General features: G+C 46.8%; 1 protein-coding gene across 1 annotated transcript; it reads right to left on the bottom strand.

Moving 5' to 3' along the window:
* Positions 1 to 22828: 22828 nt before the first annotated feature.
* MARCO (macrophage receptor with collagenous structure) lies at positions 22829 to 65854 on the bottom strand. Its single transcript, XM_012468396.2, has 17 exons — positions 65651 to 65854; positions 50872 to 50973; positions 49796 to 50020; positions 48639 to 48674; positions 43159 to 43266; positions 43034 to 43078; positions 40081 to 40125; positions 39669 to 39776; positions 36144 to 36242; positions 36001 to 36036; positions 35410 to 35508; positions 35255 to 35317; positions 26764 to 26808; positions 25581 to 25679; positions 24980 to 25024; positions 24161 to 24337; positions 22829 to 23105 (listed from the first exon to the last, which is right to left on the bottom strand). Exons 1-17 carry the CDS (start codon positions 65745 to 65747, stop codon positions 22972 to 22974), a joined length of 1563 nt encoding a protein of 520 aa, XP_012323819.2. The 5' UTR covers positions 65748 to 65854; the 3' UTR covers positions 22829 to 22971.
* Between the last annotated feature and the right edge of the window lie 5744 nt (positions 65855 to 71598).

Raw genomic sequence — 71598 nt, 5'->3', positions numbered from 1 at the left:
GCCCTGCTCAAGACCAGGCAGTTTTTTTCTTCCAAATTAAAAAGCAATTTACATCTGTAAATCACAAGCTACTGAGTTCTCCCCCACACCACTATGCAAATCTTATTCTACAGGCAGATAGATTGAGCCCTCAGTTAAAAAAAATCACTGCTCTATACAAGCTTCCAGAGGACACACTCTATGTGCCTGCGTGCTGAGCTTCTGCTGAGGGTGAGACAAAGTTTACACACCCATCTGAACTTCCAGCTCAAAAGAGAGAGCTCATCAAGTCCCAGAGGTCCAGCTGGATCCCAAGGAAAAAGTAGGTGATATTAAAATGAAACAGAAGATATTCATAGCTATTGAGCATCTATTATGCATAAGGAGCTCTCAAATAGGAATTTTCACAAAGGAGAGCCTCATAGGTATTGTCCCTGTTTTACCAGTGAAGTTGCTGAGCCTCAGTGAGGTGAGAATTCTTCCAGATTCCAATGACAGAAGCCCAATTCAATGTAGCTTAAGCAAGAAAGGAGATTCAGGGAAAGGGTCCTGGGGGAGCTTTTTTGTTTTTGTTTTTGTCCATATTCATACATTGACAGAGCTCATATGTCAAAAACTTTACACAGTGATACCATTAGCCCCTGGCCCACCCCTCTCCTTCTGGACGCTTATGTGTCCCACCCTGCTTAGACCCTGCCACACAAAGACTTACCAAAGGCAGTGACCCCCTCAGACTGGCACAGTGCTCATCTTGCAGTGGAGAGGCCTGGCAAGGTGAGGGTGAGGCACCAGCAGCCCAAGACAGGTCCCAGACCTTGACCCACACAGCAAGGACAAAGGGTCCTCAGATCCCCAAACTTAGCTCACGTTAGAGCCACCACCCACTATTGTCCCTGCCACGCCAACTTGTATGGGCAGGACCCTGACCTGGCTGCGGGCATGGCGGACTGAGGCCCAAGAGCTGAGGGTGGCAGGTGCAGAGTAGCGCTGGCGGGCGTGCTTCTCACAGTACAGCTCGTCGCCAACCCAGAAGTGCCTACGCATCTTCGGGTTCACAGAAAGGCAGCAAAGTGTTGTGTGAACTCTGGTGCTGTGGACCCAGAGCCTTTGGCTCCACCGTGCTTTCTCCCAACCTCTCCTGGCTGTCTCATTTCCTGCACGCTCTCATCCTCCACCTGGCAGCTCTGACATTCTTCACCTTATCCAGGTAGGATTACATGCCCGCTCTCTGGACCCCTCATAGTGGCACCATGGCTGGAAAGCCAGTAGTGCAGCCAGAATCTGAAGAACAGTTTTCCAAGGCAGTCTGTTGGGGGGCGGGGTGGTGTGGGTGTGGTGGGGAAAAAATAGGAAGGGTATTGTCACAGGAGATGAAAGGAGAGTTAGGCTGACGAAAACTACCATTGTCACCGGTTTTGTTCAAAGATACCTGACTATGAAGTGGTAGTAATCAGGTTTGCACACAGAGCAGTCTACAGGGAATACTTTTCCGCTCGTATCGTGAAAAATTAGGAAAATATCCACTGGACAACTGAGATTTGGGCTGAGCTAATTGTGGTGTTTCTTAGTATGCGTTTCAATGCCCATCAATGTTAAACTCTTCTGGGGATGCTTGCTAAAATGCAGATTCACAGGCCCAGCATCAGACCTAGGGAGTCAGACTCTGTAGGATGAGGCCCAGGAATCTGCGTGTTTAACAAGTCTCAGAGGGAGCAGAGGAGGACCTTAACAGTTAGGGCAAAAAGTGGTTGAGACACATTTTACCCACATCTTTCTTGTCACCATGATATGGAGCAGAGCTCTGTAGCTTTCAAAGCAGGATGTCTTGAGGGTACCACAGGCCTTTAAGAACATCTGTTCATCCATCCATCTATCCATTCATTCACACATCCATTCGACACCTACTGACCATCTACTATACGCCAGGCACTTGGCTCGGTGCCACGAGATAAGTGAGACATTTCAGTTCCCAGCTTCAAGGAGTCTACAGAGGGCAGGAATTACATGTGCTGACTTTTAAATCTTCCCAAAGAGCTTAGTCACATTTATTCACTAAGCAAACTCTCCATAATTGAGAATGAATGAATGAGTGGCATTTGTAGGACCACTAAGCTTTCATTTACTGCCTGTAAAATACAAGCATATGATAAAGAATTTTAAAAAACTAGAAAATTAGGGAGAAGACTGGCCCACTCTAGAAAATATGTGTCGGGTGGCTCATCATGGGTTGAGATGATTATTATCCCGATTGTGAGAGCATTTAGAGCTCATCAGAGGCCAGCCAACCTGCCAGACAAGGGCTGGCCAGACGTGGAATCTATAAAGTGCCTGGGGACACACCCATCACAGGTCTTACCTTGGGTTCTGGTCTATGTCATCAACAAAACCCATCTATTAGGTGCCTAATTGCCTGCTAAGCACAGCATTTCTCCCCCTCCCCACTTGCTCACTTGCAGCCTACAGCTAACTGTGAGGTAGAAGACAGGGCTTTCCCTTTCACATTTCATTAGCCTCTTTGTCTAAGAGAAGTGAGGAGCCAGCCAGGTGAGGAGGAGCAGGGCCATTGTGCTTCCGCCAGAGCAGGGTGCGAGCCCTCTTGGGGTGGGTCATAGCATCTTCATGTTCAGCTCTGCACACCATCCCTGCCCTGTAGCAGACGCTCAGAAACGCTGGCTGAACGACGCGCCTGAGAGTCTTGATCGCCGACCCTGGATCAGCCGGCCTGCCTGGCCGCCCAGGCCTCCCAGCCTGGAAACAGGCACCCTCACAGTGGGTTTTCTGGCCTGCCTAGCACTGCACCCACTCTCCCATCTGTCTGCCTGTCTCCCGGTCCTCCTGTCTGCCAAGTCCTGGGTATGAAGGTTAAAGAACCTGCAGCTGTGGGCTCTCCAGGGTTGATCCTCTTGAGTGCCCTGGTTTCCTGCCTGCCATGGAGCCTTTGGCTTTGCATCCCAGCCTTTAGGTCCTCCCTAGAGGAGCTGGTTCTCATTAAACATCCACTAGCTGGTGCCTCACTCTGGCCAGTTCCCTCCTACATACAGACGCAGCCCCCTAGCCAGCCTGGACGGGGCTCACCGGCTGCACCTGCTTGCCAAGTCTTCTGTCTGTGGCCTGCTGAGCAGCCCGCACATCTGCCACTTGCCAGATGTTGTCCATCCATCTGAGCTCTGCCCTGTGCTGGGGCTGCAGAGTTTCCAGAGAATGAGAAGACAGAGGATCTCCCTCAAGGAGCTTGGAGTCCCTTTCAAGAGACAAAGTCTGGGAACAACTAAAGCCATGGGAGAGCTTCATGGAGCAGCTGGGACTGCAGGTGCAGGGAGATCCTGGGGAATGAGGGCCTCATGGGGAGGATGGGGCTAATGGAAGGGAAGAAATAATTCCATAGGCAGCTGCAGGTGGGGCTGGACCTTGGAGGAATGGCCTCAGCTTCCTCTGAGTCAGTTGATCATCATAAGATCTTCCAACAGGTGTGATGCTTACATGACCCAGTGCCTGGCCCCTTGGAGATCTCCAGTAAACATCCATTTCTCTCTCCAATGCTTGACACCTTTCACTGCCTTCCATCCTTCAATGTCATTCTCGGACCCTTGGAGGCAAGCCGCCTTTATGTGCCCATGTATTTATTGGTTCTCACTGGGCATGTTTCCACCACAGTGCTCTCTCAAGTTTACGGCCCCTCCCAGCCTGTCTTCCCATCCTTCAATACCATTCTCTACCCCTAACACCTCTCCTTGGCCCAGATGAGCCTTCCAGGGCCTAGTGAGGCTTGCTCAGACTGGCAAAGCTTCCCTACAGCATCCTTTGGCTTGTGTGGGTAAGGTGGGAGAGAGCAATAATGGCAGGGGGAAGGCTGGAGAGTGCAAAGGTGGGAGTGAGGGCCCAGGGAGATGGGCGCTCAGAGAGGAAAAGAGAAGCTTATCAAGCACCTCACCTTCTGCAGCTCTAAGGTATGTTTGCTGTGGCTACAGGAGGTGGGTCTGCCCAGTTGTAGGCACCCCAGCCCTGTTGAAATGTAACAGGGACCAAGGGCAGGGGAATGTGACAGCAGCCACACAGGCACTGGGTCAAATCCTGCTTCAGTCACCTATTCTGCTGTGTGACTTCAGGCAAGCTGCTTTAGCTCTCTAAGCCTCAGATCCCCCAGGTAGAAAATGAAGATGGTGCTAGAACAGGCCTCCTTGAGGGTGATGTGAAGCTGAAACAATGCTAACACCATGCTTAACATGGTTCAGGGAACACAAGCAGCATTGAATGAATTATATACATTAGTAAATATGTGCATTTTTGCAGGTTCGACAAGCCCAAAGAACAGAATGGTCCTTAGGGTACATGGAGCCCCAGGAAAACTTTTGATTAAAACTGTGTTATGAAATCCACATGGAGTATAATAACTTACTGATGAAGATTTAGAATAATGAGCAGAGAAAACGAACCGAAGTGTTTGCTTATTGTCCAATCAGCGCTGGTGAAGATCGTTTGGAGTGAATAGGCGCTGTGTCTTCCTGGTCAGGTCGAGGAGCCATCTCCCTGTCAAATGCACATACCTGGCTTATTTCACATTTCCTACTGTGAGAAAGAGGTGGCAGCACCACCTTATAATGCCACAGCTTTTTGTAACCTGTATGGCCTGAAACCATGTTAGTCTTCTTAACTCTGCAGTTCCTTCATGCTGTTTACATCCTTCCTCACCCATTGTGGTGCCCACTAGTGCTGACTTTGGTGACTCTCTGAGTTGTTATTGTGCTTTGTTGCTGATGACCACATGTGCAAGCCTTGCCCTAATAATGCAAGAACAATAATTCGTCTTCCAGTCGTGTTGAATTTGCCATTTGGAATTTTGTAGTATAAACATCTTCTCTTGAACTTGTCAGGCTGCGATCACTGCATCTCTGGAATGTGACCGCCGTCATCATGGCCCACGTCCCTGCCTTCCACACACCATCACAAGGGCAGAGGATAGGCAAGGGGACGAGGGGAGCAAGAAGACTGGTCCATCCTCACTTTGGTGTGTCTTAAGGTGAGCCGAGGGAACATGATGTCACCACACCTGTCACTGCAAGAGCATGCATCCATTGGACAGGTCCATTGACAGTCTCTCCAAAGCCCTCAGAAATGGGCGTGGCCACCCCTGAAGACTGCCAGACTTGTAATCTGTGGAGGAGGTAGGGGCACCGTCCTGGGTCCAGTGGCAGAAGGTGTAGGGGGTAAAAGATGCCTGCCACCATCCTCACCACTCGTAGGTGCCATAGACTTGAGAGAGCGTGTGGTAGAAACATGCCCAGTGAGAATCAATACATGGACATACAAAGGCGGCTTGCACCCGAGGGTCCAAGGGAGATAGCTCAGAGCCTTAAATTCCTCCTCTGTCCATCTTGAGTGAGGTTTACCCCCAGTCAGCAAGTCAGCCCCATTCTAGAGGCCCATGCTCTTGCCATCCAGTGAAAGAAATATTATCCTGGCCAGCAGTCACAGTCTGCTCAGCAGACCACCCTTCTGGAACCATGGGCTAGCCTGGGACAACCCTCCAGGCATGAGTCCTGGAGCTCCTTCAGTTGTCTTATAGACCTTATGTTCAGGGAAGAGGGCCTGCAAGCATGTGGAAGGGGAGAAATGTGAACAGAGGCCTTGCCTGTCCAGGTCTGGCCGGCTCAGGGTGTCCTGCATAGATGGCTCTGCCAGCCCTAGAGATTTTCAGGTACTAGAAAGACCTTAAGGAAATGTCAGTGGGGTTGCTTCTAGAATCTCAGGTGTACACAGGACTCGGCCTGGGCCTGGGATGCCCTGCCTGAACAGAACTCCTAGCCCTGGCTGGGCCTAGGTACCCAAGGGGAGCTCAGAGAATTTCAAGGAAAGTACCCCAAAGTGGGGACAGCAGAGGCACAGGGCCAGGGCATGGCCTCCTTGCCTGGGCCTTGAGGAGTGCTTCCAAAGAAAGTGCTGAATGAGATTTTGATTCTAAGGTTAATGAAAAACTGAATTGCTTAGAAATTTCTCTGCCCTGTCCAGCATTCAGTCTCCTTGCTGTGGGCCTGCTGGGCTGCAGCTGGGCAAATGGGCTTCGTTTGGGTGGTAATGGCCCAGCTCCCCCAGGGAGGCCACTACTTGCAGAGAATAACTCAACAGGCTGGCATTTCTCCCTGGGCCTTGCCTTCCTGTGCCAGGGCAGGGATTCCCAACCTGGTGGGACATTGGCATTAATTGCAGATGTTCCCAAAGTCACACCAGATCAGTTAAATCAGGCTCTTTGGTGACTTCTGTGCTCAGAGAATGGATAAAGAGAGGAAATGAGAACAGCAAGGGCTTTGGGGTCAGCAGGTCTGAGTCCAAATCTAATTCCTCCTACAAGCTGTGTGATCTTGAACAAATTAACTAACTGCTCTGAGACCCCGTTTCCTCCTCTGTAAATGACATACTTATGCCTCATAGGACTGTCATGAGTGCAGTGATGGAAACTTGACTTGTAAGTCAAGCAGAGATGCTTCTGTTTTGTACTGGCTGGATGACCCTAGGCAAGTTACCTAACCTCTCTGAACCTTCATTTCTTCAGTTTTTAAATGGGTATAATGATACTACCTCCCAGGACTGTGAAGACAGAATAAGTAAAGTGTTTTATTTTATTTTTAAATTTATTTCATTTTATTTTTTATTTTTGGAGATGGAGTCTTGCTCTGTCACCCTGGCTGGAGTACAATGGCATGATCTTGGCTCACTGCAACCTCCGCCTCCCCAGGTTCAAGCAATTCTCCTGCCTCAGCCTCCCGAGTAATTGGGATTACAGGAACACACGACCATGCCGGGCTAATTTTTGTATGTTTAGTAAGGATGGGGTTTCACCATGTTGGCCAGGCTGGTCTCAAACTCCTGACCTCAAGCCATCCATCTGCCTTGGCCTCCCAAAGTGCTGGATTTATAGGCATGAGGCACCGTGCCCATCCAGGATAAAGTATTTTAAATACCTAACACAGTACCTGCACTATATAAGGAATTTTTACAATGTTTAAAAATAAAGACTGTTCACTTGCCTGTATGAAATGGAGGATCCAAATCCCCCATCCAGCTTTTAGCTGTCTCCACTGTCGCTCTCCGGCTCCCCCAGCCTGACAACACACACCTCATCAATCCTTCTCTCCCCTAACTGCTCCAGTCATATTAATCTTCCTTGTTCTTTCTTATCTCGGAGGCTTTGCTCCTGTCAGGTGCGACTGAATGATCTCCCCTCTCCTCTCTGCCAAACTAGAATGAGCACCTCATTCACGCCTTTGTCAAATTAAAATTTTCTCCATGGTGAAAAAATACCACGAATGAGGCAAAAGGACAAACCAAGGGAATATATTTACATATTCATATCCATGCAACATGAAGGGCTCTTACAAATTAGTGAAAAAGAACAATAACTCCATTTTTTAAAAAGAGGGAATGAACACGTTTGGGCAGTTCACAAATGGGGAAGTACAAATGATCAGTAAGCACATGAAAAGAAGCTCAGACTCCCTTGTCATTAAAAACACACGTCAACACAATGAGATGCCATTTTTCACAATTATGTTGGCAAAATAATGATGACGCTATACAGTGCAGGCCAGAGCATGGGGAGGAAGGCACAGTCATGTACTGCTAATGGGAATGTAAATCAGTGCAGCCTCTTTGGATGAGAACCTGGCAATATTTACCAATATTTAAATGTGTCACCCCTTTCAGAGGGCAGTGCCACCGGCAGGAGCTATTCTACAGTTGTAATACACAGGCACCTCTAGTCACTCAACAAATGTGTAGTAAGCTCCTACTACAAGCCAGGTTCTGGTCTTACATTGGGATTGCGATGTGCAGGCAGCAAAACACACCTTTGTATTAGTTCCCTGTTGCTGTGGTAATAAATTGCCATAAACGGAGTGACTTAACATAGATGTATTATTTACACTTCTGGAGGTCAGCAGTCTACTGTGAAGGTGTCAGCAGGGCTGCGTTCCCTCTGGAGGCTCTTGGGAAGAATGGTTCCTTCTGTTTCCAGCTTTAGAGGCTGCCAGCACTCCTGGGCTCATGGCCCCCTCACCCTTGCTCTGACTTTGACTCTCCTGCATTCCTCTTCCTCGGATCCTGGGATTTTTTTTTTGGACCCATCCAGATAACCCAGGATCATCTTTCCTCCTTGAAATCTTTAATTGAGTCACATTTCCAAACGTATGTGGCCTTTGCCACATAAGGTAACACGTTCACAGGTCTGGGGACTAGGATGTGGACATCCTGGGAATCTGTTACTCTGCCTGCCACACTGCCTCATGGAGTCAATATTCTAGGGATAGTGATACGCAAAGATACCCATGGCAGCACCTCAAAGAACTTGAAAAGTCTAACTGTCCTTTAATAGTCACCTAGTTAAATTGGTTCCAACACAGCCTTTTGGTGGAATACCAGGCTGCCAAGGATCTGAACATGGTATCCAGGCTGTGGTCATAGGGCTTCATCTCCTTGATACTTTACTAAGTGAAAAATGCCGTGCAGAGCAGGATGAGTACTAAGCTGACACTTGTGGTAAGATAAACATAAGTGCTTTTAAATGCATAGAATATATTTGGAACGATACACAAGAAACTGTTAACAGACACCAGGAATGGGAATGAGGGGTTTCAGTCAGGTGAGACTTGCTTTTTACAATATATCCTGTTGTATGGGTTGAAGGCATTTGTGGGGCATCTGGAGGGTGGCAGAGCTGTGGCAGAGCTGTGGCAGTGCTGTGGCAGTGGGCAAGGTGGCCCAGGCAGCAAGGTGACACCCAGGAGAGACAGAGCAGCAGCAGTACTGCTGGAGGGGCACTTGGCTGAAGGCTGCATGCGCGCATATATCTCCCGGCTCTTGCTTAGATGATGCCGATAGAAATAGCAAAGTCGGCCGGGCGCGGTGGCTCAAGCCTGTAATCCCAGCACTTTGGGAGGCCGAGGCGGGTGGATCACGAGGTCAACAGATCGAGACCATCCTGGTCAACATGGTGAAAACCCGTCTCTACTAATACAAAAAATTAGCTGGGCACGGTGGTGCGTGCCTGTAATCCCAGCTACTCAGGAGGCTGAGGCAGGAGAATTGCCTGAACCCAGGAGGCGGAGGTTGCGGTGAGCCGAGATCGCGCCATTGCACTCCTGCCTGAGTAACAAGAGCGAAACTCCGTCTCAAAAAAAAAAAAAAAAAAAAAAAAAAAAAAGAAATAGCAAAGTCTTTGAAATATGTGTTCATTCAAGCTTTACTTAAGAATGAGAAAACACATACTTTGCTTCTTTTTTTCTCCTCTTCTCTCTCCTCTTTCTTCCTCATCTGCTTGGGAGGGCTCGTAGGGAGGAAGCAGATGAAGTTGGGTGGTAACCACTCTCAGCCACCCCTTGGTGTCATTCCTGCTAGGGAACATGTGGACAGAGAAGAAAGATGAGGGTGGTGTCAAGTTTTAAGGGGCATGCCGTGAGAGAGGAGACAGGGAGGAAGGCTCAGGGAGAGGCAGAGAGACCAGTGGGATGGGACTCCAAAAGATGTTGAGAAAATCAAGGGCAGAGAATGTTTCAAAAAAATACACAATGCATTTGGTATTTTAAAAACAGTTTTTAAATGAGCAAAGCAAGGGTTAACACTGTCAAATATTTCCTGTATCCATCTATCCATTCATCTCTCTCTCTCTCTCTCTGTGTGTGTGTGTCTATCATCTGTCTGTCTATCTGTCTATCTATCTATCTATCTATCCATCCATCTATCTATCTAATCTATTAATCTGTCATCTCTCTATCTTATCAGTAAATACTTTAAAGTATACCTGTCAAGCACAAGGCATTGTGTTAGAATCTGCAGGCAATGTTATAAGGAGCTTACACTTTATTTGAGTGAAAAGTGAAATGAGCTATAAAATATTTAAATAACAGCTTAACCCCAAAGCCACAAAGGAAAAGACTGATGAATTTGACTACACAAAAATTTAAAAGCTTTAGTACGGAGAAGGGAAAAAAAGCTTCAGGATAAACTGTAAAGGTATTTGAAATGCAAACGACAAACAAAAGACTAATTTCCTTGATTTACATTGAAAGAACCATTGAGAAAAAGACCCTAGATGAGCAGATGTGAACAGGAAGTTCTTAAAAATGAAAGCTTGGAGGAAAATATTCTCATCCCAACTCATAATTAAAGAAATGTAATTCAAAACAAAAACGAACCTTCGTCAGTCACATCTCAGATTGGCAAATATTAAAATGCAAATTAGCACCCAGCACTGTCAAAGGTGTGGGGAAATGGGCACCCTCTTATTGCTGGTGGGAGTCAATGGGCACAACCTTTTTGGAAGACAATTTAGGAATGTGTCAGCATTTCAATTGCACATACTATTTAATCCAGCAATTCCACTACAGCTGCCTCTGCAGAGATTCCCCAAGAGGCACTGGGAAGGGGCTCCGGCACCACTGTTTGTGATAGCCCTGACTATAAACAAGCTAAGGGCTGAGGACCAGGCGAGTGAGTTATGCAGCATCCATACTGTGGAATATGCCGTAGCCATAAGGAAGGATAAACTCCACTCGGCAGAGAACAGTGTGTTCAGCACCATGCCACATATGTTAATAAAAACCCTATATACTGTATACGGATTACAGTAAATTATTTGGGGGGAGAATACATGTAAAACTAGTAACCATTTCTGGCTTGACACACTATGGTTGTTCCATCAAGTGAGATAAGAAATGTAGGAGCAGATTCCTAAAAAAAATGTGTTAAAAACAAAAAAAGACGTGCCCCTTTGGTGTAAACCGTGAGTCTGACTTTTGACTGTGGAGTTTAAAGTACATCTGGGAGGAGAAATGAGTGGGGGTCGGTGTAGAAAGGAAGGCTAAAGCCATGATGTATTTTATGTTTCCAAGAACTGTTTTGAGAGGGAACAACACACATGAGGGCCTGTCAGGAGGTGCAGTGAGCGGGGAGAGCACTGGGAGAAATAGCTGATGCATTCTGGGCTGAATACCTAAGTGATGGGTTGATAGGTGCAGCAGACTACCACGGTGCACATTTACCTGTGCAACAGACCTGTACATCCTGCACATGGACCCTGGAACTTAAAATAAAAATAAAAATTAATTAAAAAAAATAAAAAGTGAAACAAAAAAATGTTTTAAAACGATTTGAACTTTATCAGCTAAATATATTACTATTTTATCACACATTTTAAATAAAATTACATGCTAAGACAACAATCGAGTAGCTGGCCCACATGGGAGAAACGTCAATGCATTGCTCAGCGAACAGGGGCCAGGACAGGGAGTCTCTCTGATAACCCCTCTGACCTCATCGTTTCTCTATTTTGTGAAGTCGTTCTGCCACTGTATCTTGTTTACTGGGGCCGGTAGGAAGATCTCCTACAAAGGGTCTGAGATGTTCCCCAACTACCCCTAGCCCCCATCATCTCGCCCAAGACACTCCCATAGCAGAAATTTGTTCCGAGTAATTTCCATTTCACTGTGATCTCAGAACATCAAAGTATTGTGCTGCCCAAAAGACAGAATCATCCACTGATTTGGGCAACTCTGTGTGTGTGTGTGTGAGTGTGTGTGTGTGTGTGTGTGTGTGTGTTCTAAGGAGAGTGGCACAGCTCCTTGAGCGAAAGAGGACCTGAATTGGGAACCAAGAAGGAGATCTGAGTTCTAATGTAGATCAGCAGCCAACCAGCTGTGTCCTGGGGCCGATCTTATTGCCACTGTAGGCCTCCATTGTCTCTAAATGAAGGACTCCAACTCAAGTCATGACGTTATTTATTTTGAGACTGAGTCTCACTCTGTTGCCCAGGCTGGAGTGCAGTGGTGTAATCTCAGCTCACTGCAACCTTCGCCTCCTAAATTCAAGCGTTTCTCCTGACTCAGTGTCTCAAGTAGCTGGGATTACAGGTGCATGCCACCGCATCTGGTTAATCTTTGTATTTTTAGTAGAGACAGGGTTTCACCATGTTGGCCAAGCTGGCCTTGAACCCTGACCTCAGGTGATCCACCCACCTCAGCCCCCCAAACTGCTGGAATTACAGGTGTGAGGCACCGTGCCCAGCGTCATGATGTTTAAAAATCCTCCCACGCTAGCATTCTGATTTTCTACATTTCCTAGGCCTTGGCTTAAGTCTTGGTAATGTATTCTTCCATTTCTCTACTTTACCATAGAGGATCCTGTAGAGTAGAGCCTACAGAGGGCTGGAGCGCATGACACTGTGGGGTGAAGAGTTTGAGCCTTGGAGTCAGATACCCCTGGATTTGAACCTCTTTCCTCACCAAGTGTGGCCTAGAACAAGCCAATTATTCTTTCAGAGGGTGGTTTCTTTCTTTATAAAGTGCCGTCTCAGTAGTGACACAGATTAGAGATGCTTCATCCAGGCACCTGGTAGATACTAGATGCTCAATAAAAAGACGAATTCATATGATTTCACCAGAAAGTATGGTAAAAGATCACAGCGTGCCCTTCTCCCTCCCCTTCTTCAAGTCTTCTCAAATGCCCTTCCTCTAGGCATTTATGTCACCATCCTGTGACTCTATATGTCATGCCTTGCTGGAATTGCCTGATGTCCACTAGACTGTGAAGTCCTGAGGGGCCTGGATCTGGACTTTCATCCCTGGATCCCCAGTACCTGGCACACTGACTGGCACAAAGAAGCTGCTCAATACACTTTTGTTAAGTACATCCGTGTGGCTTCTTGCCACAGGAAGGCCTGAGAGGTCTGCAAGCTTTGCAGGGTAATTTTGCCTCTGATCTGCCATATGCCTCTGCTCTGTAAGCTAACCCGCTATGGATGGGAGTAAAGAGGGCTCTCTGGAACACTGATGTCAGCAGTGACACCTTGGTCTCTTTGCCTGATGGGGATTTGGTCCTGGGCTGTCAGCTTCTCCAAGAGTCAAGTCTATTCATCCAGGAGATAAAGCACCATTGGGTGCAAAGCTAGGAGCATCTGTAAATGCAACTCACCAGGGGTCGGGGGGAGGCTGATTTTTAATCTCAGCCTCTTTTATCAATGACAGCAGGGGCCACAATCAGCACCACAGTCACCTTCATTGTCTCTGAGAACTTTTTACACCCACACCCACACGGCTGGGGTGCCATGGAAAGGCCCCCTCAGCAGGCCCAGGTAGCCCCAAAGGGTCCCTGCTGCCCACACCAAGTTGACAGCTCTTCTCAGGTCCCACAGGAAAATCTAAAAGCTTCTCTCTCCCCTGACCTGCCTGTCTCCCACATTCTCTGTTTTGGTGACTAGCATAGCTATACTCCTGGGCACTGTGCCTGGGAATCTGGAATCAGCTAGAACTCTGCCCTCCGCTCTGTGCATTGCAGGCCCTCCCATCCATGCCCCTTGGCCTGTGCCTGCCCCATGCTGTCTTGGCTGGGCTCCTGGGCTGGCCTCCTCACTGGCTGTGTCCCCTGAATGTCCAGCCCCACACTGGTTCGTGCAGCTCCCTCCTCCTGCAGCGTCTGCTTCTCCCCTTGCTGCCTTGTACTCATTTTCCAACCCAGGTGGGGATCCCAGGGGAAGGCTCCCTGTCCTTCACCAGCCCAGGTGGGTTCACCTCCTCCCGTGTGTCCCTGCACCCCATATTAGATCATCGAGCTGTCTGTCGATGGTTCTGCCCCTCCACTGGGCTGAGCACCTTGAGGGTCCGGCTGGCCCAGGTCACATGCCCAGCACCTGTTGCAGGCCTGGCACTTAGAATGAGCCCAGGTAAGTTTGTTAAAACAGAATTAAACCAGAAACACTCCTTGGGAAAAGAGCCGGAGGAGAGAGGCAGCTTTCAGCAGAGGGGAGGGGGTCTATCAAATGCCAGAGGGCACGAGACAGCAGGTGGCCCCCGAGACCATGGGTGAGTGCCTACTGGTGTGGGTCTGTGCTGCCCTGCCCCCCAGGCCAGCCTGCAGCTGGGGGCACTCTTTAGGGGCTCTGGACCTTGGTATCCAGCAACCTTATTTCACAGATGGCACAGCCCCAAGATAGGTTGTGTGAAGGCCTCCTCCTGGCTCTCTTCTCTCCTCATTCACCAGCCCTTAGTAGAAGCCCCACATCCAGGAGTCTTCCATGCACAAACCGTAGGAGATGGTAGCGGTGTTTAAACGACCCAGTCCCACTCTTCCTAGTCCAAAGGAAGCAACGGGACCTGGAGGGGAAAGACTTAGCTTGATGTCCTAACCCGCTATTTGGCAGACTAGGGTCTAGAACTCGAGCCCCTTGACTACTTTGATGTTTTCCCGCTACAGAACTCCTAGTCTCCCCAAGCTCTTCCAAAGTCCCTCCAGCAAACCTGTGGGAGTAGCCACCTCCTCCTGCCCAAATTCTTTACTCTGGGGAGTTGGCATGGGAAGAGGGTGGCAGGTTAGGGGACCACATGGCCTTCTGGGTCAGCCTTGGGTTTGGACCACCAGTTCCGCTGCTTACCGGTTCGCTGTGTAGCCCTGGGCAGACCCAACCTCTCTGAGCTTGTTTTCTTCTTAGTAAAATGAGCACTACGGCCTGTCATGGGATTGTTCTGGGGAATTAATGTCTATAAAGAACCTACAGAGTACCAGTTCAGGGTCGGTGCTTAATATGTGGGAGTTTCCCTGCGTCCTAAGGGCGCTGGCCCCCTGCACAGAGCTTTTTGAATGCCATCTGTCCAGAGTCAGCCGTGGGTTTGTTATTACTCGGGGGTCGGGAAGGAGAGAGCGAGGAGGGAGTTTGGCGGACCCTGGGTCCCGTACAGCTGAAGAGGGGCCTATTTCTTCAGAGGTGGGTGGGTCGGGGCCGGGAGGCGCCGGCCGCAGGCGCCTTAGCGGGGAGCCGCAGCCTCTCCGGGTCCCGGCGCCGCCCGCGAGCGCGGAGGAGACGGGCCGGCTCCTGGAGGGCTGAGCACGGCCTGCAGCGCCCCCGCGTGCCGGGAGAGAGAAGGCGACCTCCCGCAGCCCGCCCGGCGGCCGCTGGACGAAGCCCCTCAAGCCGTCTACTCGGAAGGGACAGAGAGGCGGGGGAGTCCAGGTTATGTTTGTGGAGCCCAGAGACCTGAAACTCACCTTTCCCCAGGCTGTTCCTCAGTCTCCAGCCCTGCCACTACCTGCAACAGCCAGTCATCCGCCGGGGGCCAAGCACCTGTGTGTACCAAGCACCTTCTGTGTGCCATGGGGCACCCGCTACGTTCTTCCCAAGCCTCACCAAGAGGTGTGGAGATGCAGAGAAAAGCTCTCATCAGCTGACCCAAGCACTGCAGTCAGAAAATCCAGTAAAATGCTGTTTTGACATGCATTTGAACAAACCTGCGCATTTCGTGTTTTATCTTTACTGTCATTTTGAGGAGACAAAATAAAGCAGCTTTGTCCGTGTTCATTAAGGTTGTACTATATAGAGCTAGGGAGCGGGGTGCAGGAAGGAAATTCAATCTGGCCCTGGGCCTGCTGGGAGTTCACATCAGAGGCCTCACCTTCCTGGGCCACCCCAGCCCATCGCTGAGCTGAAATCACACTTCCTCTTGATTTTCTGTGGACCCTGGCCTTGGCGCAGGAACTGGGTCTCTGCTCTTCCTGTCAGCAGTGTTCAGCACAGTACCTCGCAGATAGCAAGCACGTGGCGTCAGTATCTCCTAAGTTGCAGTGGGAAAGGTGCAAGTGTGAGATGGTGAGGTTTGGGGACAAAGTTGTGACAGGTACAAAGGAAAACAGGTGCGGCACAGGATTAAGCGGTGAAGAACCCTTGGGTTAGGACATTAAACTATCAGCAGCCATCCATGTATTAGAGCTTCCAAATGTTCCATTCTCGGGAAATGAGACTTAACCAGGAGGCTGGCCATGGCAAGAGCTGGTGCCTAGCTGGGTGGAAAGGAGAGGGAGCGAAAGAAGGTGCTGCACAGGTGTCTTTTGCAGGATGAGTGAAGGATCACTCATCTCTGTCATTGAACACACTCCTGGGTTCAAATCCTGCCTCGGCCTCCTAACAGCTGTGTAACTGTGAACACACAGCTCCTCATCTGTAAAGGGTCCTTGTAGTATCTACCTTGCAGATTGCTCTGCAGATTACATGAGAAAGCATGTGCCTGGCACAGGGTGAGCCCTCAAAGAACGGCCTCCTGACGATCCCTGACACTTCCAGGAAAGGCAGCGGCATACCCTCCTCATTCCAGAGTTGGATCCTTCTCCCCTGACAACCCGCCAGCACCTGTTCCTCCCCATCCGCTCAGCTGCTGACCTTGGCTCATGCCCTCTGAGAAAATAGAAGCAATTTTCAGATGAGAACTCCCTCATCCCTCATCTTCCCACCACCAGATCCACTGGTGACTGCATCTTTATTCATAGTTTTGCCTTCCTTACTGCTGTACTGGAAAAACTATTCCTGTTTCCACCGATTGCTCTGGATCCTTTGCCCTCTCGTCCTCATAATGACTCTGCTCCTGAAATTATGCCCTGTCTCCTGAATTATTGATTTCTTCCTCTCTACTGGGTCATTCCCATCAGCATACAAACAGGATGTATTATATTTTGCTCTAAAATGCCAAGTTCTCCCCTGTACCCTTTCTCTTTCCCCTCATCTTCAGCTCCATTTCTTTTCTCAACCTACCCAGCGCCAGTGTTCTCTGGACCCTGTACCTCCGGTCCTGGAATGGGTCCGCCCACCAGTGACACACAGCAGACCCAGGGCGTCCAAGCTCAGGAGGAGGAGGTTTCTAGATTCTTCGATGATGCATGTTGCAATTTCATTGCTTGCTTTAACTGGCAATATATTTTTTTCTGTTTATAAACTTACACTCATGGTAGACAACCCTCAAGCCCCGGAAAAGTACAAAAAACAAAATTAAAATCAGTCATATCCTATTACCAAAGAGAAACATTTTAGTGTGTTTTCTTCCATTTCTTTGTAATTTTCCCCTCAGCGTGTACATTTTTTAAAAGCAATTCATTTATTATATATATATATGTATTACACACACACACACACACACACACACACACACACACACACACACACTGTGTGCCATGCACCATCCTCAACGATGGGGATGTAGTAAGGTACAAAAGGCCCCTGCTTCAGAGTAGAAAGAGGCAGTGAGCAGTTCCAGACCTTGCTGAGCACCATCACGCAAGCAGAACCCAGGTGTTTGAGACTCAGGACAAAAAGCATGGAGGGAGAGATGAATGACCACAGGTGCTCCGAGTACTGAGTTCCTCAGGCTGGAGAGTAGACTCTGGGTAGGAGGAAGGTGGTGATCTGAAAGCTGAGAGGTCATCAAGGCCAGATGACTGAGGACCTCTTACACTGTGGCTGGGAGTGGGGACTTCCTTGTAATGACAGCAAGTGGTCTTGGAAGGGTTTTAAACAAGGGAAGTGACTAGATCTGAGGTCCCTCTGGCTGTTTTGGTCTAATGGATAGAAGGGAGCACAGTTGAAGGGAGAGAGACCAGTTTGGAGGCTATTGCAATCTTCTGGGCCCCGAATGGTGTGGCTTGGGCACAGGAGGGCTAGGGATGGAGCGGTTGTGGGTGGGGAATAAGAGGACAGACCCAAGAAACATCGAGGGTGACTCAGGTCTTTGGAGCTGGATTGAATCTGGAGTGGAGTTGGTGAGGGAGGAGGCAACTGTTCTTGTTTCATCGTAGTCTTTCTGTACATATCGTTGTACAACGTTTTTCCTTAAATATATCATGAATACTTCCCCATGTTTCTAAGCATCCTCTGTAACATGGTTTATGATAGTTATGAGTCTGTAATTACATTTAATGCACTATCATTTAGTTAACCAAACCTCTACTGTTGGCCGCTGGCTATTTCTCATTCTTCTCTAGAATAGAAGCAAATCTCAGCTCATACATCTAGTCAAATATAGTGAAGTACCTTGGAAAACCTCTTAAGTTATCCATAAAGTACAGTATTCATTGTTTTGTATGCACACCATGTATACTAATGTATATGTGTAAAGGTATAACGTGCAGCCTATAATAAAGAAGATACACACGAGATAGCACTTTAGACTACTGTTTAAATCGCCACTTTCTTTACATGTTTCTGAACACAGGTAGCAGAATTTACGTAAGTTAAAGGCACATTTGTGTGACTCCACAGTGTTCTTCACGATACTCCAAAGAGCTTGCGTGTACTTCTGTGGGTTGGGGGATTGTCTCATTAGCCTGGTTCTGTGCCCCTTCTGTCCACACCCTCTGCCATGTGGCTTTACCATCCCTCCACTCTAGGTGGAGTGAACTTCTCCACTCTGACTTTGGGCTTGCCCGTGTGACTTACTTTGACCAGTGAAATATGCCACTTCTGAGCCCAGGCCTTTAGAGAAATCAATGTCTTCCTGCTTGCCTCTGTATCCACTACTTTCACCAGAAGAGCTCCAGAGAGAAGACAGATGGAGCAGACCTGAGCCTGAGCCACAGCAAGGAGCCAAGACTGGCTGGTCCTGAGGCCTGAGGCAGAGTTGCTTAGTCGAGTCCAGACTAGATAGCCAATCCCCAGCTGACCCACAGATGTGTGGGTGAGCATAAGTAATTGTTGTAACCTACCATCTGGGTGTGATTTGTTACACAGCAATAGCTGACCAATACAGTGAACATTTCATTAGCGTTTTTGTTTGTTTCAAAAAGCTTGGGTTACATCTTGCCACATTGCCCCTTTCCCTCACTGAAAACCCATCTCTATTTCTATTCACAGTGGGTACTGGGGCCTGTTTTCTTCCTGTCTCACCAACATCATGGACATTTTTTAATTGCCAATTTGACATGCAAATAAGTGTTCTCTCTCTTTTTTGCATTTCTTTTATTGTAAGTGAGGATAAACATTTAAAAAACATGTTTACTAGCCTATAGTCTCTCTTTTTGTGAGTTGGTGGTTTATATTCCTAGGACTTGGCCTTATTCACCTCTAATTACTCTGCCACAAAGGGGAACTGAAGAGTGTTTGAACAAATTCCTTGAAGTCGGTTTAATCATCTGCTTAATTCCACGGACTTAGAACAACCCCATCAGGTGAGTGCCACTTGTGTACAATTTTAATAATAAAGATTCCTATGTACTGTTTGGTTCGTTTTGCAACAATGCCTGTTTTCTGAATGCCTCTTGAATCTAGCATGGTGCAAGCAAAAATGTATTTTTTTATTGCATTTTAGGTTTTGGGGTACATGTGAAGAACATGCAAGATTGTTGCACAGGTACACACATGGCAGCGTGATTTGCTGCCTTCCTCCCCTTCACCTATATCTGGTATTTCTCCCCATGCTATCTCTTCCCAACTCCCCACCCCCTGCTGTCCCTCCCCTATTTCCCTGCAACAGACCCCAGTGTGTGATGCTCCCCTCCCTGTGTCCATGTGTATTTAAAACTGAAAGACAACGAGATGAGTTTTAAGGACCAAAGGAAAATCATTTTCTTTCTCTCGGCCTCAGTTTTCACATTTGTGAAATGGAGATAATAATGGAATGCTTCACTCCACGTTGCTGAGGGGAATAAAAACAATCATGGGTATTCAGTACAAAAATACAAGGCATCTAGCATCTAGCATGTTCCAAATCACATTGTAAGTAAGTCTTAGATTCTCACTGAACTTTCATTCTCTACATGGCTGGGCTGTATGGATAAAGAGAAAAGGAAATATTTATTGAGAGCAATCAAAAAGGTTTCTAAAGGAAGCATAATTTGAACTAGACCTTAAAGGGTAGAGAGAATTCTGGAGTGGTGGAAGGAAGAAGGGAAGATATTGTGGGTGGAGACCTGGTAAAAATGAGGCTTGGAATCAGAAGCTGTTCTAGTAAAGCTACGGTTATTCAGTCCCAGTATGTGCCAAAGGCACAGCAGTCACTACAGATGGCAGCATTTTCATGATCATTATTCCCACCTTACAGATGAGAAATAGGAACTCAGAGAGTCTTTGTGGCATCCTCAAAGCCACACAGCTGGTCATTAGTGCTGGGATATGATTCTGATCCCAAATTCCATCCTCTTTTTAGCAAACCATTTTGCAGCCAGGGATTCTCTGAATCTCTCTAGTGCTTCTCAATCTCTGGCCTCTGGAGAGAACCTGTGATCGGGCAGCAGAGAGCGTGGGAGCCTCCAGCCCTGCAGCACCACCTTCAGGACTCCCTTCCACTCCCCAGCAAGGCTGTGCATTTGGGGCAGCCCCCAGCCAGGGACTGAGCAGGCCAGGGAAAGGCACTAGGGCCTGCTACTCCTGCTCCCCAGGACCCCTCTGAGAGGTCTTCCTGGCTCTGGGTCTCCCTGTAAATTTGGCCAATTCAGGGGTGTGTCAGCATTGCAGTCCTGCTCATCCTGCTTCCTCCACCTTTTCCCTTTCACAGGTGCTACCCTCAGTATGTCTATTGCATGCCTAACTCTACTTCTATTGGCTTCTGGACGAGCCACAGACTCACCATCCTACACCTCCCAAGCCTGGTGCTGATGGGAGGGCCTGAGAAGATCCAGTGTGCAGAGGGCTCAGTGGGGCCAGTGTTGGGGGATGGTGAGCTGGGAAGAGTCTTGAAGGGTGACTGAACAAAGGCTGAGTGCCTACTGTGTGCCAGACACCACTTTAAATGCTGTCTTTTTGCTTATTATTTCAATGAATCCTCGCAAGAACTCTACAAGGAAGGAACTGCTACTATTTGTTTTACAGGGAAGGAAACTGGGCCCAGAGAGGCTGGATGGTTTTGTTGTGCAGGTGCCAGAGCCATTGCACAGCAGTGCCAGGACCCTAACCTGGGCCATCCGACTCCAGAACTTTTGTTCTCAGCCACACCTCTATGATCTGCTGCTGGGAAGTGCCCTGTGGGTTTCTCTGCTGGGCGGGGGAGTGGCAGGAGGGCTTGTGCACAGGGTTTTTTTTTGAGAGTTCTGCCATCTCTGTCCTGCCCAGCCAGTCTGCCCAGAGCTGCAGGCCGCAGCCAAGAACGGAGAGTAGCGGGGAGGAGACATTTCAAGTGAACAGTGCAGCCAAGTCTCCTGCCACAGAATCATGTGGAGGCCATGCCCCACATTCAGCAGCCCCAGATGGCACCGTAGTGCTGATTTTACCCAGTTCCTCTTCAGCCCCATCATCAGCCACAAAACCAGCATCCTGACACACAGCAGACATGTGCGTACGGCAGCCCCCGTGGATCTGAAAGAGAAATTTCTTCAGCTTAGCACAGCCTGAGAGTTATGGGAGGAGTCACTTGGCAGAGGAGCCAGCAGCAGCAAGCCTCCTTTCTCTCAATCTTACTGGTGCCGGACAGACCTGGGTTTGATTCCCAGTTCTGCCCTACTTAGGTATCTGTCCTCTGTAAACTAATTTTATCAGTTGCTGCATATCAAGCCACCCCCAAATCTAGTGGTGGTAAGCCACAGCCATTTGTCATTTCTCCAGAGTTTGTGGGTTAGTTGGGCAGATAGTTCTTCTGCTGTGGGCTGGACTTGACCAGCTCAGCTAGGCTCACTAATGCAGCTAGGTTAGCTGTGAGCCAGCTGATGAACAATGGCCTCAGCTGGGGCAACTGGGCCCCCTCCACATGTTCAGTACCCCTGCCCTGTAACTGTCAGTCTTGTTTTCATAACACAGCTTGGATTCCAAGGGAGAGCAAGTGAGTGCAAGGTCCCTTGAAGCCCAGGCTTGAAACTGCTTCCCAGCACTTCTGCCACTTTGTTGGCCAAAGCAAGTATCGAGGCCAGCCCAGAGTCAAGGTGTGGGAAGCAGACTTTGCTTCTGGGGAAAGGAGCTGCAGTCACATTGCTAGTGCTATGAATATAAGGGGAGCAGAGTGCAGCCAGCATATGACATTGCTTTCACACTCTGAGGCTGAGTTTGCTCATTTATAAAATGGGAATAATATTTATATTATGTGATGCCCTAATGTAAAGGAAATTGGCTATGATTTAGTCAGGAATAGGCTAAGGCAGCCTGTCAGCACAGCACGACTCAGTGGGTTTGGAGTGCAGGTGCACAACTCCAAATGTTGTGGAACCACATCATGTGAGGCATATGATGTAACCACTCATGTGTGCTCGTGCTTGGCTGGGAGCCACTGTTGTCTGTAAAAGGCATAACTACCTTGCTGAGGCTGTATATACGGCTTGTGCCCACAGCTTACCTGTGCCCAGAGAGAGAATAAAGCCATGTTGAAACTCTCTATGATTTCTGGAGTGTTCTTCCAGCTTCATGCCACTCACCCACTAATTCCCTCAGACCTCAGTTAAAACCTGACACCAAGTGTTCTGTGTTCTTGAGATGGTTGGTCAGTTGTTGCCACAAGAAGGGATACCGGAGAGGCTCAGGAAAACAAAGTCTTCTATGCTAACAGGTCCTGAAGCCACAGAGTTACTGCATGCCAAGAGGGGGGTCACGTCTTCCCCACCCTTTAAGGTCCAGTTCAAATTGTGCTTTCTTCAAAAAACCTTTTTGATTACTCTCACTCCAGATAAATATTTCCATTCTCTTAATCTGTAAATCCCACTCATGTATGGAAGGAAAGATCAGTGAGACTCTAAGATTGATTTCAGGCTTACAATGTGGTTTGCAACATGGAGAGTGGGCTTATCCCAGCAGGCAGGGAGGTGAGAGAGAGCAAGGACCTGTGGGGCAGGCGGAGTCAGGGTGGAGCACACAGTATAGGGCATGAAGAGAGTTCACGTGTGTGCTAGAATGTTACCAGGTCACAGTCAGGAGAGGACAAAAAGGGGGAGGGAGAGCTCACCATGAGAGATGTTATGCCTGAATGACTGAAGAGATGGTCAAGACTAAGGTTGACCTTAGGTGACCTTCACCTTTTGCGTCACCACCTCCACCCCCACTTTCCCTTGGCTATGGACCTGAGAGAATTCAATGAAATGTGTGCATTGAGTGGGCATATCAATGGGGATGGGAGGTATGAACACAGTGACACTCAGCCACAGCCAGAAATGTCGAGCTTTATTGATGGCCCTTCTCCAGAGGCTGCTCAGTTTCCCTGGGGAACTCCTCAGAGATCCTCTGCTTTCCCATGTGTGAGCCCGAGGACACCTCAGGAGCAGAGCAGTGAAAGGACTTCCTGGTCAGGCGCTGCACTCCACGCCTGCGTCCTCCCTGTGGCCGCAGTCATGAGAGCCCCAGCTATTCTTGTTGCAGTTCCACAAGGTCGTCTCTGTGCCCCGACACTGGACATTATCCAGCCAGATCTGCCCAGTGCCTTGATAGAGAGAAAGCAAGAGACAGCAAGAAGGGTAGGATTAGAGTCAAAGCAAAGCAGCCATGTGTGTGCCCGGGAGCTTCCGTCTGGGGTAGACTGCCAGATCCTCCCACAGTCATTCAGGCCCATTCAGGCCCAGTGTGCTTGATGGCTAGCTTAGCCTGGGTTTTTATAATTACTCTGCCTCCATTCTATTCTCTACCTTTCGACAAAAGTCTCATGCCAATATTTAATACTTAACCCCCACACTATTTGGAATCTCTTCCTAGGGAGTTGTCCCAGCCTTTAGTCTCTTCTCTGCTAATTCACTCCTGTTGCCTCCACCTTCCTCACATGCCTCTGTAATCATGCCATCGCCCTGCTCCAAAGCAGGGATTTGGGTTGGGGTAAGGAAAAGGAGCATTTGGGGTTGGCAGCAAGGGAAACCAGCCTTGCGTCCTGCTGGGCCAGCTCCCATGGCCAGAGAAAAGGGCTCTGCCTGGGGACTTAACTCCTTCGCTCAAGGTTCAGACTTTTGACTGAAAGACATAGGCTGAGTCGCCAGCATCCGAAGACAATTCCCCCAAATTTTAGTAAGTCCCTGCTCTGATTTGTTTTCTTTTCCCTTCCCATTTTCTCTTTAAAGATGATCATAACCAAGACTGCTGGTCAATCCAGGTTGCTGGTTTGCAGATAGTTGGAGTGAATGTCTGTGTTTGCCCACCCTGCATCTTCTCTCTGTTCTTCCAGTCCCAGCAACTTAGCTGTCCTTTGGAGAGCCACCCCTGGCAAACACCCTCAGCTGTGTGGCATTCTGACTCCAGGGCTAGATGGGCATTGACCAAAGCCAGGCCAGCCTTCACTGTCAGCTCTGGTAAAGACAGCTCATCTTTCTGGTGGGGTTGCCAAACTGGAAGGACGCGCACCTGGAGCTCTGTGCTGTAGAGCTTTTTGGTTGCTTGGACTAATACTTTTCTTTTAAGGCAAACCACATTGAGTCACGTCAACACCCCACCAGGGAGAGAAAGCCACATCCACACCTCTGGGAAGAGACCCCTGACTAGCGAATCACTTACCGGCTCCCACTTGATACATGGCCCTTCCTCTGGAGAAACCCAACATGTGGCAGAAGACAATGGCATCATAATCATCCCAGTCATCGTCACAAATGGTCCCCCAGCTACCTCCATAGTAAACTTCAGCCCGGCCTTGGTTACCACTGCCGACAATCCTGACGGGCAGTGAGATGTCACCTGGGTGAAGAAACACATGTGGAAGAGGAGAGGAAGGCCCCCTGGAGCTTGGGTAAAGGCAGGCTCTTTCTTTTCATTTTAAAGGTTCTACAGTTAAGGAAAAGAAATGCTTCTGCTTGGATATCACCAGAGCCTGGAACATCCCACTTTATAGCACCAACCCAACCTGGCATGCAGCCTCCATGCACCTGGGGCTGGCAGGTGCAAGGCCAGGGTGCAAGTGCTCCTGTGGCTGGTTTGTAAATCGCATATACCACGTCTTGTCATGTGTTGTGCAGAGAAAAAAGAAAAGTTGAGAAAAGAGAAGGAAGGAAGGTAAGAATGGAGGGAGAGAGGAAGGGAGAGAGGGAGTGGAAAGGAAGGAGGGAGGGAGAGGAAGGAAAGAAGGAAAAAAGGAGAAGGGAGGGAGGGAGAGAGAAAAGGAACGGAAGAATGAGAGGGAGGGAGGGAGTGGTGGGGGAGGGAGGCTGCTGCTCTGTGCCTGTGTGCCCTGGGCAGGTTCATTCAAGGGACTAGACCCATTCAAGGGACTTTTCCCCAAAATGAGAAATTTCTTTGAGAACCAAGATCTCTTCCCCCAACAACACAACACACAGAATTGACTTGAAAGCACGTATTAATGAGAATATAAATAGTGATTACCTTTTTCACCTTTTGCTCCCTTTACTCCTTGCACCCCAGGAGATCCTGTCATGAGGAGAAAACCCACACGGTTTGAAGGAAACCCAGGCAGGACCCCTTTGCCTGCACTTGCAGAAGTGGGGAACAGGTAGAGGGGTGGGAGTGGTCAGACTCTCCCTGGGTCTCCCCTGTGGCCTGGCATTATGGAGACAGGACATCCTGCTGGTGTCAACGATTGAGCAGGAAGAAGTGGGCCTGAGCTAGAGCAAGAGAGGTTGAAGTTAGACTGGGGAGGGACGCTTGGTCCGGTCAGAGACATGGAGTGGGATGCGTGCATCTCCTTCATGGAAACCGCCTAGGGGCATTGTGTTGTGGGGCGTGCTTCGAACACACGTTCACATTCCTGCCTCAGATGCTAGAGCTGCGCCTTGCTCACTGCTGTGTGCTCCATGCCGAGGGCAACCCCCAGGGCAAGACTTGTCAATTAAAGAAATAAACCTCTACTCTCCTGGGTTCTGTAAACCCCCAAAACTCTTAAAACAGGGCCTTTCCTACTTTAAGGTACAGAATTGACTGTAAAGCATAGCCCTAAGAACCAGGGAATCAGGTGCAGAGGCCTTACCTTTCTCTCCCTTGTCTCCCTTCTGACCAGCTGGTCCAGGGGCTCCCTTGGGGCCTGCCAGCCCAGGGCTTCCCCGTTCTCCCTTCACACCTGCAGGGCCTGGGAGGAGAGACACTGGTCAGCTCTGCCTTCCCAAGAGAGACCCAAGGGCCTTGCTGTTTAATAAATGAGTTATCCTCAGCTGCCAGGCCTCCCCCATGCTGGGCTGCCTGAACGTCCAGTCTGTCTTTGGTCCAACTAGGGGCTGCACTGATCTCTCAACTCTTAGGTGAATGCTGTTGAGACTAGGCAGGTTGAAATAGCTGTGGTGGTATTCCACACATTGTTGGTCCTTCTGAAATTACACAGTTATGTGAAAGTTCCAGCCATGCTGGGAGAATTTGCTAGAATGTTTCTAAGCCTCAGTGACTCCTTCAGTGAATTAAAACAGTAATAGAGGCCAGGTGCAGTGGCTCACTTCTGTAATCCCAGTGCTTTGGGAGGCCGAGGTGAGAGGATCACTTGAGCCTGGGAGGCCAAGGCTGCAGTGAGCTATCATGGCACCATTGCACTCCAGCTTCGGCAACACAGACACTTTGTCTCTAAAAATTAAAAAAAAAAAAAAAAAAGTAATAGACTATCTAGCTTATGAGGAAGAAAAAGTGCTCAAACAACGCATCTGAAAAATCTTGCTTTTGCACTCACACGGGCAGGGCTGTTGAGAGGCCTAGAAATGCCCTGCAGCTGGGCCAGCTCAGTACCCAGCTGAGGCACAGGCTCTGGAGGTGGGGATAAGAATAAGAAAGCCCAGCAAGAGGCAGTGGGAGGCAGAGAGGACAGGCTTGGGGGCCACAGCTGAGGTGGGGAAGCAGCAGCCGTGGACTGGAGTGGAAGGGGCACAGTTCCATGGCTGCTGCCCAGCCTGGAGCCTCTGCCTGCACCCCCAGCCCCCCTGACATTTTTACCCTTTGCCTCCTAAGCCCTTGCCCCACACCCTATACCCCTCAGGATGCTGAGTTCCTGTTGTTCCCCAGGTTTTTCAGCAGAGAAATCTGAGGCTTGAGTGACAGAGCCCTGGAGTCTTAACCTCCACTTTGGGGGAAGGTCACAGATGTACATTCAAAGTCAACAAGACCTGCCCTCTGAGTAAGCAGACCTTCTTCCCCGTCATCACTCAGAGATAAAAATGCAGCCAGCCCTTTACCTGGAACTCCTGATTCTCCTTTACTTCCTTGCTGTCCTTGAAGTCCTAAGATCAAAACAAAAAAAGGAGGGAGGAGATAATAAAACTTAGATATTAGACATTTTTAATCTTAGACAACTTCTACCTTTTGTCTGATTAATGCAGATGGAAAGACACATTGGTTCTCCACGATTGTTTAAAGCCTCTTCAGCAGATCATAAAAAGAGACAGTCTGCAGATGAATGAGAACAGGTGTGTTGGTGTGAAACAGCAAGGTACTGATGAAAACCTGGGTTAGAAACAGACCCCAGATGCACCACTGGCCTTCCCTGTCCACCAGTAACCTGACCAGGTGTCTAAATCCAATCCCATTCCCTGCTGTTGCATTTATATTGGAAGAGAATTGGGAGATATTAAAAAAATAAAGCTATCTTCATGGCCAAAAGACTGGAGGGGACTCAGTGGCCACCAGGAGCTGTGGGGGTCCTCACCCATAGTAGATGCTCTGTGAGTATTTGTTGGTTTATTTCACTGTGGCCCCCAGTGGCTAAAGACTCGTGGCTAAAGGGTAATATACAGAAAGTGGAAAAATCATAACCACAATCATTGATGATTGTCCTATTGTAGTTAATGTTAAAGGTCCCCCTTCCCTCCCTCCCTTTCTTCCTTCTTTCCATCCATTCATCCTTTTTTTTCAGTAAGCTTTCATGGAAGACCCACTGTCCCCAGCATCCTGCTGGGTCACTGTGAAATAATAATTTGTTCATTTAGCAAGATCATGGCCTCTTGATTTTAAGTGCCAATATTCATTCTATTTCAGAGAAATAGGACTCCTCAAGGCTGCTGCACAAACTTGGGGAAATGAAAGCTCATTACTGACTATCAAGTAACAGTTACTAGAGGGTAATGAGGGGAACACAAACAGTGAGTCATAAATATCTGTGCCCCTGACCAAGCAGGGAGCTCGGTCAATGTCCTTGCAGTTGCCTAGGGGAAGTTTCTGCCTGCGCTGCCCTGCCTCTCACTTCAGTCCCTGGATTTCCCAAGCACCTGCAGTGTGCTGGTCAGTGGAGGGTGAGGCAAGGGGCTGGCAGGCCTCTTCAGGGCCCCTTCTTGGAATAATGAGCAAGATAAACTGTGACTTCCGGAACATTTCAGATCCCGCCCGAGGCTTGGCGCTGCCTGGGGAGGAGGGTTGGAGAGCCAAGGAGCTGGGAGCTGCCGCTGCAGACCAGGGCAACAGGAGAAGTGGGAAGCACTAGAAGATTCTGAAAGGGCAGCTACTTCTGTTCCTCGTTTTAGGGAAGGGGACAGAACTGAAGCTGGGATAGGTTCTTGTAAAAGCCAGAGGTGCCTTAGAGGTCAGCGCCTGGCAGAGAGGCCCCAGCTTACCCAGGGCCGTTTGTGCACACACTGTCTCTCTGAATAGAATGCCTCACCCCTTTGGTTTACCTGGAGAACTCGCATTTAGCTTGTAAACTCTGCAAAGATGAAGCCTCTGCCTCACCCAAGGCATGATATCCTTTCTCCCAAGGCAGTAAAGCAAAGTGGTTCCACGGTCTGACAGCCTGGGCTTCAGTCCACTTCTGTCTTATACTGACTTTGTGACCTTGAGCCAGGTGTTCCTGCTCTGAGCCTCCGTCTCTTTCTCTGAGGCTCCTTGTTGCCTCCTAAAGCACTAGCGAGGCTGAGATGAAATCACGTGCTTCGAGTGCTGAGCCCCGTGCCTGGCCAGTGCTGAATAAATGATGTCACAGGACCCTGTGGATCCCGTGTCCCTTCCAGGTGGGGAGCACTGAGGCACTGGGGTTGAGCCCACACACGAGCACCAGGATTGCTGCACAGCAAGCACCTGGTAAATGTCTGCTATTGACCTGAAAGGCTTAGCCGAGGTTGTCCAGCAGAAGCAACATACGTTTCCCTTCTGCTTACCTGCATTTGAACAGCATGTGTTAAGATTGCTGGGGAGAAAGATCACATTCTATATGTCTATGATGGTGATGAAGTAGGAAACAGTCCATATCCAGGGAAGTCACAGTGTTTTGGGGTCCCTGAAACTTGCTTCTAGGGACACGCTCTTAAGGTAGAGATTTCTGCAACATGGCACCCTCTGGGATGCAGACAGAAGGGGCCGAGTCTGGATGTGTGCTGTTTCCTACTTAATCACCATCATAGAGATACAGAATGTGATTTTTCTTTCTACCCATCTTGACATATGCTGTTCAGATACAGGTAATCAGAAGGGACCTCAAGATACTGTGACTCCTGTTTTTCATGGCCACCCAAAGAGATGCACTTCTCCAACCGCCCTCTAAAGCACTAACGACAAACACCCTCTAAAGACAGGAATCATAGAAAAGCCCCTGTTCACCAGTCCATGGCCCCAAGCTTGACCCTCTCTCTCCATTTCCCACATTCTTCCTTCCTAGCTCCTCACCTCCAGGGGACTCAGCATTTTCTGCTGCTTGTATTGTGCCAGGCACTATGCCAGGGACTTTATGTACAGTACATTGTTTGATCTTTCAGCCACCCTCTAAGGCCGTGTGATTTCCCTCCTTTACAGGGGAGGAAATACACACTCAGAGATGCTAGATGAGTTATCCAAGGTCACACAGGAGTGAATGGGGAAGTCAGGGATGTCATCCAGGCCCAGCCTCCCACAGTTCTCTGAAAGCACTTTGTTCCACCAGTACTAGGCTCACGCCTCTCTGGAGTTTCACTTGGTCCATCCATTTGGTTCCCAAGACATCTCCAGCCTCCCTGGGGCCATTTCTTCCCCCTAAAAGAGGAGTAGTCAAACTAGATCATACATCAGAATTATCTGAGTGGGTCTTGTTAGTTAGCAACTTGTTAGGTCCCACCCAGAGTCATTGGTTCAAAGATCTGGGGTGGGAATCCAAGAATCCACATAACTAACAAGTTCCCAGGAGATGCTGATGCTGCAAGTCTGGGGACCACATTTTGAGTAGCACAGCCCTAAACAACTCTCACTTATTCTTGAAGGACCAGTTCACACCCCACTTCCTTTGAGCAGCCTTCCTCGTCTCTATAGGAACTCATAGCCCCCTTTCGTGTCTGAACCCAGTTCATGTGGCAGAGGCTGGACCTTGATGAAATGCTTTCTGATATGTGTTTAATGGACATTGGAAATTAGAATTGAGGTTTGTGTGATTTCTCTCCAAACCTCACTGGACTCTGAGAGGATGCTGGCTGAGCAGCTGTTCATAGACTAATCAATGGAGGAACTAGTCAGCACTTCACTATAAATCAAGGCAGCATCCTGATAGGATCAGTTCCTGCGTGGTAGAGGGAGAAATGGCTGAAAAATAGGTTCTAGAGCTGCATGTTGTAAAACTACACTGGAGAGCAAATGAATACTGGATTTTTCTTCTTAACCGTAAGCAAACTGGCTTTCCCTGAGTATCACAAGCTTATCAAGCTGAGAGGGCTCCAAATATTTACTTGCAAAGTGTTTTTACAGAAATAATTTTCCCCCAAGAAATTATGTTAAGTTAGAAAACACACCCCTTCAGTTGTTTAGTGCTGAGCTGGTATTCTGACTAGTCTTCCATTGTTCCTGTTCCCAGGAAAGCTGCCTGTTTCAAACCCAGAGTGCTGTGAAACTGTCAGGGACCTGGTGTCCTTCTACATTGCTTGCACATCACAGAAAAGGAAACTGAGGTTCAACAAAGTCAAGTAGCTGAGCCTGTGGTCACCCAGCTGGTCAGTGGTAAGTTCAAGTTGAGGCTCAGATCTCTGATTCTGAGTTAAATGTAGAAATTTCCAACATATTAAGAAAATTTTCTTCCTTTCTTTTCCTTTCCTTTCCTTTCTTCCCTCCCTCCCTTCTTTCTTTTCTTTCTTTCCTTCTTTTCTCTTTCTTTCTGTTTCTTTCCCTCCCTCCCTTCTTCCTTCCTTTTGTCCTTCCTTCCCTCCCTCCCTCCTCTCTCTCTCTCTCTCTCTCTCTCTCTCTCTCTCTCTCTCTCTCTCTCTCTCGACAGGGTCTCACTCTGTTGCTCAGGCTGAAGTGCAGTAATGCAATCATAGTTCATTGCAGCCTCAAATTCTTGGGCTCAAGTTATTCTCCTCCTCTTCCTCCTTCAGCCTCCTGAGTAGCTGAGACTACAGGTACATGCCACCATGTTCAGCTACTTTTTTAATGTTTTCTAGGGAGGGGGCCATTGCTGTCTTGCCCAGGCTGGGGAAACTTTCTTTTTCTTTTTTCTTTTCTTTTCTTTTCTTTTCTTCTTTTCTTTTCTCCTTCCTTCCTTCCTTCCTTCCTTCCTTCCTTCCTTCCTTCCTTCCTTTCTTTCTTTGAGACAGAGTCTCACTCTGTTCCCAGGCTGGAGTGCAGTGGCTTGATCTTGGCTCACTGCAACCACCACCTCCTGGGTTTAAGCAATTCTTCTGCCTCAGCCTCCCGAGTAGCTGGGATTACAGGCATGCACCACCACACCCAGCTAATTTTTGTATTTTCAGTAGAGAAGGGATTCACCATGTTGGCCAGGATGGTCTTGATCTCTGACCTTGTGATTTGCCCTCTTTGGCCTCCCAAAGTGCTGGGATTACAGGCATGCACCACTGCACCCAGCTGGGAAACTTTCCTAAATGCCATGCCAACTTGGAGGCTAGATGCAACCTGGCAAATTTAGGATCGAGCTAATAACTGACAAATCGACCTTGTGGTAAGAAGCGAGATGGAGGATAAGGGGTTCAGAACTGGGGTGTGTGTAGACTTCTGCAGAGCTCTCTAAGAAACTTAGAGAAAAATGGGGAAGAGTTTTATAAGTGACAATCTGGTGATTTGACTTAGTAGAGTTTAATAAATTATTGGACCACCTCAGTACTTAGATATGAGGAATGGAATTAACTGAGAAATTATATTCACGCTATAGGGCTTAATTGCTATTATGGATGATCCTCTTGGCTTATCTTTAAAGTAAAACATCTTCAAATACAGATGAGAAAATGAATTTTGAGTTATTTTCACTTTGGTTTTGCCCCAAGAGGAAAATAAAAGGGCATGAAAAATTCACATTGTTATAGTTTAGACATAAAGGTCATTGAGATAAAGAATTTTCAATCAGATTGGTGTTTTGGAGTTTAAATGTTTTAGCTGTTTCTAATGTCATTTCATGAGGTGGAAATGGTAAAAAGAGAAATGTCATGATTATAAGCTGAAGTGGAGTCCTTCCTTATTTATAAACAAATAGTATTTTAAAATAGCTAAGTGATGTAGAGCTAAAATTGGGTTATTCTTCTGCAATCTTTGAAACTGAAAATATTAGAAAAACTAAGTGACAGAGGCTGGACAGGGTCTGTTTCTAGTAGGTAAGAAAAGTGACCCTGAGAGAAGGTTCTGCAGAGTTTGATGCCTTGCTTAATAAAATGTGGAGGTTATCTTCCCGGCAAAATGGAAGGCATTTTCTCTTTGTCTTCTTCAATATGAGCTGGCTCCTCTCCCTCAAGAGATGCAAACAAGAGGAAGCATTTCACCTGAATGGGGTAGTGTGTGGTCAGTGGCTATCGGGGAGGTAGAAAGGCTTGGTGACCAAGCCAGGATTTACTCATTTATGGAGGAGTGGGAGGTGTGGCTGGGGTGGGGATTGGGTGAAGGTAACTGATTTCTCTCAAGTCATACGTTCTATGTTCTTCCGTAAAACCAAATATGGAAAAGCACAACTCTGGAATCAGACTTTGGGATTCACTTCTGAATTCAGTTCATGCTCTCTGTGATACTGTGAGCAAAGGGTTTACTCTCTCTGAGCCTTCCCTTCCTTGGTCATAAAGTGGGAATGGTAAGTTCAGTGTGATCATAGGAGTTAAGACCCAAGCACAATGCCTGGCCCAGAGGCACTGATAATAGCAAATGGACCACTCATCTTTTTGAAATAATTAATATGCAGTAATGAAACCTAGTTGTCACCTAGGTCAGGCCAACGCACTGTAATTTTTCTGTTTTCCTCTAAAGTAGCTAGATATTCTCTTGAGAGATTAATGATTTTATTTACAAAATAGGAAATACGTCTGTTTGGAACTGGCTTGATATATCAAAATTGGCCAAGTACCATAGTGGCTTTAATTTGGGGATTACTGACATCCTGACATTGACAAGTGTATGCTGTCTTCCATGATGGGGAGATTGGGCTCCCATTCTCCACCTGCCCTCCCTTCTCCCACTTCAGAAGTTGTCAAATCTAATCTCTCCAGAAGCTTATTAGCCTATGACTCCAGGATGATCTACTAGAATAGCCAGATATGGCCCTATTGGAATTCCCTTCTGAGATGTCCATTTGGGCTGTCAGCTACTTAGTCAAGGCAAACATTTGGACTTGAGTGGGCAACCTGCGCAGTTTTAGATAAATGGTAATTATCACAAGCCCCAAATTGAAATGTGACTCCTCATGTTTACTTTGTCATCCAGAATTAAGGGGTAACCCCTAGAATTTGCTGGCTGGGACTCACCACTAAGTCTAATTATTGGAGAACTCCATAAAGGTGCTCAACAGATATACAAGGTCTCGATGATAAAATTAAAATGATCCCCAAACTATGGGCCAAAAATCTTTTGCTAACATGCATGTGGGGTCCTAGGTAAATAACTAAGAACCATGATAGGGCGTGAGAGCTTCACATTTCCTCCTAAGAGTGGAACAAGCTGCTACCTTCTGCTCCGATGTGTTCTGAAATGGGTTGAAGAGAGGAAGTGTCACTCATCCTCATGCCCTGATGGTGGGGCTGGGAAGAAAGCCCTCATGATAGACTGTACTAATAGGACCCCAAGTTTTGGCTTGTCCAGGCCTAGATTTGAACCTGGCTACATCTCTTCCTGGCTGTTTGACTGTAAAGTTGCACTACGGAGAGTGCTTGTCCCACTGGGTGTCAAGAAGATGCTCGTTAGCAGGAGCTGCTCTTGTTCTGCAAATTCTCTCAGGATGCAAAGGGCAGGGCAGGGTTCCCTACCATCAGACTGTGGAAGGTACACGCTTGGGGCTTGGGGAGTGAGCACAGTGCTCCTGTGGGTAAAATCATGTTTTACCTCCAATGTTCTTGGTTAGTAGAGAGCCATTAGCCTGGCAGTGGGGGTGGGGGCAGAGACTACCATTTACAACTGAGAGATGAAAGTAATCATCTCCATGAAGTCACACAGAAGGCTCAGGGGCAAGAGAGCATCAGGTCTCATAGTCAGGTGGACTCTGAGACTGAGGACCAGAAAAGACGGAATTATAAGATCAAAATGGACAGTCAACAAATCAGTGATGCCTGATAATGGAGCCTTTCCCATGGTGAGACCTTGCTGATGGCCTTTAGGTGGCCTGCACATGGGATCAGGTAGCAGGGATCCTCCCATACCAACACACTATCCATGAAAACCACAATTGCTGTGGGGCTGGACAGATTACAAGGACAGAGAGGCTCTAGAAGCTGCCCTTGCCATGGCTCCTGACAACCTTCAAAAAAAAAAAAAAAAAAACCCTAAAAGCTCAGGCCCAGAGTCCAGAGTTTGCCAGGAGGTGGTGATAAATGAATCAATCAATCGATTAGAACTGTGGAGGACCAGGTCCCAGTGCGGGTCTCTAGCACAGCACGGGGGTGAGGGCATCCAGGTTGTCTGACACAAGCATGACCTTCTCAGGCAGAGGAGAGGGTGGAGGCAGACTGTCTACAGATGTCCTTGGCATACATGCAGCTTTATAACACAATCCTGCCTTCCCCATAGCCCCTCCTGCCTGCTCCTGGCTTTCCAATGTATGCAACAGTTCTCCGTACAAATACCCAATCAGAGTGTGCCCATGCCATCTGGCAACAGTGTCTCTGTTCACTGCACTACCCTGCATGTCTGAGGGCAGGAAGGCAGGAACTGGTCTTACGCACTGTGACAGTGGTCTGGACTTTCTAGACCGAGTGAGCACACTGCAGGTGCCTGAGTTTACTTAGCCACTAGACCAAACTGGCTTATAAAGTAGACTATGTTTGTATAAGGGTTACGACCTAGGCCAAATAGACATGATGGCACATAACCTAGACTTAGCTGACATTATGGTATAAACTAGTCTTCGTGAGTTTGGTTGGTGTGGGTCAGTGCTCCCAGCCTGCCCTGCCTAGGAAAATGCACAAGAAGATTTCTAGATCCTCCAGCTTGAATCCAGACTCCTGGACCCCTTCCTGGGTGTCCCAGTGAAGGGTCAGCAGGAGAGAGCAGAAACATACAGCTGGGAGGCAGACCAGGGCGATGGTATGGACAAGGTGCTTTGCTCTCCTCCCTGATGATGGACGTTTGGTCATGGCATTCAAGGCCTTTCATGAACTCTGAGCAGCAAAAGAACAGCCCTAGGCCCTTGGGCTCAAGGGGTCCTGGTAGGGACAACTGCTCTCCATAACCAGGAACCTCAGAGGCCAAGGCACAAAGACCCTCTGCCTCCTCCGTGGGCCTACAAGGAGCCAGTTTTTCTCCCCATCCATCCTGCCACCCAGCAAGCCCACCCACTCACTTACCCACACCCTCCGTTACCTGTGTCCCCTTTGCTTCCTTTCAGGCCTGCAGCTCCTGGACTCCCGGGGCTCCCTGGAAGTCCTGGACAACAGACACCAGAGATGGCATAAGGGCGGAACTAGACGGGTCTTCACACATCACTCCCATGCCCGCCACAGGACCCAGGACCTCACCTGTTGGCCCAGGGGAGCCAGCACTGCCAGGCTCACCCTTGGCACCTGGGCGTCCCACTGCACCAGGAGGGCCTGGAACACCCTGCACTCCAGGTTGTCCTGAAAGGTAAGTAGTGACTGCCAGGCTGTGGTGCTTGGCAGAGGGCCTGGCTGCCCGACCCACGGTGCTTCTGTCCTCAGCAGTGAGACGTGTACCTCTTAACACCATACAGTCCCCTTGGCAGCTTTAACACCTCTCTTTAGAAGCCATGAGCTAGCCCACCTAGTAAAAGGAAAATTATTCTTAGCAACTTACTAATCTTTTCCATCTGCAGGGGCTGGGACTTGTGGACTTACTAGGAGCTCTGGGTGTGACTGTCCAACGCCATCCCCTGGGTGGCAAAGTGGGGTGAAGTCTAGAGAGAAACATCAGTGAGGCCTGCCCCCCGCTGGCTGCCCTGTTCCTCTTAGCTGGGGCCAGGTTTTTAAGGAACCCCACGTGCTCTGGGTGAATACTACAATGAAGCAAAAGATGGGGGAGTCAGGTCCCTAACTTCACTCTGCCAAGGTCAGTGGTAGCTGGGATGAGGCCCAGGTTCCTATAGTTCTTACCTTGATCTCCTTTAGCTCCAGGAAAACCAGCCAAACCTGAGATGAAAAAGAACTTTTAGGAATTTGTTTTCCCTTTGACTCAGCCAGCCAGAAAAAAATGGAAATACCTAGAAGTCAGTGGATGTGACCACGTGCCCTCTTACCTGGTGGGCCTGGCTTCCCAGAGTCACCTTTACTCCCCTGGGCTCCAGGAGGCCCCATGACCCCTGCATCTCCTTTCATGCCCCTGTCCCCTTTGCCTCCTGAAAACCAAAAAGTCTCAGTCAGGTGTGAAAGGAGCTCCAATCAGGCCACCCTCTCCCCGTCTGACCCTTTCCTCCATTCCACTGCAATTCCAAACCCTAAACATCGTGTGCTCCTACTTGGTGCCCACGAGTGGAAGATATGACCGCTGCCCTCAAGGAGCTCACCGCTTTGCCCCAGGGACAAGACAGAAACTCGTGAAAAGTTGGTGAGGTGACCTGGTGTGGCTGACAGTCAACAGAAGGCCCTGGTCCCCTTGGGAGGGACAGTAGCCCAGGCTCAGCCGGCACTATCTGGCTCCTTTTAGTGTCTGCATTTTGGCAATTGTTTGAATTCACTTCAAAAATGGAAACCTGAGTATTCCAAAAAGCAGATTCCAAATGCTGAGAATACCAACTTCGAGGCATCAGTAGGGAGAAAAACATGGCGACGGCTCATATTCCTGCCAGCACTGCAGACATGGGCTTTCCTGGTACCCAAGATTTCAAAATTTCCACTTATCATCAGAATTCAGGGCTCATACTAGCCTGTCCCCTTCTGAGTCCTCTGTCTCTCCCTCCTCTCTTGCTGGTGCCTGGTGCATATTAATTGACAGAGGCTCCTCACTGGGGTAGGGCTCTGTGACCTCTTTGGTTGTGGGGTGGACTGCCTGGACCTTGCCAGCCATGCAATGTAGGGTACCAAAAGGCTGCCAAAATCCCACCATCAGCTGAGTGCCTGTGCTCAACTCCATTCCCCTAGGGGTGGGGAGAGTGGGGAGAAGGTCTAAAGAGGAATAAATATCTCACTGCAATGCAACCTTTCAGGCTTTCAAAAAGGCTTATTGGGAGGCAATTTTGTTAAAAGGCATTTATTGCTCTTTGATTTTGGTAATTCTGAACCTGGGGAGGACTCAGGCATGACACCAGCCTTCTCCTGTGACTTAGAAAAGGGGACAGAGAGATCTGAAGAGGCTGGGAAGAAGGGAGAGTCCTGGGTCTTGGCATTGCGTCATGTGAATTCGCGAGGTGTGAGGCTCATGAATCAGACCCCTTGAGATGGCTGAATAGTTGAAGAGTGGTTGGTCCTTGAGGAAGACAAAGCAATCTTAAGGAACTTGATTATGGCTAAGTTGTCCTGTAACAGCTAGAGGTGCAAAAAAAGCAGAGAAGGCTGTTCGTGGCTGTTCCAAGCGTCCCCTCTGGAGAAGGGGCCAACAGCACCTGCTAGAAGGCACTGATAACTGTTTTCCTGGAGGAATCTGTCAGTGACTTCTTTGCTGTGGGCCAGGACCATCAAGTGACAGCATTGCTGGGCCATAGAAGGTTTCTTCAGAATGGTCTGGACCTACATCTGCATTGCTATAACTTCCACTCCCCAGCAAAGGGGATGGCTTTGGGAAGAGGGCAGTGTCACATCAGTCAGAGGACCACACTCTGGCTCTGGCCAAGGAAGCACAGTTGACTTCAGAACTTTCCAACTGTAGCTAAGTAACAGAGTGAGGAAAATAGGCTTGTCCCCTGGGACGTCACGTTGGTGGCTTATCTATCTACTAGCGGGAAGAGAATAGGTAAAATCTCAGCACTACTGGGGTCAGGTCTCCCTTGGTTTGCACAGCCCAGCCACCAGCAGCGGATTGAGCAAGCCATGGGTAAGAGAGATCTCATGATCTTGGGAGAGGAAATTTGGGAAGAGGAGGGGTGGGCCGGAGCCCTGATTTCTGAAGAACTGAAACTGCTGCCTTTTCCCTCGCTGATCACAGTGTTTCCAGGCCTGAGTCTGGGTGTGGATTCTACACTCGCCTATGTGACGGTATGGGTGGGAAGCAGCATGACTCAGACTCAGTGGGCCAAGACCTGGCTGTGGCACCTTCTCTGGGGCTGGTGGGACCACCTTGAGAAAGTCTGGGTCTCCCTTTGCCATCTATGGAGAGATGAAACAACTGTGTTGTTTCAGCTTCGGAAGTATCCTCAGAGGTCGACCACCCAACCATCAGCCTGGTGCCAGTATCCCCCATCAGCCCAGGTAGGAGAGTTCTGCGGCCCCTCCTCCCCTCGCAGCAGTCGGCTTTCCGCTGAGACCCACGCCCACCCATTTCATCGTGGGTCAGCCCCAAGTTCGGAATCATTCTTCCTCCTTGCCTTAGCACAACTGGTTCTCCTAAAACCTTAGTCCATTGGTCCTTATTCTCCTGCTGGGCACCACTCTGGGAAAGACCATTTTCTTTCCCACAAATGCTCTTTGAATATTCGAGGATGGATGACACACCCCTGCTAAGGGCTGTCTTCTTGAGAGCAAGCCTTCCCAGTTTTGGGTAAGGAATTCCCATGTGCCAGGTACAGTGGTACACATCTTATAAGTCTTATATTCCTGCAGTAATTCATCCTCATGAAAGGTTGGTATTATTGTTAGCCCCCTTTCCTAGGTGAGTAAATTGAGGCTAAGGGAGGTTAAGTCGTTTGCCCAAGGTCACGTAGTCAGTGAGCCATATCAGAACCCAGGTCTGCCTGATCTTGAAACTGAAGTCCTTCCCTTTCGACCTTACAGGATAACTACTGCTGTGACTACCACTATTACTAGTTATCACGTACTTGGTGACTATCACGTGGCAGACAGCTTGAAAACATGGTCTCTCTCCCTTATTATGGTCTTGTAATATATGTCTACTTTAATTATCATGTTCATTTCATTACCATTCTTTTCTAAAATGAGAAAATTAAAGCTCAGAAGGGTGAAGTATTGTGCTAGTCACACGGGGAACAGGTCCAGAGCAAGGATGGGAACCAAGCCTGCCTGGCTCCAGAATCCTCATTCTCTGCCATTCACCTCAGAGCCTCTCCGATGGCTGCAGGAGGCTGAGCGGCAGAGAGCATGGCATGCCCAGTCAGGTCCAGAGTCCCTAAGCCAGTGTTTCTCTGAATGTGGTGCCTAGACCTTTGAGGTTAGAACCATCCAGGGCAATTGAAACAGACCCTCGAGCCCTCCCTGCATTTTGAGCAAGCACCCAAATAGCTCTTACACATGGCACATGGCTTGAGGAACAGTGTTCTAGAGATAGCACCCACAATCAGTGGGGGATTCTGGCTGCCTGGGGTCTCCCTCCTGGAATCAACCCCCTTGCACTTGACGCCAGTCAGTCTGCCCTACTTTCCCAAGGCTCAGTGTAGGCACCCCCCTTCATCCTTTCAGCTTCCTCTCTGAGCTCCTAGCACTGCCTGTGCCCCGGCTTGCCATAGTTATGCCTGGAATCACATTGTTCTCCCTCTCACATTGCATCTCTTTGCTCACCTGGAAAGAAGAGACCATGTGTGGTGCACCAGAGATTCCCATACACAGAGCACAGCCCTGCCCTCACTGGGCACTGAATAGACCCAGTGGCACAGAGGTCAGGCCCCAGTTCCCTCAGTCCTCCTGGCGAGCACTGGCACGCCCAGTACGGCCCTCACCTGGGAGGCCCAGGTCTCCTTTGTCTCCCTTAGCTCCAGTTTCCCCCTTCGGGCCAATGAGACCCCCATCACCTTTGCTGCCCTTCTCTCCTTGGGGTCCTGGGGTGCCTGCAAAGAGAATGGCTGGTGAGGTGGGCTTTCACCATCCTTTTTGGGGCAAGCTACTAGAGGCAAAGTGGCAGGAAGCATCTGGGGGAGAAGGGAATGGGACTCCCAGAGGAAATCTGGGGATGTGCTAGCTCATTTCTTGAGTGGTCTTGATGCGGTGACAGGACTCAAGCGAAGAGGACTGTGGGGAGGGCAGTAACCATCTGGGACTGGGGTGGGGCTGTGGAGAGAGGATGCGGGGGGCAACTGCCTTGGTGCCTCAGGCAATGCATCATGGGTCCCTAGCAGAGCAAGCACAAGTTACCAGTGGCTCCTTGCTTCCCTGGAGCACCCTGGGGTCCTTGGAGGCCTGTGAAGAAGGAAAAAAGAGCTCAGTTGCTGTGGCCTGAGAATGTCTAGAATGTCTTCAATTAGCTGACTTTCCAGACCCCCTCAGTTGGGTAAGGTGTCCGGGAGGAGACCTCAGTCTCTCTCTCTCTCTCTCGCACACGCACACGTGCACACACACACGCACACGCATGCACAGGATTGCACAAACACAAACAGCAGAGTCCCTGGCAGTTCTAGTCAGTGTTCGCTTTTGCTGTGGTTTGAGAGTGTCCCTCAAAAGTTCATGTGCTGGAAGCCTGGTCCTCAATGCAGCATGTCCCAGTAAGGAGGTGTTTGGGTCACAGAGGCAGATCCCTTATGAAGAGATTAATCCCATCTGGTAAGAGGCAGTGAGTTCTTGCTCTTGTGGGACTAGATTAGTTACCAAGAGAGCTAGTTCCATTTGTCCACCGTGTTTTGAGTCAGCACAAGGCCCTCACCAGAAGCTGTCAGAGGGAGCAGCCCAATCTCGAACTTCCCAGCCTGCAGAATCATGAACTAAGTAAGCCTCTATTCTGTGTAAATTACCCAGTCTCAGGTAGTTTGTAATAGCGACACAAAACAGGCTAAGACAGCTCTCTTCCCAAAGGTCCAGAACAGCACCTAGGAATATATCTTGCATGGCAGTGCGGAAAAGGCTTTAGAGTCAGGCAAGTGTGTTTGAATTGTAGCTCTGTCACTCTACAGGCTGGATGAGTTTGGAAAAGCCACTTAAACATTCTGCACCTCAATTTTCTCATCTATAAAATGGGGCTGGTAATGACTACCTGGTCCTCAGCAGATGCATAATTAGTGCTCTAAGACAAAAATGGAACTGAGAAGTGGTGATTCCCACCCACATGGCCCAGGTATCCAAGGCTACCATGTGGAGTGCAGACTGGAGGTGCTGGGTGTTCCTGGGGGAGGGGCGGGGCAGGGAGAGATCTGTTAGGGAGAGGAACAGTAAAAGTATGAGGGGAAACTGAGGAATCCAGGAGGCAAAGTATAAAAGGATGGGAGGGAGAGGAGTGAGAGGAGGGGGTGTGTATGGAGAGGCTCTAAGTGAGTTGCTGCACTACACAAGCTTTTCCTGAGGATGCCAGTGGGGCCCAAGCAGAAGGCACAGATGGGCTCTGGGCTCCACACTCTTGTGGAACCACTGTAGCCTGCTTTGTGGATCTGTTTCATGTTTGTGGGTTCCAGAGGATTTGGGCGGAAGAAGGGGTTGCCTGCTTTTAGTGCTACTGATTGCACAGTCCTGCTCTGAGCCCTCTGTCGGGGCTGTGTGATGTGCCTGCCTGTCAGAGTCCCAAAGAGAAGGCGAGGCTCTGCTCTATTCCTTCTTGAAGGAAATGACTGAGCTCTTCAGGCTTCAGACTTGTCCCTTCAAGCCAGCCAGTGGCTCCACTCTGGTGAGTTCCAGCCACCCAGCCCAAGTCCCTCTCTCGGAGGAAAGAGGGGGGAGGAAGATCCACTCCCCTCTGAGTGAGCCTGCTCTGCTCAAGCCCCCACAGGCTGGGTGTGAGTGTGTGTGTGCACGGGGGTGTGAATGTATTCGAATGTGTGTGGGCATATGCATATGTGCACAAGTGTGCTTGTACTTGTGCAAGTGTGAGTGAAAATACAAATATGTGCATAGATGTGTGCTCAGACATGGGTGTGCATGAGTGTGTGTATGTGAGTGCTTGTGTGTGTATGAGCGTGATTATGTTTGTGTGTGAGTGTGAGAATGCGAGTATGTGCACAGATGTGCCCTCAGACATGAGTGTGACTGTGTGGTGTGAATGTATGTGTGCACCCCGACTGCACCATAAACTGTCCTTCCTTCTTATGGCCCGCCTATCCTCCCCGCTTAAACCCTCCTCAGAAAACCCCCTGCTGGACACAGATCAATAGGCTCTTTGGGATCCCTTCTATTAAATTCCTTCCCAAGTTCAGTTTCGGGAGGATTCTCCCTCCTGACAAGTTTCTTGTAACTGGTGGTGTTTTCTTTCTGCCTCAGTGGCCTGGAGGCTTAGAGACTGGGTTTGTTTATTCCCCACTCCCTCATAAATCCTCTCATCTGTGCTTTGTCTAGTAAAGGTCTTAATGTCTTTGCATCTTCACGTCCCAGTAGCCTCAACCCCTCGGGGAATTTGCAAGTTGGAGGGATTAAATGAAGGGTGGATGGGAGCAGAGTGAAATGGAAGACCAATGTTTGGGTTTGTCCCTGGGGAGGAACAGCTCTGGGTCCCTCACTCTCTGACTGGGCCCTGTGAGCCCATTTACATTAATATAGCCATGCGGTTACCACGTGGGAACCATCATGGAAAACACCAAAGGCATTAATAAGACGGCTGGGCAGAATTAGGCAACAGTCTAAAAGAAATGGAAACTAATAGTTTTAGTATTAGCAATGATCACGGGCTCTGGGTCATTGTCTCTAATACCCCCAGCAGCCATCTGCAGCCCTCTCATCCTGAATCACAGAAAAAGAAACTGAGGCTCAGTTTCTTTGGGAACATCAGGGAATGTTCCCAAGGGCACAGAGCTAGTCCGAGGTGGAGGCGCAAGTGCCTGACACCAGAGTCGCTGCTGGACCAAGGAGCCCGACTTTCCCCAGTGGCACTGGCTGACTTACATCCTCCCACAGATGAGCGGGCAGGAGTCATACCCGCCAGTCCCACCCAGGCTGAAGCCCATCTAGCTGGACCTGCCCCTGACGGCTGCTGCCCAACTCTACCCTCGCCACCAGAAAGGGTGCTTCCCAGCCTCTCAGCCCCTCTGGGGTCTCCCACCAGGCAGGCCCCCGTTCCCGCACAGATTCCTCAGGGGTCCAGACTCTGGAGCGAGGCTGCGTCTGCAGCCTGCAGCAGTCACTCTGAGAAGCCTGCTGTGTATTCCTGGGCACACACCCAGCACCTACTCACCGGCCTCTCCCTTGACTCCTGGTGGCCCTTGGGGTCCCGGGGGACCTGAAAGGGAAAGGGAATTCAGAGCGAAGCCAATGAAGGAGGAGGAAAACAGTTAAGGGTCAGGAGCCAAAGACCAGTACCTGTCGCTCCATTGTGTCCTGCAGCCCCCTTGGCTCCCTTCTCAGCAGGGGGCCCCGGCAGGCCAGGGGCACCAGGCATGCCCATGTCCCCCTTGAGACCTTGAAGACCTGAGGAAGAGAAGCAGAGATGCCAGTGAATCAGCCAACAGGGTGGGGCGACAAGGCCATGCAATCACTCACATGGTGATTCATTCAACAAACGTTCACTGAGCATGGGGATGAGCCAGCTGCGTGGAAAGAAGGAAAGAAGACAGAGCTCCTCCTCCAAGAAGCCCATAGCCTTCAAAGCAAAAGAGAGACACTGAGTCAGAGAGACATGGGTGCAGTGTCAGTACTGCTCCTGTAACTGGGTGACCTTATGCAAGTTACATCATCATTTTGAGCCTCAGTTCCCTCATCAGTAAGATGGGGTTAGTGCGCTAGTTACACAGGGATGTCCTGAGGTTACCACGTGGGAACCATCATGGAAAACACACAAGGCAAGCTCTGGATAAATGGAGCCTGTAATTTCTGTGACTCACATGATTCTCTACCATTTCCAAGGACCACTTTGGAGCCGGAGTTTCACTGGAATCTCACAACCAGAGGGATACAGGGCTCCTCATCCCCATCACCGAGGAGGTCAGTGATGTTCTGAGATGCCCAGGCCTTGCCTGAGGTCTCACATTTAGAGTGTGGCCATAGATTCCAGGTCTCCCAAAGGCAAAGCCTGTACCCTTGCCAAGGCACTGCGGCGGTGAAGCCTGTGATGTGCTTTCTATTTCAAAGTAGAATCCCAGTCCAACGTGTGGGATCCACATGTCCCATCATTTTACATATACAAGACTGGAAGGATGAAGTTCCAGCTGGGGACTAGAACCTCTCACTTCAGCAGGGGATCCCTTTCAGATGAGTCTCTGGAAAAAGAATTGTTTCAGGGTTTGACATCAGCTTCCACTGATAAGTGGCGTGACCTGGATAGGGATTTTCACTTGACCTAGCCCTGGTTTCCTGCTCTGCACGTGAGAATAGCACATCCACCCCACAGGGTCTTCGGGAGGGCTACAGAGGTCATGGCACATGGAAGAAACCCAGTGAAAGGGTCTCTTACTATACTGCTGGCCAAAAGGAAGGGACAAGAACCTCAGAAACCCCATGATGCCAGAGAGAAGCCCCCTCCCCTGCAGGGCTGTCCCTCCTCCTGGGCGATGAAAGCTGGAGGTTTCTGCACCTGGCACTTCTGGGGGAAAGTGCCCCACTACTCCCAGGCTAGGAGGGCTTTTCAGGGTAAGCCCCTAGGATCCTGTGCCCATGAGTGCCAGAATCGCTGCCACCCCTTCTCAGGCAGGGCAGTGCAAGCTGTTCTGGCTCCACTGTCTTGGCCTGGTCCACGGGGGCAGGGATAGGGATAGGGTTCAGGCTCAGGACCCTAATTCAGCTTCTCCAAACCTGCCTGCATCATCTTGGGCAAGTCGATATGTCTCCGAGCCTCTGTTTCCTCATCTGTGAAATGAGGTTAATAGAAACAGCTGCTTGGGGTTAGTGTGAGGAGTCAACATAGCATAAAGCAAAGTGCCTTGTGCTTAACCAGGGGTGCCCTCAGGGCCTGCTTCATCCTCGCCCCTCCGCAGCCTCATCTCCCTGCACCATTCCCTTGTTCTTGTGCTTCAAACACACTAACCATCTTTCTCTGTGGTCTTTGACTCACCAAGCTCCCTCCTGACCCAAGGGCTTTTGCACACGTGGCTCTCTCTGCCTTGCCAGCAGGCAGCTCAGGCCAGCTCTCTGCCTTCTTACCCAGGGAACTGTCCCATCCTTTCAGAGCAGTGGCCAGGGCTGTGACCATGCCAGGCTCCAGATTGGTTGCCTCCTAAACCGGAAGGCCATGCGGGCATGGCCTTGTCTGTCTTCTTCACGTCTGGATCCCCAATGCCTATGGAGGTTTCTCATCCTTATGGAACGTTCAATAAATGCTTCTTGGGAGGAAGGAAAGAAGTCCAGGGTGGATAGGGGAGGGAAACAGAGAGACAGGTGGGTTTTGCAATCCCCTTCCCTGAAGCTTGGCTGAGGAGCGGTTCCCCTGACTGTGTTCCAAGCAGCCTGCGTGGAAGGGCAGTTCCACAGGCGGGCTGCCTCCAACAAGACCATGACTTCTGGGTTCCACACCCAGCTCTCCTCCCCTGCCAACCTATTTGTCTCAGGGGGCTTTTCAGCAAAGGAGCCTCTGGGGAGCCCTGATCAGGCAAAGCAAGCCATGGGGAAGCGGAGACAACACAGCCCCCTGGGTGGGAAAGGGCGATGGGCAGGGAATCTGGAGACTCAGGTGGTCCCTGAGGAGGAGCCGAGACTTCTGTAGGCCCAGCCACTGGAAGAAGTTTCCGGCCTCTGGTTTCTGGGCACAAGAAGAAAGAGTGGGATGAGAGAGAGACAGAGAGAAGTTAGAGACAGAGAGAGACTGAGAGAGACATAGAGAGAGAGTTAGAGATCTCTATGTACATACATCTATAATCATAGAGAGAGAGAGACATGGAGAGAGAATTAGAGATCTTCTCTATGTTCACACATCCATATTCATACAGAGAGAGAGACATGGAAAGAGAGTTAGAGATCTTCTCTATGTGCATACATCTGTAATCATACAGAGAGAGAGACATGGAGAGAGAGTTAGAGATCTTCTCTATGTGCATACATCTGTAATCATACAGAGAGAGAGACATGGAGAGAGAGTTAGAGATCTTCTCTATGTGCATACATCTATAACCAAACAGTGAGAGAGACATGGAGAGAGAGTTAGAGATCTTCTCTATGTGCATACATCTGTAATCATACAGAGAGAGACATGGAGAGAGTTAGAGATCTTCTCTATGTGCATACTTCTGTAATCATACAGTGAGAGAGACATAGAGAGAGAGTTAGAGATCTTCTCTATGTACATACATCTATAATCATACAGAGAGAGAGACATGGAGAGAGTTAGAGATCTTCTCTATGTGCATACATCTGTAATCATACAGAGAGAGACATGGAGAGAGAGTTAGAGATCTTCTCTATGTGCATACATCTATAACCAAACAGTGAGAGAGACATGGAGAGAGAGTTAGAGATCTTCTCTATGTGCATACATCTGTAATCATACAGAGAGAGACATGGAGAGAGTTAGAGATCTTCTCTATGTGCATACTTCTGTAATCATACAGTGAGAGAGACATAGAGAGAGAGTTAGAGATCTTCTCTATGTACATACATCTATAATCATACAGAGAGAGAGACATGGAGAGAGTTAGAGATCTTCTCTATGTGCATACATCTGTAATCATACAGAGAGAGACATGGAGAGAGAGTTAGAGATCTTCTCTATGTGCATACATCTATAATCATACAGAGAGAGAGACATGGAGAGAGTTAGAGATCTTCTCTATGTGCATACATCTGTAATCATACAGAGAGAGACATGGAGAGAGAGTTAGAGATCTTCTCTATGTGCATACATCTGTAATCATACAGAGAGAGACATGGAGAGAGAGTTAGAGATCTTCTCTATGTGCATACATCTATAATCATACAGAGAGAGACATGGAGAGAGAGTTAGAGATCTTCTCTATGTGCATACATCTATAATCATACAGAGAGAGACATGGAGAGAGAGTTAGAGATCTTCTCTATGTGCATACATCTATAATCATACAGAGAGAGAGACATGGAGAGAGTTAGAGATCTTCTCTATGTGCATACATCTGTAATCATACAGAGAGAGACATGGAGAGAGAGTTAGAGATCTTCTCTATGTGCATACATCTGTAATCATACAGAGAGAGACATGGAGAGAGAGTTAGAGATCTTCTCTATGTGCATACATCTATAATCATACAGAGAGAGACATGGAGAGAGAGTTAGAGATCTTCTCTATGTGCATACATCTGTAATCATACAGAGAGAGATATGGAGAGAGAGTTAGAGATCTTCTCTATGTGCATACATCTGTAATCATACAGAGAGAGACATGGAGAGAGAGTTAGAGATCTTCTCTATGTGCATACTTCTATAATCATACAGAGAGAGAGACATGGAGAGAGAGTTGGAGAGCTTCTTTATGTGCATACATCCATATTCATACAGAGAGAGAGAGTCCAGAGGGAGACCGCATTCTGTGCTCCGGGATGAGGTGGGCAGCACTGTGCCTAGGGTGGATGAGAAGAGGCTTAGCATTGATTCTGTCAGCAAAAGCAATTGAAATTGTTGAAACTGCCCCTCCTTGAAGGAGAGGAGCCACATTCATCAGGCTGAAGGCTCTCCTAGCATTAGCATTTAGTCTTCTCTAGAACAAACAGAATGATAACTATAATAACAGCAGATAATTGTGATAATAATAATGAAAAGAACATCATCAAGTACCTGCTCTCTGCTGGACACTGGACTAAGAGGTTTGCATTTATCGTTTTATCCTGACACCAATCCTAGGAGGTCCTACCAGCATCCCCATCTTATGGGGAGGACACAGAGGTCAGAATTGTTACGTGATTTTCTCAGTGCCACCCAGTTTACAGGGGCGGATCCAGGGTTTCCATAGGTCCACCAGTCTCCCAAGTCCCTGCTTCCATCACTTTGCAAGTCTGCCTCAAACCCTCCCTGGCCAATGGTGTGATTTGGGCCATCCTTGAAATATTACGAGACCAAAGGATTCTGTCCCAAGAATGGCATTTATATTTATCCTCAGGGGGAAATTTCAACCACTCAGCTGAAGAAATGGAACGGGTGTGAGTGAAGCGTGTGTGCGACACAACACACATGTGGGTTGAGGACTGAAGAAAAGGCAAACAAGCCACAGCCTCGTCCTCAGAAAGCACACGCCATTGTCAGATATTTTTTTGCATAGCATCTCACTTGAGTCCTACAGCAACTCCATGAGGCAAGTCAGATTATCTCCACTGCTTTCTACACAGGTGAGTGGCTGAGGTTCCAGGAAACTTAAGCAACTGACCCAGAGTCACACAGCCGGTGAGCCCCAGACCCAGGATTAGAACTCAGGTCGGCCTGACCGCACAGCCCACGCCTCTGTGACACCTGCCTCCCATCATTACTGCCCTGCAGGAGAGAGGATTCAGACACCGTGGAAATGAGCCCAGCACCTCTGGTGGGAAGTGCTGTGTATGTGGCAGGTAAGAGTCACCTGCAGGGAGTGCTTATGGGAGACCAGGGGAGAAGGCTGCCCTGGCAGCTGGGATGCCACCTGGCCTGGCCTGGGAAGGTAGCTAGATTTGGGTGGGAGGGGTGGGGAGAGGAAGCCACTTCAAGTAAGGAGGGGGATGAGAGCCCAGGGGCTGGGAGTCCAATCGAGGTCAGGGAACAGAGAGGAGACCCAGCTCAAGACAAAGGAAGGCTGTGGGGACAGGGGAAGGTAAGCTGGGGTCAGATGTCCAGACCCAGAGTGGCACAGGCCAAGGGGCCCTTTGGGGGAGGTTTTGGGGAAAGAGCAGGGTGGATATGAGTGGAAATGAACCTACCTGGGGCGCCTCGTTCACCTTTGATTCCGAACATCCCTGCAAGGGAAGGAGAGTGAGCTGCAGCTGAGCTGTGCGGCACTCTTGGCTCTAGCCCCAGCTGAGAGTGCACAGGCTCTGCAGCGGGAGGCTGAGTCCTCCCATGTGAGGCTCCCATCAGACTGCGGGGGTTTGGACAACAGGGGCCAAACACCTGGCTGCTTTTCGGGAAAGAGTCCTTGGAAAGAGCCAGATGCTTAACTATAACTAGTGGACTGCACCCTGAGACCTGTAGATCCCTGGGAGCCTTGAAGGTGGGGAAAGGAGGTTGTGTCAAACCAGCCTGAGGAGGTAGAACCCCCTGGTGTTGGTCAAAATGAGCTTCTTCACATTTCAAGGAAGGAAGTGACACTCCCACGGTGTCTGAGTGTCTGAGCCTGGACTCCATCCATCTGCCCACAGCTATTGCCCCTCCTCACACCCCCACTTAGCCTTCATCTTTGCCCCCAGGATTTGCCTCCTGGGTCCTGTGCTGGGCGTCCCCCTTGGTCATGTGACTCAGTCATGGGATCACCCTCCCAAGCCTTAGCTCACACGGGGCTCAGAGCACGGAACCCCACTGGGTGTGGAGCTCTGTGCCACAGCACACCCTGCAACAGCTGGGCCACACCTAGCAGCCGATTTTGCCCAAACTGTCTGAGGGCGAAGCTCTTCCCATTTTGGGGCAGCCTGAGAGAGGAGATGGTGCAGCTGCAAGGCCCAAAGAGCACCCTGGGGTTTTCACCTTTGGCTCAGCTTTCTCCTGCCTGCAACCCTACCACCCAAGCCGCCGTGTTTCCCCCAGCAGGTCCGGCTGTTCTCCTCCCTCCAAAGTCCCCACATTGTCTGGACTAGTTTGGTGCCTTCAGTTGCTCTCTTCCCAACCTCACATCAGTGTAAGTCAGCTGTGGGGGAGTGGTCCAGGGAACCGCCCCGGGCTCTATGTCTTACCTCCCTCTTAGACATTCTGGATCCATCTGGGGACTTTGGGTTCAGACTTGGCATTAAGGTGGCTGCTCTAAGTCCCTGGCTCTTGGAGGTCACACTTTGCTTGGACAGGGCCCTAAGTTTCCTGGTTCCTGATCCCGCTGTCTCCCAGACCTGTGTTGAGAAGTCCCAACCCAGAGGGGAGGAGGCCAAACCTGGGTTCTGAGTGAAGTTGTCTACCCACTGCAGCAAGTGCTCATGGCTGACATGGACCCAGGTGAGCTGGGCCTGCAGGGCTTCCAGCCTTGATGCACGCTGAGCCAGGTGTTCTCCAGGGTGTGTTGACTGCAGCAAGGAGAAGGATGGGCTGTCCTCAACGGCCAGAGTGTCATTGGAAAAATACATCTCTAGGACCCGGAGCCGCTCCTGCAGATTCAGAACTAGACCCCACCCCACAGGCTTCTTTTAGGGACTGAGGCATTTAAGCATATCCCTGACATCCTTGTGTCATATGTGCATAACTTCTAGGGGCCCTGAATTCATACACACAAAGTCCGTGTGCTGTCAGGACCTAGTGTGAGCCCAGAGCCTTTTCTGCATCTTGACCATGTGCGCTCCACACTCAGACATGACATGGCACATCCACAAAACATTTCTGCATGGCCTAAAGCTGTGCCTACTGCATCCACAATCAACCTCCAACCTTCAGGCAGTTAAGACTTTCCTGCATGCTCTGGGCGTGGATGTGTGACAACTAACATGCTGGTCTGACCTAAATATGTGCAAGCTGCATTCGTGTGTGATCTTAATACATACATGATGTGTTTATGACAACTGTGCATTCAGTGTTCTTGAGTAACTTCAGTGTCTGCTCATGGAATTACTTCATGACTTTGACCTTAAGACTGGGAGTACTTCAAAAGTCAAATCATGATCAAATGGACAGTTGGATCAGCAAAGCCCTTCCCACTCAGAGACTGGGACTCTTCGATGTCAGATGCATATGGCAGACCCTGTGTGAAATTATTGTGTCTTTCACTGCTTAGACACACACAGGCTCACTAGTGCATTCTCAGGGTCTCTCTCTCCCTCTCTCATGCACACATACACACAACATACACTACCTCTCCGCTCCTCCCATCACTGTGCCTGCCAGGGGCTGAGACTCTCTCCCAGCAGATGGGAGAAGTGGCCCAAGCCTCTCCACTCACCCTGAGCCCTTCATAAGAGGGGCCCCGCTGGGTCACCCCTCCCCCACAGGAGGGACTGCACATGACCAAGCCTGCTTTACCTTGGACCACCAGCAGCCCGGCACCCACGGTGAGCAGGATGAGGAAGATGACCACCACAGCCAGAGAGAAGTTCACCCCATTTCTCCTCTTGGATTTCGGATCTGAAACACAAGCCAGGCAGAAGGCTGCTGCTGCAGAGAGCACAGCACAGGGAGTCCCTGCCTCCTCCGGGCTCTACTCCATGTGAGCAGGGGGCATCCTGTGAGGTCAGCTGGGAAAGACACCAAAAGCTCATGACCCCCAAATCATCCCCCTGATCCTCCTTCTTGCCACAAAGCAAAAATTCCCACTGTTGGTCACTCATCTGTGTGGCTGGGCAAACAAAAATCTGTGCTATATATCATTTGCTGGAAGAGGTGTTAGATCAACCTTGTCCACCATTGAAGCCCCAGCATGGTGCCTGGTCCTGCTGGGTTCTCAATCTGTGTTTGTGGAATGAATTGTGAATTAATGTGTTTAAATTTCAAAACTCTGGGAGAAGGAGGGTTGTCCGCATTTAGCAAACAAGTAGCGAGGCTTGGAGAAATTGAATAACTTAGTAGGTTATAAGAAGCAGATCTGGAATTCATGTCTAGGTCTTTTTTTTTTCTTTAGATTTTTAAATTATAAAAGTAAAACATGGTTGATATATTTTATCAAATACTGTACAGGGCATGACAAGGGTAATAATCATCCCTCAACCCCCAAAGGTCCTAACCCAATGAGATAAGCTCTATTAGCACTCCGGGGTGTGGTCTTATCCCTCCTGCCCAGAAATTCTACAAACCCATGTAGTCTGAGACAGACTTTTTTTCTTTTAATCTTATAAATGATATCATAGTACACAAAATACCACATATTGCTTTTCACAATGAAAGATTTTCATGGATATTTTCCTAGTTTTCTTTGCAGAGAGAGATTAGCTGCCCAATACTCCTTAGAGACAAAAGCCACAGTTCAGGCTAACATTTCCCTTTTGATGAGCTATTTTCAGTTTGCGACATTACAAAAGAAGATGTAGTAATTCTTGCCTGGAAGTCCTGACTCTAGTCTCTCGTCAGCTGTTACTCTGGTTTGTTTATGGGTGTTAAAGGGAGGACCACAGACTTCAGAAGGCCCCGCAGTTTCCTATGCTCACGTTAAATGAGCACCTATTCCATATCAGGTATTTACCAACATCATCTCTAGCCATTGCAGCAATCCTGCAAGGTAGGCATGGTCACACTCCTTTACAGAGGAGAGAGCTGGGATTAAAAAGTTAAGGTGACAGGTGACACGGTAGGCACGTGACCCCAGGTTGGTCTAACTCCAAGGCCTGAGCTTGCCTCACTAGCCTGCACTGACCACCTCCCCCAGGAAAGATCCAGTTGAAATGGGCCCCAAGTGCACATCTGAAAGGGAAAGAGATTATAATTAAGCAGCCCTAAGGGATATGTGCCCAACTGTGTTTGCTTTTGTGATGGGGCAGGTGGGTTTTCAGTTGACTAATGTGACAGATCCACTTAAACCCCACATCTTCTCCTATCCCCTGCAGCTCCTGTGTTTACCCTGCTGATACTCCTTTCAATCCCTGCACAGCAGGGACCCCTGCTTGAGAATTGCCCGGATGAACAATGATCTAGGGGTAGCTCTGGCAGCACAGAGAGAAATGGTTTTGTTGGTGGGTTGCTTGTTAGCTAGTGGTACTTGATTATACTCAGTTTAGCATGGAGTGCCCCTTCTCCTCCATGCCCTGCCCCACAAAATTCAGGCTCACTTAGCAGCTTGAGTGAGCCCCAAAACCCACAAACTGGCCACGTCATTCCCTGCTGTCCGCCCTTCAGTGATGGCTCACTGCTCCCAACCTGGCATCTGAAGCCCCTCTGGCCAGCTCTCCTGTGGCTGCGTTTCCATGTCACACCTCTACACGGATCCTGACCAATGACTAGGCCAGATGACAAACAGTTGCATCCTTTTGACTTGGGGTGATGTATGTTCTCTGAATACTGGCTCCCCTCCTTCCCTTTCACAAGAATAATTTCTGCTCACCCTTTGGAACTTCGGTAGAGCCCTTCCTGCTTCAGGATACCTTCTCTGGCTCCTCTGGGCTGGGTGGAACCTGCCCTCCCCCGGCTCTTCCACATCACTCTGTTTCTCTCTGCCATAGCACTGATCACCCAGGATTATGTCTGTTTATGTCTCTGTCTCCCTAAATGGCCTGGAAGCTTTTTGAGCTGTATTCCAGCACCAACATGGTATCTGGCACACAATATGCTGTGAAGACGATGACTGAATAGATGAATGAATGAGTGGCTGCAGAAGTTTCGGTGCTGAACATGTGCAGAGTTTAGAGTGTTGAAAGGATGTCAAGAATCCAACTCAGGTCTTCATGCAACCATCATGATGAAGATGCGTGTCACACAAGGGGAGCCTCACATTTAACACAAAGTGGTGGATGGCAAATTGGCAAATACAGTGTCATGGACAGCACTACATTTTATAAAACATAACATCATGGGAATTGAAAGGTGAACTGTGCTTCATAGACACAGGTATTACAGAGGTCGGAGGTGGGAGCAAGCATGGAAAATACAGATATTTTAAAACTGTGTGGTCAGAGCATGGTGGAAGCCATGAGAGTAAGGATACAATGAGAAAAAAATGAGTTACGGTAATACTGTGAGAATAGTTCATGGATAGCCATCCAGGCCCAGAATGCTGTTTAAATTCAGAGCTACCACCTGGCATAGAGGCAAAGTATTTTAGAAACTGGGAACATGAAGCCTGTAGGCCTATCTAACTCACTCTGTACAAATGGAGGGTCTGATGAAGTCTTTAGCCTCTACACTGTTCATTTCATCTCTTAGACAGTAGAAGAAACTATAAAGAAAACATCTATTCTGGATCAGGTTTGACCAAAGAGGAAGAGCTGCTTGATATGAGAGGATAAAAACAGCCTCTAGTAAATAAGAATGGGCTTCCCTGGAGTAAACCATGGTGAACGGGGGCAAGGATTTTAGGAAAGCAGATTTCAAAAATTTGACAGCACTATTGTCTGACTCGCAATGAAAACATGGTTCCAGAGGGAAATAAAAATAATGTTTCAAGTCTGTAAAAGATCCCAATGAAGAAAAAAAACCCTGCACACAAATTCTAGTCTTTCCAGGTCTGCCACCTCCTGGGGTAGCAGAAAGTGCTGGTAGGATGTCCTCCCATGCTATAACACTAGTGGACATTGAGCAGGAGTCCCCACTTTACCCTCGCACTGGGCTGCCTGGTGAGCAGACTCAGAGAAGTGATGTCTTCCTGTGGGCCTGATGTATCTCACTTCCTACCTGGTAGCACCAGGCAGTACTGGAAAGTGCCTTTTCCCCCTGCAGGCAGGACCAGCAGGGGACCAGCAAGAACACTAATGGCACCAGGTAAACAAAGTGGACCAGAATAACATTGTCAAGGCTCTGAAAACTAAATAGTCATTGTACTACTGCCCACAAAAGTAGGCCAGAACCTACATAATAAACCTCAACTGTATGGCTTTGTGACTGTCTACTAAAATACAAGTTTTAAATAGGACCCAGAATCTCCTACCATACTATACAAAACATGCCTTATACAATGGAAAATTACCTGTCATACCGAGAACAGAGAAAATCACTACTCAGATGAGAGGTGACAATCAAGAGATGCCAGCATTGGGATGACACCAATATTTAAACTATTCCACAAGAATTTTAAAGCCACTGTAATAAAAATGCCTTTATAAGCAACTACAAATACTCTTGAAACAGATGTTTTAAAAGCTCACCAAAAAAGTATAACATATAAAAAAGAACCAAATGGAAACTATAGAACTAAAAATGACCAATTAAAGAAGAAAGACTCAGGAGATGCGCTGAATCGTGTAATGCATGTGACAGAGAAAATAATCAGTTAACTCAATAATATAACAATAGAAATTACCCATCTGAAAACAGAGAAAATCAGCCGAGGAAAAAAAACAAAACAAAACAAAAAACAAACATGAACAGAGCCTCAGAGACCTGTGGGCCAGCAACAAAACACCCAGCGCTCATATCATTGAAGCACTGGAAAAAGTGTGAGGCTTAAAAAATATTAAAAGAAATAATGGCTAAAAATTTCCCAAATTTTGTGGAAGATATAAACCTATAGATCAAAGAAACTACAAAAATCCCAAACATGGTAAACTCAAATAAATTCATATCAAGACACATCATAATTTAAAAATTGAAAACATAAAAAGGCATAGAAAATTAAACATCTAAAGAAAAAGAAAAAAATCTAGAAAGCAGCCAGAGACAAATCACACATTACTTATAAAGGAATAGCAATTTTTTTTTTAGTTGGAGTCTCACACTGTCACCTGGCTGGAGTACAGTGGCATGATCTCTGCTCACTTCAACCTTCATCTCCTGAGTTCAAGGAATTCTCATGCCTCAGCCTCCCAAATAGCTGTGATTACAGGTGCACACCACTACACTTGGCTAATTTTTGGATTTTTAGTAGAGACAGGGTTTTACCATGTTAGCCAGACTGCTCTCAAACTACTGACCTCAAGAGATCCGCCACCTCAGCCTCCTAAAGTGCTGGGATTATAGGTGTGAGCCACTGCACCTGGTCAGGAATACCGTTTGAATGACAGAAAATTTCTCACTGGAAACTATGGAGACCAGATGTAAGTGGTGCAGCTTATTTTGTGTGCTGAAAGAAAAGAATTGTAAACCAGGAATTCTACTGGCAATAAAAATACACTTCAGGATTGGACAAGAAATAAAGACACTCTCAGAGGAAGAGAAATGAAAAGAATATTTTGTTGGCAGAACTAACTTTAAAGAATGACTGGAGGAAGTTCCCCAAACAGAGAGGAAATGATATAGTAGACTAGAATTTCAAAAAAGAAAGAGACTGATAAAACAAGTAAAAATTGGGATATATACTACACCATCCTTCTCCTCATGAGTTTTAAAAATCACATTTGATTTTAACACAAAAATTATACTGCCTGATGTGGTGTTCAGTGAATGTAATGAAAATAGCAACAATTATATTTAAAAAGTGGAGAAAGCTAAAAGACATAAATGAAAGTAAGATTTCTACATTTGACTCAAATTGGTAAAACGTTGATATGTTCTGTATACATATCGCAATACTCAGGTTGTGATAAGTTCTGCATATATATTGCAAAACATAGAGAAACCATTAAGAAAACTATTCAATCAAAAACACTATAAATAAATCAAAATGCAATTCTAAAAATTGTTCAAATAATCCACAGGAAGGCAAGGAAAGAGAAATACCTGAATGGAAAACAAAGAAAAAGCAAAAACAAACAATAAGATGGCCAATTTAGGCCCTGACATATCAATAATTACTTTCAGTATAAATGGTCTAAATAGAGGACAGGTATTGCCAAACTATATTAAAAACATAATCCAACTATGTGCTAGAAATAAGAAATCAAACAACAGAACTTCAAAATACATGAAGCAAAAGTGAATTTAACTGAAAATGGAAATAGACAATACACAATTATAATTGGGACTTTAACACCCACTTTCAGAAATTGATGGTAACTCTGCAAAGTTACAGAAGAACTAAACACTACCATGACTGATTAATAGTATCTAATGAACACATAGAATACTCCAGGTAGCAACAGCAGAATGTACATCATTTTCAAAGACACATGGAATATTCACCAAAATAGACCACATCTAAGTCATAAAACAAATTTCAACAAAATGAAAACAATTAAATCATACAGAATATGCTATTTACCAACAATGCAACAAAAATAAAAATTAACAAGGGATAGGCAACAGAAAAATCTCCAAACATTTGGAACATTTAGAAAAGTACTTCTATATGGTGCATGGATCGTTAAGAAAGTCTCAAAAAAATTAAAAATAAATATGAATAGAAATGAAAATACAGTTTAAAATTTATGGGATGGAAACAAAAGCAGCTCTGAACAGAAAATTTATAGCACAAACTGCTTATAAATAAAAGGCCTCCAATCAACACACTAAGTTTCTTCCTTAAGAAAATAGAAAAGAACAAAATAAATCTAATCACCTAGCAAAAGGAAATAATAAAAATAAGAATATAAATAAATAAAATTTAAAATAGGAAGACAGAGAAAAATCAATGAAACAAGTGCTAGCTCTTTGAACAAAATCAATAAAATTGACAAACCTCCAGCAAGACTGACAAACACAAAAATGAAAGAAGACACAGATAGCCAATATCAGAAATGTAACAGGTGCTATTACTACAGATCCTGGAGCCATTAAAAAGAAAATAAGAAAATACTATTATTAACTTTATGCTCACAATTTAAAGGAAATGGGCCAGTTTCTGTAAAGCCACAAACTACCAAAACTCAGCCAAGGTGAAATAGATAATCTGAATATCTATAATCAGTAAATAAATCTAAATTTTAATTTAAAAGCTCCAAGAAATGAAATATTCTGGCCCAGATAGTTTAAGCATATCCTAATAAACATTTAAAGAAGTATTAGCACCAATTTTACATAACCTCTTATAGAAGAGAAAGAAACACTTTCTAACTCATTTTATGAGGTCAGAATGACCCTAATATAAAAACTAAAGGTAGTCCATTCTGCAGTTCTGTATCTTTTAAGTGGAATATTTAGGCCATTTACATTCAATGTTAGTATTGATATGTGAGGTATCATTGTACTCACCATGCTCTCTGTTATCTGTGTACTTTGTTTTTTTGTTTGTTTGTTTTTGTTTTTTCTTTTTAACTTGTATTTTTGTTTTATAGGTCCTGTGTGATTTATGCTTTAAAAAGGTTCCATTTTGATGTGTTTCCAGGATTTGTTTCAAGATTTAGAGCTCCTTTTAGCAGTTCTTATAGTGGTGGCTTGGTAATGGTGAATCGTCTCAGCATTTGTTTGAAAACAACTGTGTCTTTCCTTCATATATAATGCTTAGTTTTGCTGGATACAAAATTCTTGGCTGATAATTGTTTTGTTTGAAGAGGCAGAAGATAGGGCCCCAATCCCTTCTAGCTTGTAGGATTTCTGCTGAGACATCTGCTGTTAAATCTGATAGGTTTTACTTTATAGGTTACCTGGTGCTTCTGTCTCACAGCTCTTAAGACTCTTTCCTTCGTCTTATCTTTGGATAACCTAATGACAGGATGTCTAGGAGAAGATCTTTTTGTGATGAATTTCCCAGGTGTTCTTTGTGCTTCTTATGCTTCCATGTCTATGTCTCTAGCAAGGCTGGGGAAGTTTTCCTTGATTATTCCCCCAAGTATGTCTTCCAAGCTTTTAGAATTGTCTTCTTTCTCAGGAACACCGATTATTCTTAAGTTTGGTTGTTTAACATAATCTCAGACTTCTTGGAGGGTTTGTTCATATTTTCTTACTATTTTTTCTTTGTCTTTGTTGGATTGAGTTAATTCAAAGACCTTGTCTTTGAGCTCTGAGCTTCTTTCTTCTACTTGTTCAATTCTATTGCTGAGACTTTCCAGAGCATTTCACATTTCTAAAAGTGTGTCCACAGTTTCCTAAATTTTTTGTTGTTTTTTCTTTAAGCTATCTATTTCCTTGAATATTTCTCTTTTCACTCGTGTATTATTTTTTGGATTTCCTTGCATTGGGCTTCACCTTTCTCTGGTCCCTCCCTGATTAGCTTACTAACTAACCTCCTGAATTCTTTTTTGGGGAAATTGGGGATTTCTTCTTGGCTTGAATCTATTGCTAGTAAAATAATGTGATTTTGGGGGGCAGGGTGTTGCTGAACCTTGTTTTGTGATATTACCAGGGTTGGTTTTCTGATTTCTTCTCATTTGGGTAGGTTCTGTCAGAGGAAAGCCTAGGACTGAAGGTGGTTGTTTAGAATGTTTATCCCATGGGTTTTCCCTTGATGTAATATTCTCCCCCTTTTCCTGTGGATGTGGCTTCCCGTGAGTTGAACTGCAGTAATTTTTGTCTCTGTTCTGGGTCTAGCCACTCAGTGGGTCTGCCCAGCTCTGGGCTGGTATTGGGGGTTGTCTGCACAAAGTCCTGTGATGTGAACTGTTTATGGGTCTCTCAGCCCTGGATACCAGTGTCTGTTCCAGTGGAGGTGGTGGAGGGTGCAGTGGACTCCGTGAGGGTCCTTAGATTTGGTGGTTTAATGCTCTATTTTTGTGCTGGTTGGCCTGCTAGGAGGTGGTGCTTTCCAGAAAACATCAGCTGTAGTAGTGCAGTGGGAAACTGGTGGTGGGCGGGGCCCTAGAACTCCCAAGATCTGTGTCCTTTGTCTTCTGCTACTGGGGTAGTAGGGAAGGACCATCAGCTCCCACACAAACCAAAGGGCCTGTCTCCCATCATGCCCCCCACCCCCAACAGCTCCAAGTCTGTTTCCTGACAGAGGGTGAGACAGGCTTGAAAAGTTTCCTGAGGCTTTCTGCCTTCCAGCTGAGAAAGAAAAGAGATTTCATTCTTCCTTTGCCTGTGAAGTCTGCAAGCTGAATTCACACCCTTCCCTGAGTTGTTGCCAGGATGCTAGAGAACTCCTTCTCCCTGCGGAATTTTACCCCCTGCTCCTCTGGCCACCCACCTGTGGATCCCTGTGGTGTTAGGCAGGAAGGGGTTGCTTGGGGATCCAGCAAGCTTCCAGAGCTTTTCTGTTGCTGCTCCTACCTCTGTATTTCACTTAGCTCACCTCTCTAACTTTTCTCAGCTCCAGGTAAAGTCAGAAACTTCTGCAAACAGACCTTCAGCTTCTCCAGTGTGGGTATGTGTCCGGGAGACAAGGGTCTCCCTTTCCCACTTCGACGGCTGAGGCACTCACAGTATTTGGGGTGTCTACTGGGTCCTGCAGGAGTGGTTCACTTCCTTCAGAGGGTCTGTGGATCCTCTCAGGATTGCTGGTTTGTTCTTGAAGCTAAAATATGGAGCTAAAATCCACAATGTAAGCCTCTGCATGCTGCTCTGTCCGGAGCTGAAACCTAGTCATGCTTCCCATCCACCATGATTCCCCTCTGCCTCCAAAAAACTTTTAGAATGAATAAATAAATTCACAAAGTTGTAAGATACAAGGTCAACACATAAAAATCAACCACATTTCTATATACTAAGAGTAAATAGAAACTAAATTAAAAGCATAATAGAATTGACAATTACACCAAAGAAAATGAAATATTTAGATATAAATCTAATGACACATGTACAAGATCTGTATGCTAAATTTTTTTTAAATTTTTAATTAAAAGAATTCAACACCTAAGTAAATGGAGAGACATGCATAGTTTGTAAGCCTGCATATAATAAAAATTTCAATTCTCTCTACATTTATGTATAGCTGTAACACAATTTCTATTAAAATTTCAGCATAATTTTTTTGTAAGTATAGGCAAGCTGACACTTAAATTTATATGGAAAGGCAAAAGCCCTAGAATAGCTAAAGCAATTTTGAAAAGAAGACTAAAATTTGAGGAATAAGTCTACCTGATATTAAGGCTTGCAATATAACTATAGTAATCAAAACACTGTGGTATTGGTGGAGCGATAGTCACATAGATCAACGGAATAGAATAAAGAAGGCAGAATGAGATGCACACAAATTTGCCCAAGTTGTTTTTGACAAAGGTGTTAAAACAATTCAATAGGGAAAGGATAGCCTTTCAACAAATGGTGCTGTAATGGGTATATATCCCATGGTCAACAAAATGAAACAAATGAAACCCTTGGCCTAAACCTTATACTGTATATAAAAATGGATCACAGGCTGGGCATGGTGGTGTAAGCCTGTAGTCCCAGCTACTTGGGAGGCTGCAGTAGGATCACATGAGCCCATGAGTTTGAGGCTGTAATGCACTATGACCACACTGTGAATAGCCACTGCACACGCCAACCTGGGCAACATGGGGGAGCCTGTCTCTAAAATATAAAAATAAAAATGAAATAGAGCATGAACTTAACTGTAAAATGTAAAACTATAAACATTTTAGAATAAGATATAGGAGAAAATCTTTAGCACCAAGGGCTACTAGGTAAAGAGGCTACTAGGTAAAGAGTTCTTAGACTTGACACCAAAAGCACAATCCATAGATGGAAAAATTGTTAGGTTAGACCTTATCAGAACTAAAATATTTTGGGCTGTAAAAGACGTTGATATGAACATAACACAAGTTACAGACTGGGAGAAGATATTTGCAAATTGCATATCTGCCAAAGGACTTATATATAGAATATATAAAGAATTCTTAAAACCAAACAGTAAAAAAAAAAAAGATCCAATTAAACATGGGCAAAAGACACGAAGAGACATTTCACTGAAGGGGTTATACAAATGGTAACTAAGCACATGAGAAGATAGCACCATCATTAGCCATTAGGAAAATGTAAATTAAATCTACAATGAAATATCACTATATACCTATGAGAATGTCTACATTAAAAAAAATAGTGATAATGTCAAATGCTGGCAAGGTTAGAGAATACTGGATCAGTTGTACACTGCTGCTGGCAATGTAAAATGGTACAGTCATATTGGAAAATATAGTGACTGCTTCTTGTAAAACCAAGCATACACTTAGAATCCAGCAATTGCACTCTTAGGCGTTTACTCTGGAGAAATGAGAACTTAAACTCTCACAAAAAGATTTACAGAAATGGTCATGGCAACTTTATTTGTAATAGCCCCCAAACTGGAAACAACCTAGATGTCCTTCTTTAGCTGAATGTTAAACAATCTGTGATACATTCACATTATGGAACACTACTCAACAAGAAGAGCCAGCTATGGACAGACACAACTTCGATGGGTTTCAAAGGAATTACACTATGTGAAAAAAAAATCAATCTTAAAGAAGTCACATATTGTGTAATTTCTTTATGTAACCTTCCAAAAATGGCAAAATTATAGAGATGGGAAGCTGATTAGTGGTTGCCAGGGGCTGATGATTGCTGGTGGGGGAGGGAGAAATATGTGGGTTTATTTAGCATAGAATTGGTAGAACTATATTCATGCACACAGATGAGTGCATGGAAAACTAATGAATAAGCTCTGTGGACTGCACCAATATCAGTTTCCTGGTTGTGTTATTGTACTGATGCAATGTAAGATGTCACCACAGAGGGAGAGTGAGTCAAGGGTTAGAAAGGCTTCTCTGAACATTTTTTGCAACTTTCTCTGAGTCTATAACTATTTCACAACAAACAGTTAAGACAAAACTCTACGGTAAAGCCAGATGTTTAAAAGATGTTGAGAAATATTGGTATGATGAAGAGCAAAGTCATGACAACGACATGCAATAATAGCAGTCATGTCAGCAAGACTGAGCCTGAACAGACTTGAGGGTTTCAGTTTGTTAAAGGTCACTCTAGAGTATCTTAAGGGCAGGAAGAAAGGGAGGGTTGACTCACTACTGAGAGACAATGGTTAGTGCTAATTAAAACAAACAACCTTAACTTTTCTATGTGTATTTTGTTTCAATATTCTCTCTCAAGAAAAGAAGAATGAAGTTAGTGGGAAGACTATCATGAAGGAAGACAGGAAGCCTGAAGTAGTTGAGAAGTTGGGGTAAGGGGTCCTGACAGGTGCTGTGACTCATGCTTGTAATTCCAACACTTTGAGAGGCTGAGGTGGGTGGGTCATTTGAGGTCAGGAGTTGAACACCAGCTTGGCCAACATCGTGAAACCCCATCTCTACTAAAAATATAAAAGTTAGCTGGGCATGGTGGCAGACATCTGTAATCTCAGCTACTAGGGAGACTGAGGCAGGAGAATCACTTGAACCTGGGAGATGGAGGTTGCCGTGAGCTGAGATTGTGCCACTGCACTCTAGCCTGGGTGATAGAGTAAGATTCGATCTCAAAAAAGAAAAAGAAAAAAAAAGAGGTCCCAACAGATCACATTGCACAGCCTAACATGTGCTTGGCTGTGTGGTAACAGAAGTCCTTCTTGAGAAACCAGACAGGCCAAAAGTGTGGCAGGAAGCCTAAAGCCAGATACAGGTTGGTAATTTTCAAAAAGGTAGAAACAGACACAACCCAGAAAGATATTATCAATAGGTAAATTCTCTTGTTTAAGCCCAAATGTTCCATTGTTGAAGTGGATGATGGTGCAAAACAGCAGTTGTATGGCTCTGAGGAGAGACCCGGGATTCTGTGGGACCCTGAGGGCCACAGAAGCCAACCCTTTGTCAAATCCCTTCAGGAAACTGAAGCAGTCTTTGTGGTGGTCATTTGTCAGTGGATACATACATCAAATCATCACGTGTGCATAATAAATATATACAGTTTGTATTATTAATTACACTTCTAAAAAGCTAGAATAAGAAAGAAAAGAAAGCGTACCTTAATTCTAATGCAGATAATGGAATGAAAGAGAAAGAGGCTTGCTCTAATGAGGGAGGCTGGAGGTGATGGCAGGAAAGAGGGAGGGAAGGTGCACTGTGCTTATAGAGGGTGTACTGTGAAATTTACACTCCTCATCATTTTTTTAGATTGATTTTAGAAAAAATAAAGGTTATATTCCAAAAGTTTCTCAAAGTCACTTATAAAATTTTCTTCAGTGTGTGGTTAAAACTTTCCTAGTCCAGTATCCTTGGGTAATAAAAAAAAACTAGTTTAATATTTTATCATTGGGGAAAAACAGCATTTTATATTTCAATACTAACAACAATAGAGAAATATAAATGAGGAAAATGACATTGCAAATGTTTTCCAGTGCTGTTTTTGGTGAACCATATGTGAGAAGTTTAAGATAATGTATTTTCAAAGAAAATAGATATATATTGCCTAAATAAATAAACCTTCAGCAGACAAAAGTAAGTAAGATGCCGGGAGCCAGCCCTGAGGGGTCACTGCTACAAAGCCTCACAGTGATTATCCTGCATAATGGCACTCTTCTAGAAAGTTTTATGTGTTTTCATGGTCTTTGTATTAAAAGGCAGGATGTTGTAAATGCATTTAAGAAAATGTTTCATCCAAATTAAAGTAGTTTTATTTTTTTGGTAAGATACTTTTAAATTATTTATTATTTGTTGGTGGAGATAGGGTCTCACTAAGTTGCCCAGGCTGGTCTCAAACTCCTGGGCTCAAGCAGTTCTGAACTGGCTTGGTTCCATTTTTAGTTGATGACACACACAACTCAGGTCAGAAGACTGGAGTTCACCCTTAATTCTTGTGTCTTCCTCCCCAGCCCTGTCCTGCCATTGCAGTCAAATTGATCTGATTTCTAGTGTTTCTCCAGAGCATTCCCTCTTTTCCTGCCTTCCATCCACTGCTCATCACCTCCTGTTGCCAAGTTCCTCTCTGCCTTCAGCTTCTCTCTCCAGCCATCCCCATGTAGGACCAAGAGCAACCTTACATGCACAATAGTGCCTTTCAGCCCCGCATCAGCCCCTTCCTGCTTCTCCACTGACCTCAGGATGAAGTCAAATTTTTTGGTTCCAGCCTCAGCACCCACTGGTCTTTCCCTCCCAGTTTTGGCGAACCAGCATAGAGTTATTTATATTTCTCTGACTATTTCTTGTGAATACAACACAAACGTGCGACACCCACCCCTGTCCTAGGCACTAACTTCTTTCTGTAACGGATCCTCTTTATCGTTTAAACTTTAAAGAGGTGTCAGCTTTGCCCTCCAGGGCCCCACACCAAGTTAGATCCATCCCTCATGTGGAAATCTCAGTCACAACATGGAAATGGTCAGTGAATGGGCGGCTCACACTGCTCCCTCCTGCCAGAGGCCAGAGGCCACGTTTCTTCAAGCCTGTTTCCTCAGTGCTGAGTGCAGTGCTCTGCTGGAAACAGGTGCTGAGTATGTTTGATCCACTGACTGCTTGAACATCCTCGGTCTTTAAACAGTTATGTATCCAGAATACTGCATTCTGAGAACTTCTAAATAGCCAATGATTATTATAGTCATTAGCACTCATGCCTTTCTCTTTTATTACACTGTAAATTCCTAGAGGCAGAGCCCCAGATCCTTCATCTTTGTATCCCTAAAAATTCCACGCAGGGACCTGGATAGACGGGTGTGGGATGAGAAGGACACTGGCCAGGAGACAGAGCCACCACTGTTCCTGCATAGACAACTTCCAGGAAAGCCTGGGAGTGGGAATGACTGATCACCTTGGAAGATGATCCCAAGATAATATAATAGACTAGGAAATCAGAGATCCTTTGTGGAATGCAAGCCCACCCATGACTTCAAATATTACAAATTCTAGAAGATTTAAAAAACACATCACCTGTGGAATGCCAAGTGAGAAAATAAAGACAACAGAATTCACTGAATATTACAGACCTGAATTTAATCCAAGACAAACTAATTATGAAGCTATGAACATATTTCAGCCAACACAAAATATAGAATATGTTTCTTGACCAGCACATCAGTTAAAACAGAAATCCCCTTAAAGAATTTTAAAGAAGCCGTGTTTTGAAAACTGTGGTGCTTCAGTTTTGTGGTCCCCTTTCAGTGCCCCTGTTTTGAGTTTTCATTTTATCACCCAACCTGTGTGTCAGAATAAGACACTCATAAAAAAGGAGACATTTAATAAGCATTGGCATTTATCTAAGGGAAAATATTTAAGCAATATTAAAACAACAGGGAAGCTAAGAAAAACCTGACTATATGCTAAAGATACAGCATCTATTATTAGCATTATAGGAATTCCAAATTGAAGCACTCCAAACACTTACTAGGTGAGGGTTAGGTGCAAAATGCAGCAATAGGGCAAACCTAGACTCTATTGACTTGTCTATTTTTGTATCTTGCTAGCAGAAAGACTACATTTCTGGTCAGTTCCATTATTGGGGAATAGTACTTTACCATTGATTTCGAAGGACTCCATTGCCATTTGGTCAAAAGTTGCTTGTTGGATCCCACTCAAGAATTTGTCCTCCTTGAGAATTTCCTTATTTCTCATTGCCAACCTTTATAGATGGCCAAAGTCCTGGAGCCAGCAGAAATGCTCCCCTCAAGAGGAACCACTCGGAGAAAGATCCTTCCCATCGAATCACCACAGCTTGTTGTAAACCTCGCAGCACTTCCCTTTGGCTTTGGTTTCTGAATTTTCAGAATGTTTCCTGACATGGTCAGGATTGGGCATTTCTCAAAAATGTGCTAATCACATGTGGATCTCCTGCATAGCGCCGCTACTTGTTAGGGGGATTGAGGAGGCTTTGGGGCACAAGTTACAGGCCTCTGAAAGCACCCCCTTGCTCCCAGGTTCCTGAAACCCTAAAGCTGGGTGGCTCCAGATAGTGCCAACCAATCCCCGCCATGGGCCCAGACTCAGCTCACTGTTCCAGGACCTCTCCAGCCCACAGTGAAATCTCCCTCCTCTGACCTACCTCAACCTTTAGAGTTCATCCTTGCTGCTCAAAGTATGGTCCATGGACCAGCAGTATCAGTGTCATCTGAGAACTTGTTAGAAATGCAAGTTCACTTGTTCTAGCAATGAGTCTCTGGTCTCACCCCATCAGATCGACTCCAAATCTACAGCTTAACTAGATCCCCAGGTGATTTATATACACATTAAAGTTTGAGAAGCACTGCTCTGAACCACACATTTTAGCACTTAGTATTTTTTCTTGTAGTTTTCCCATGTTCTCTGTGTGTGTGTGTGTGTACACATAAGCACACATGTGTACAGGTGTACATGTGTCCTCGTCCTGGCCCCAGTGAGATCTGAGCTCCTTAGGAAAAGAAACTGCTTCCCTCTCTCCCTCCTGTCAGGCATGTCTATCAGGAATGCTGTATAGCATGGTAGTTAAGACCCAGACACCAAGAGCTGGCTTCAAATTCCACCTCTTCCACACAGGAGCTGTCTGGCCATGGGCAAATCACTTGAACTTTGAGCATCCCACTATTCTCTTTGTAAAAGTAAGGAAGATATTAATTTTGTGAGCCTTAAATGAATTAAATAATGTAAAGTGGCCAGGATGGAAGTGTTAGGTAATAAACACTATGGTCATGTTGTCGTTATTATCACTAGAGACATTGTGAGCCTGCTGGGTGCCAAGGAGATGAAGAAATGGCTTTTTTTTCCCCTTAAAGATATTCACAATCTAGCATGCAAGACAGATGCTGCTACGACTAGATTCTAGAAAAACTGCTGTGAAGTGCAGCAAAGGTTGATGTCCCTGAGAAGACAGAAGTGCCTGGAGGCAGGGGAGACAGGGCAGAAATATGACAAAAAGCTTTATCATCTGAATCAAGAGATACCAGAGCTATGCTTAAAGAGATAATGGGGGATTGAGCCAGATCAACATGAGGCAAGGGCCCTCCAGGGAGGAAAGAGGGCAGGTGCAGCATCTCAGAGGTGGGACAGCCCGGGACAGGGGAGCCATAGACTTTTGGCCTATTTGAAATGTAAGAGGTGAGGAAGACAGGCGGAAGGAGGTGAAGCTGAGCCAGGATAAGTCACTTTCTTTGGCCTGTGTTATGGCAGAAAGTGAAAGGGGTTGAAACTCAAGAAAGTGAGTTCCTAGCAGTGGCCTGAAAAGCAGAGGTCCCCCGTGGTGCCCACAATTTCGACATTCAGGAAGCCCCTGGTTCTGCCAGAGGACAAAGAGCAGAAGTCAGCACAGAAAAATTTAAAGGGGAGAATTGGAAATGAGGAAGTGATGGCTCAAGCCAGAGTTTGGGAGGTAGATAGGGCCAGATAATTGAGGAGACAGGGGATTTCCCCACTGGAGGTCAATCCCCTAGGCAAAATAACCTTCTCACTTAGCCTAGCAGCGCTCCCTGCTCTGCCTTTGCCTCTGCCTGGTCAGCTCAGCTTTGATTCTCATGGGTGTGGGGAGGGGACTTATTAGAAAATATCAGGAGCTAATTATTGAGGGTCCCTGTTCTTAGAGGAATCACTTAGTGGATGTCAAGCATAGTCACTTCACCTCTGGCTGTGGGGCCAAAGAGACTTGGGTTCCAAATTCAACTCTTTCATTAACTTGCTGTGTGACCTTGGTTGACTTACTTCTCTGAACCTCCACACTAAGTAATGCGTTGTACAAGCATTAATTCGTATCCAGGATTTACTGTTATGCCAGGCACTGTGCTAGACATTTACACACATTGCTCAACACTCATAACTTGTAACTTGCCTCAAATTGTGTGGTTAGAAAGAGCTATATCAGAATTTGAATCCAGACTCTCTGCTTCTATAGCCTGATTTAATTCTGGTTTAATCCAGGGGTTCCAATCCAGAGTTTTGCAGCAGAGGAACTTTTTGAAAACACACATGCCAGTTTACCATCCCAAGCCTGAGGCTCTGGTTTTAATAAAAATTTCAGAAGGAGCTGTAATGTGCACTGGGCTTAGAACCACTGAGCAGTATAATGAGGCACTCATGTGCAGCGTGGCCTCGCAACTCCATCCTAGGAGGATCCATTAGGTTGAATCATATGAAATGACTGATATTCATCCATTTTTCATATGCAAAAAATGGATACCTTATGATTCAAGCTAATCCATTCACCCTGTAGAATGTGCGACTCGGGGATTAGGATGAAGCAATAAGTCACTAGCCTTGAGTGCGAAAGATTAGATAATCAAGATAAATAACATTTTAGTGCAGTATTTTTTAAAAATCAAAGTAAATGCAAAAATTCTGTGATGAACAAAATGTCAACGTTTTAAAGGAAGACAGAATCCCACCTTGCACATACAATGACTCTCCTCATTTGCTCACCCTAGTCTTGGCTCTCTCATTAGCTCTGTGTTTCAGCATCCCTACTACAAAATGGGACACCCAGAGTGCCCTGTTTGCCCATAGAATGGGAGTGTGGATCAAATAAAATAATAAACAAGTAAGTACGTTTGTAACAAAAGGGCTGTATGTGGATTAACATCTTATATCGAGAGAGCATGTAATATGAAACTCCTGCATTGTCAATGAATCCCTTAAAAATCTTTTAAATCTTCTATAAGATTCGAAACACACAATTTAGGAAATATGGTACAGTATCTTCTGAAGTGTTACTCGGACACTTTTATCTCCAGGAACACAGATCCAGCTGTTTCTTCCTGGGTGAAGTGGTTGATCGCCTTTGGAGACCAAGTTGTTCAAGAAATGCAGGGTCTGGCTTCATTTGTCTAGCAGCATGCATATCATTGGATTGGAGTATTTAAATGTGCATTTGGAGAGGCCTCAAAGCCCAATCAAGTCCTGATATTCTCTGAAGTGATGGCCAAGTGGCTCCCAATGCTTTATCACACAGGAGTGGTGGGGCAAGTGTGGCTGCTCTGAATGGTCTCCATGGAGCCTGATTTCCTATCAACTAGTGGGTTCCAAATTAGTTCAGTCAGTGGGAACAAATTTGGCAGATCACCAGGAAGAACCCTTGAGCAACCCAACTCCAGCTTAAAACTGGGACAACCACATTAATGCATGATATAAAAATCACGGGCACAAGCCCATGTGAACAAAACCAGCCAACCAACCCACAGCAGACAGGTGATTCGAGCCTTGGGGGCCGCTCTGAAGCCCCTTCACACATCTTCTTGGTCACCTGCCTGCGCCCACCAGCAGAAGGGATGGAGAGCCTGGACTGAAGAGAATGTATAAAAGAGAAGCATTTAAAAGTTCTATCTATTGACTTCATTTTTCCTGCCAGTTCTAAGTGCCCAGGCCTACCTAAGCTCCTGGTACTTAATGAAGCTCAAGAACTGTTGATTATTTAAAAATTAGAGAAAATCAACAAAACAAATGACCATCAGCAGGTGAATGAATTGTGGCCTATCTATGCACTGGAATCTGTGAGACTCATCTATCTATGAGTCTCACAGAATCCATTATGCTGAGCAAAAGATGCTAGCCTTCAAACAGGACATATAGTATGATTTCATTTATACAGGCAAAACTCATTCAAAGTGTCAGAAAACAGAGCCATTGGGTTTTAGGGTGAGAGTAAGCGGGACTCTTCCACAGTGGAACACAAAGAAAACTTCTAGGGAGTTGAAAGTATTCTGTATCTTGATTGAAGTGTTAGTTACAAATGTCACTAAACTTTACATTTGAAGTATGTGCATTTTATGGTATGTAAATCAAAACTCAACAAAGTTAATTAAAACAGAATTTAAATGACAAAGGTGAAAGAATCATTCTTGTTGGACCTTGACCCAACTCACAGAAGTTTGTCTTTTGAGAGCCATTGGAATGAGAGGGTGAGAGTGCCAGCCTCCCAGTGACAGTTGTGGACTGGTCACCCACACTCTCTCTCGCCTAATGAGGATCCTTACACATGCTGGTGTGGCAGGCCAATTCTCCCTGACAATCACACAGGTGGGCGTGACAGTCACACACACAGGCCTGCATAGAACCCCAGTTACACAAACAAATTTCCACAGAGCTGCCTTAACATTGAGCAAATAGTTAAACCTAGGAAAATCAGTGCCCAGACATCAAAGCTAGAAATGAAACATGGTCAGTAGGAGCCTTGCATGGGCTTCTCCCTAACCTAGAGCAAGCCGAAATAATACAGTCTTACATTCACAGTGCCAGCACCTGTCTTGGGTTGACAAAATCTGAGACAAGTCAAGGTAACAGAGGCAGCCGTTTGAATAGATTCCTTGGAGAGTCTAAGGCAGCTCTCCAGACCAAGTTGTAAAGGAGATAACACAGAAGTAATCACTTTGGTACCACAGTAGACAGGCCTTGAAGGTGCTGGGGCCCTTTCAATTGGACTTAGCAAGCATTGCTTGTCTCTGACATTCTAGTCGAAACAAAATTAGTTATCAATAGACTTAGGTGAATACTATACAGCACGTAGGTACATAACCCCAACCTATATAAGCACAAAGAAAATGGTAACACTTTGGGTTGTTCTGGTGGAATTATCTCTGGCCTTCTCCCGGTCTCTGGTTACAGCAATAAATTCCCTTCTTGCCTAGTTTGTCTGCTTCTTGTTATTGGGCTCTGAGAAAAACACAGCCAGACCCGGCTTGGTTCCGGGAACACTGGTATTGCCAAATCCGGACTGCAAACTCTGCTCTGAGAATAGAGGGAAGAAAAGAGAAGGAAACTGGTCTTTTATGAGACTCATCTACTGACTCAGCACTCCCAATTCAGGGACCATAGAGGGCAGAGACACCATGCCCTGCCTTCCTGACACCTGCAATGTTTTCACAGGGGACCAAACCTTATATTCCCTCAATTAGAAATGAGATGTAAACGTAACATTCCCTCTAAGGGGAAGCAGAGACATACACTGAAGTGTAAATGAGCAATATCATTCTTTTCCAGAGCAGGTTTAGGGGATTGGAAAAGATGGGGGCACAGGAGAGAGTGGGAGCACACAGGCCCTAGAAGCTCTGCACAGGAGAGTGCCAGAAGTGCGTGGAAAGAAAAGCAAGAGCCACTAATAAACACTTCACAGGTTTCACAGTTGTACCAAGGGTCACCTGTGCTAATTCACATTGACCTAAAACCATTTTGCCTGACCAATCCTGGACTGAGAGCAAATAGATGGAATAGAGAAACCAGGCATTCAATTAGAGCTGCTGGGAAGGTGGTCATCATTGCTCATTCATTCATTCAATGGATGTATAATGAGTGCCTACTATGTTCCAAGCACTGTGCTAGTAAGAAAACAAAGCAGAACCTTACCCTTTCCAACAAGCTTGCTAATCACCCTCCCTTAGTCATGTGCTTGCAGGGTCGTGCTCTATATTGCCATTTTTAGTAACTGTAACTCCTTCCTAATTGTTCATTCCTTCCTCTTTCTGGCCATGCCTCCTATCTTTCCAGCTCATTTCTTTAGCACTAACTCCAACAA

Source organism: Aotus nancymaae, unplaced genomic scaffold, assembly GCF_030222135.1.
Source record: "Aotus nancymaae isolate 86718 unplaced genomic scaffold, 86718_ANA_hifiasm-v0.15.2.pri h1tg000029l, whole genome shotgun sequence".
Lineage (NCBI taxonomy): Eukaryota > Metazoa > Chordata > Mammalia > Primates > Aotidae > Aotus > Aotus nancymaae.
This window is presented reverse-complemented; position numbering and strand designations above follow the sequence as displayed.

Bases quoted from the DNA above. Each gene is read 5' to 3' on its own strand.
- MARCO (XM_012468396.2), bottom strand. From the start codon at position 65,747: ATGAGAAATAAGGAAATTCTCAAGGAGGACAAATTCTTGAGTGGGATC. The intron at 50,021-50,871 runs GTAAAGCAGGCT...GGTGGGGTCTAG, and splicing joins CGGGCTGCTGGTGGTCCAAG to TTCTGAATCTGCAGGAGCGG. The intron at 25,025-25,580 runs GTAAGGCCTCTG...TCCTCATGACAG, and splicing joins GGGAGACAAGGGAGAGAAAG to GATCTCCTGGGGTGCAAGGA.